Source organism: Oreochromis aureus, linkage group 22, assembly GCF_013358895.1.
Source record: "Oreochromis aureus strain Israel breed Guangdong linkage group 22, ZZ_aureus, whole genome shotgun sequence".
NCBI lineage: Eukaryota > Metazoa > Chordata > Actinopteri > Cichliformes > Cichlidae > Oreochromis > Oreochromis aureus.
In genome coordinates this window covers 40,676,535-40,748,623 of record NC_052962.1, presented here as the reverse complement: position 1 = coordinate 40,748,623, position 72,089 = coordinate 40,676,535, and the positions used below count along the sequence as shown (strand labels likewise).

At 43.0% G+C, this 72,089-nt stretch overlaps 2 protein-coding genes and 2 long non-coding RNA genes across 4 annotated transcripts in view; 2 read left to right on the top strand and 2 right to left on the bottom strand.

The window, feature by feature from the left end:
* LOC120435621 overlaps positions 1–718 on the top strand; it is a 3,529-nt gene extending 2,811 nt beyond the window's left edge. Inside the window, exon 4 of the mRNA XM_039605374.1 lies at positions 407–718. Coding sequence (XP_039461308.1) covers positions 407–718 — 312 coding nt within the window. The remainder of the gene's footprint in view (positions 1–406) is intronic.
* Positions 719–22,364: 21,646 nt separating this feature from the next.
* LOC120435829 lies at positions 22,365–43,820 on the bottom strand. The gene is made up of 2 exons (XR_005609951.1): positions 43,640–43,820; positions 22,365–23,214 (listed from the first exon to the last, which is right to left on the bottom strand). It is a non-coding gene; the product is annotated as an uncharacterized LOC120435829 (long non-coding RNA).
* Positions 29,591–34,117, top strand: LOC120435828. Its single transcript, XM_039605959.1, has 2 exons — positions 29,591–30,304; positions 33,656–34,117. The coding sequence occupies exons 1-2, from the start codon at positions 29,629–29,631 to the stop codon at positions 33,673–33,675; spliced, it is 696 nt and encodes a 231-aa protein (XP_039461893.1). The 5' UTR covers positions 29,591–29,628; the 3' UTR covers positions 33,676–34,117.
* LOC120435830 lies at positions 39,436–43,633 on the bottom strand. The gene is made up of 3 exons (XR_005609952.1): positions 43,193–43,633; positions 40,405–40,406; positions 39,436–39,621 (listed from the first exon to the last, which is right to left on the bottom strand). It is a non-coding gene; the product is annotated as an uncharacterized LOC120435830 (long non-coding RNA).
* Positions 43,821–72,089: the final 28,269 nt, after the last annotated feature.

The following is a 72,089-nucleotide window of genomic DNA, read 5'->3' as shown; positions in this document are numbered from 1 at the left end:
AATGTATTTTCTAAACAAGCCCAGGTATTCTCCTGATCTGGCAGCAATCAGTTTTCTTTAAATTAGCTTACCACAATAAAGTGCATGGGAACTTATAGAATTTTCTTTCCATTCACTTACATTGTTTTATGCGAAACTAAATAAAATAACCCTGGTCAGCAAAATATTGATAATATTATTAATGCATACTCCTTCTGCCCTCTCTCCATGTTTCATGCATCTTCTTCTTGGTCTTTATTTGGTGATAGTCTTAAATCCACATTTTTCTTTGGTCTGTTCTTCTCAGTCTCATTCAGGGATATGTGTAATTAGGGTAGTGTGGACCATTTTAACTAAAATGGAGTGAATAGATAGATGATGCGATGACCCAAATACAACGGATTTAAAATATTTCTGTCCTTTTCAGGATTTCAACGTGATGGAAGCTGATGAGCTCGAGAGGATGGATTTGGGTGTTTATAAAATAATCCATGAAGGAGCACAGCCTGATGACTCCCTTGAAGATGTTGGCATCATTATCGAGAGATGCACTGTCTTGCCGGATCTTTGCGATGTGGCGAGCGGGTGTGCACTTTTGTTTGGGCTAATTTACTGCCTCAATTTACTTCGCTACACATTTGAGTTCTTCCAGAAGGTGCTCATGGGCCTGGAAGACAAAAAACTGTCTATCAAAATACAAGTGCTGAAGAACAAACTCTGCCAAAAGGAGACGCAATGACTCTTCTAGATCAAAATGTCCCCCAAAATAAGTGCTCTGTTTTCTTGCTGAGTAAAAATTTTACTGTTTAAAAGTTTATAAATATATATGTTGATCCTTGTTTGTAAATATTTTTTCAGCACTTTTAATGTTTAAGAGATTTACTGAATGCCATTTTTCTTTTGATTGTGGAAAAGAAAACACAATTCAGAAACTGAGTTTTTTGAACTGGGGACAAAATTACCCAGATTGATGATTTTTTTTTGTTGTTGTTGTTTCACTTTAACATTTCTGCAGTTTGAGTTGCTGTGGTAATTCTGCAGACTGTAGCCATTGCAGACCTACAACTGTACTACACTGCACTGTCACTTAGTTGAAACTGGAAAGTTGTTTCAAATGTTTACATTTTGTTTTACGCACTTCATTTAATGTTGCATTATGCAGTGTTTTTTCCATGTTTAAGCTTTGCCTCATTGAAAGCTTTTGTTCAAGTTGTTAAAGCAACACAATTTTTTTTTTTTTTTTTCTTCTTCTTGTATTTATACTTAGTTTAAGCTCTGGTGTACCAAGTTTCCATTGCAGGTCAAGGATATTGAGTGTTATAAATGTTAAAGTGTATGTGCAAACAAATGTGAAAGGTTGTCACCTGTACTCAAATTAAGTGCTGGATTTTTGGTCTTAGTGTTTAATTAAGAATGTTGTGAGATTTGCTACAGAGATTTGCATTTTTTTTTTTTTTGTTTATTAGAAATACCAAAGTTATAATTCTGAATCTGATTTTTGGAACTGGGGACTAAATCGTCCAGATTAACCTTTTTGTGCCATTTAAGTATTTTCTGTAATTGATTTATACAGTGGATTATTATTTTTTTAAGTTGCTGTGATAGATCTGCAGATCTGACTATAATCAAATGTTGTTGTATTGAATTCGACATCCTACGGCACACTACAATGTCACTTTGTTAAAACTTGAAAGTTGTTTCCAATGTTGTTCCATTTAATATTGCCTTATGTGGTGTTGTTCCCTGTAGAAGTTTTGCCTTGTTAAGGCTTATCGTGAATAAAGTTGTTGGTGCAGCACCCTTTTTTTTGCATTGACACTTTCTGTAAGCTTTGGTGTAAGAGAGTTTTCTATTGTAGGTCAAGGATCTTGAATGTTATAAATGTTAACATGTGAGCAAGTGTAAAACGGTTCTCGAGTTGTCACCTGTACTGTAGTTAAGTGTTGGACCTTTTGCTGAAGACCTCTGAAGTTCCAAACACCTAATTGCAATGTATAGATGACAACTCGGGAATTTTTCTAGACTTGTTTTGATGATACCTAAACATTTAGCATATAGATGAAACTATTCATTAAATCATAATTAATCAAATTAATTAGGTCCAAAACACAATGTAAATGGTGCCATTAAATTAAAATTAATATTGTCAATTGAACCTAAAGCAATACAGTTAATAAAATGAACAAAGTGTTTAAATTCTAATTAATGTTGTTAAATAGTGACAATGAAAGGAAAGCTGTTGCTTTTATATAACAATTTCACTTCTGGTATACATCACCATTGAAATTGCAGATAACAACCATATTGATTTATGTTTAATTGACCAAGTTTTGTGGAAAAGATTGCCTTAACTTTGTCAATTAAATCCAAAGTTTTATTTCTTAGAGTGTAGATCACCGCACAAAGAACAGGATGACTGCTACCAAGCTCAAACATATTCAGTTCAATACTGGAGAAAGTGACAGGTGACAGTTGGCGACAGTGAAAAGTAGATTTATAAACTGTGGCCACTCCTCCACCTCGGCCCGTCGTCCTCGGTGAGTTAAAATACGAACAGTTTGGCGGTAATAGTTCTGAGAAAGAGCTTAACTCACCGTCACTTAGCCAGGTTTCTGTCACACAGAGGAAATCCAGATTATGAGAAGTGAAGAAATCCTTCAATATGAACGTTTTATTAGCGACCTAGCGTTAACAAGGGCAAACCTGGTAGGCTGTGGCGTGTCCAGCGGGGTGGCCTGGGGGGGCACAGGCCACCCCCACAACCAGACTGGCCACCCCAGGTGCCACCCCGAAGCCATTACAATAAAATCTCAAATGTACGATTATGTTTTCACAGTGAAGCTCAGATATCCGAGTGTAAGTGAATGCAGCATCGGCTTCTGCGCTATGAGCGTCATGTTAGCAAAGGTAGGAGAGCCAAGCACCAAAGACAGCATCACAGAAAACAGTTTTTCGGCGAAAGATTAACAGTTTAACATAGCTGGACTGGCCATCGAGCATGGCGGAGCTTCCACAGCGGCTAGCAGGTGGATGAGGAAAGGGTAGGCAGGAGGAGGAGAGACCCGAGGCAGCCGCCAGTCCGAGTGTCAGGTGAACTGAACTTCAGGTAAGAAGTTATGACCTGCAGTCTGTCTGGGTCAGATATAAACCAAGTTTAGGTGGAGTTTATTTTCGTTGTGCTGACTTTTTACAGTCAGTTACAATAACTCGTACTGCGTACTAGCTAGCATGACGGAGTTTCTGTACAGCTGGGTGGGTGCTGTGATGTTACTGATGTTGAACTTTATTCATAAGTTTAGTTAGTAGAGTTGCAAACGGCTCCTTAAAAATGGAATGGTCCCTTATTCAGAGAAAATATTACAGGTTTTGTATTGAGCTGAGAAGAGACGCAGTTTGTCCCCGTATTTTAGCTAGAATGAAAAAGACACAAAGCTGGAGTTATTCTGTGTCTTTGCTGCACAGCTGCCTCTTCTTCTCTCATTCTCTCCTCTCCTGTTCCTACTTCAGTCATGAAACTGATCAATGATCAGCTGATCGGCTTTTCTCTTGTTTGTTTATCGCTCACTTTGCGCCAGAAAGAGGAAACCAGCAGATGTCGCGTTAAACAACAGCAGCACGTTTGATCAGCTGTTGTTAGAATTTATATTAATATTAATTTCTAGTATCAGCTGATGTTTGCTGGAGCCACAGCTGTAAAAGCTGCTGGTCATGATGTCGGTTTGGATATGTGGTGAGAGGAAACATGAAGATGAAACCAGGAGATGTCCTTACTGAATCATCAGAGCTGAACAGGTGATGGAGAAACAGGTTTACCTTTTAGGTGACATGGATGAGTTGAAGTTATGAACTGTTTCTGAGAGACAAATAACACCAGGATCCTTTTCTATGTAGCTGACAGCTGGTAACTGTGCAGGGGCGGGTCTAGCAAAGTTATGCCAGGGGGCCAGGTAGGGCATTAACAGGGAAAGGGGGGCACAAAGAAATACTTTTCTTTCTTATTCTCATTTAAAATGTCTGGCTGTTATTAAATAATTATCTGAAGCTTACAACCAAAGTTTTAATCTGATGTAAAATGTATAGAAATCATACATAAACCAACAAGACCGTGTACATCACTGTCACAACAGCATTTGTTTTCATTCAAAGGCTTTATGGCTTTAATATCTGGTGGGCCGGTCTCTGGTCAAAATGCCCAATTTTTTGTCCCAGTCCAGCCCTGCAGGTTAATACTGGCAGTGTCACCATGCCAGCTGACTGTATTTCATCATCAGCCAGTGTTGTTCTTTATACATCAATATTACCAAAGTTTACCATAAGGCAGCATAGAAAGTATTTACTTGCTTTCAGGTTTCATTCAAATGTTAGTCTTTTCAGTTGTTTCCCCACTTTTTCCCTGTTTCAAAATCAAACACCAGTTTGTAAGAAGATTATCTTCTTTTTTTAATAGGCAGATTAAGTTTTGCATTGGCTAATTTGCCAATTGTATGTTAAAAATGTTCGTATTTTAATATTCAAAAATGTTTTTGCCCAAAACATATGTGCCCTATATGTCAGTAAAAATACTATGCAAATATTGCTGTCCTTGAATGCTGAATAAACACTGACAAAGCACTGATTGTATCTCTTGTACTTCATCAGCGCAGTATCTAAAAACTTTGCACCGTAGTGGTTAAAATCTCATTCTAATAAGAGTTAAAAGCGCATTCGGTTATTAGGTTTACAGGGTTATTGAATGATGGTTAACTGTTGGTAGAATTTTTTTTTAACATTATCTGCCAATTACATCTGCCACCCTTCTCCAAATCTGTGCCCCTACCTGGCCCCCCCAACAAAAATTTTCTAGACACGCCACTGGGTGAGGATCTCTCTTCTTTTTTTTTTACTGTTGACAAAGGCCCAGCACTCGCTGAGATTAATAGGATGATAATTTGCCATTAACAGCTTGAAACCGTGCACCAGCTGGTCTGGAGGAGCACCAAATCGCCACAGTCTCATCCTAAATCTCCGGCAGGGTGGCAAACAACAAACTGTTGAGAGGACGGCGGCCAAGCGGCGCTTGACCAGGCGGCATGCTGCTCGAAATATTCCACCACGAACACACGAGCACTGTGTGTGTGTGTGTTGACATTCAGAACAGCTTTCACTTTCTGCCTGTTTCCAGCATCAGCTGCATTACAAGCAGAATCACAGCTCATTATCAGTGGCGGTCCTAGACTGTTTGGCGCCCTGGGCGAACACTCCCTCTGCCCCCCCCGCCCACACACACACACACACACACACACACACACATGAAGAGAGAGAGAGTATGCTTAGTCTGCAAACGGCTACTAAACATCATAATTCGTCATACAATGAGAACAGGACAAATCACCTATTGACACTGACTAATTAATATTATAAATCAAATCAAATCACTTTTATTGTCACGTCACATGTGCAGGTACACTGGTACAGTACATGCGAGTGAAATTCTTGTGTGCGAGCTTCTCAAGCAACAGAGTTGTGCAAAAATACAATAACGTAAAACAAGCAAAAATATAAGAATGGCTAAATCTGAAAGTAATAAATATATGTACAATATATAAGAGTATATGCATTACTGGATGTGTATACTAAATATGTTTTTCTACGTGTGTGTGTGTGTGTGTGTGTGTGTGTGTGAGTGTGTATATACATATTTTACAAATGAAATAGAGTAAACAATAAAATAAGATATATAAAATGTACAGAGGTTGGTAGTCGGACATGTGCAAAACAGTGGCATTAATGTACAGTGTGGAGTGCATAATGTTGAAGTTCCAGTAGTGAGGATGAGGTGTCTCTGACGTGTTCAGCAGTCTGATGGCCTGGTGGAAAAAGCTGTCTCTCAGTCTGCTGGTACGGGACCGGATGCTGCAGAACCTCCTTCCTGATGGAAGTAGTCTGAACAGTTTATGGCTGGGGTGACTGGAGTCCTTGATGATCCTCCCCGCTTTCCTCAGGCACCGCTTCCTGTAGATGTCTTGGAGGGAGGGAAGCTCACCTCCAACTATCCGTTCAGAGCACCGCACTACTCTCTGGAGAGCTTTGCGGTTGTAAGCGCTGCTGTTGCCGTACCAGGTGGTGATGCATCCAGTGAGGATGCTCTCAATGGCACAGCAATAGAAGGTCCTGAGGATGCGGGGGCTCATGCCGAATCTTTTCAGTCTCCTGAGAAAGAAGAGGCACTGCTGTGCCTTCTTCACTGTTTTGTTTATGTGTACCGACCACGTAAGATCCTCGGCCAGATGTACACCAAGGAAGCGGAAGCTGCTCACTCTCTCCACAGCGGCGCCGTTGATGGTGATGGGGGTGTGTACTTCTCTGCACCTCCGGAAGTCCACTATCAACTCCTTTGTCTTTGCGACGTTGAGGGTGAGATGGTTGTCTTGACACCAGTGGGTCAGGGCGCTGACCTCCTCCTGTAGGCCGCCTCATCACCGCTGGTGATAAGACCCACCACTGTAGTGTCATCCGCAAACTTCACAATGATGTTGGAGTTTCTAGTGGCCGTGCAGTCGTAGGTGTAGAGTGAGTACAGGAGAGGGCTCAGTACACACCCCTGTGGAGCACCAGTGTTCAGTGTGATGGGGGATGAGGTGGTGCTGCCCAGTCTGACCACTTGGCGTCTGTCAGACAGGAAGTTAAGGATCCAGCTGCAGAGGGAGCTGCTCAGTCCTAGATCCTGCAGTTTCCTGTCCAGCTTCGAGGGAACGATGGTGTTGAATGCTGAGCTGTAATCTACAAACAGCATTCTCACATACGTGTCTCTCTTCTCCAGGTGTATATTATATTATTGTATATATTGTTTGGAGTGTAGTCTCCTACTGTTACTTTTTTTACCATTTCTTCTTGGAGCAACTGTAACCCACATAACTTCCTTAGAGATTAATAAAGTATTCTGATTCTGAATGTTTTAGGATACATGACCTGCCATTATCCAATGACACATCTGCTTACCTGTATCTTTGCTCGTTTCTCCTTGTAGGAGCCATAATTAAAAAATGTACTGAATTTTAATGATCACTGGGTTTTCATTTGTTTGGTTGCTATGGTGATGTGTAACAGGAGTCACGTGGGTGCTAGCGGTGACATTAAGAGTCAGTCTGTCTTTCACTGATTTGATTTTGACAGAGAGCAGGGCTGGGTAGCCGTAGTTTTTGTTGACCGCAGCACAACGAGTTTCCCCTTGTTGCATTAGAGCCTGTGATGTTTTAAGAGTTTGAATCGCGAGCCGCATTGACCTGTCAAGTTTTCAAGCACTTTAATAAACAAGCAAGCAATTCCACCTCTCGTATTATTGCGTAAAGTTGACAGCGCGTCGGGCAAATAGGCAGGCTCAGTCCCCGGCCTCTAGCGACTGTGGAAGTCGCTACACTCCTCTTCTTTTCTCTTTTTTTTAAACTGAGCACCTGATAGCTTTGAACTTTTCTTGTCCATCTTGGTTTTAATTTTGCACTCCAGTATGAACACCCATCCCCCAACCTGAGGATCACCACAACATAACCTAACAGACCTACACCTTAGCTCACAGATTCACTTTGGCGAGGGTGTATTTCTGGGATTTCGCACAACCCAGGATTCAAATCATGAATCCATGATGGGCTTGGATTTATAACATTATGAATGAAATGTGCTCTATTTGGAAGCAGCAGGCCCCTCCCCTTTCAACAGGTTGTGTGTGAGACTTTAAATCATCAAACTGTGAATTATAAATTTTAAATTGTTATTGATCCCTTTACCCCGAGTCCTAAAGTGTATATTTATTTTCTTACTCTTCTTATTTGTTTGTTTACTTGCACTGCTGTGACTGGAGCCTCGTCGTCTCGTCTCTCTATATACTGGACTGTATGTAGCGGAGATGACAATAAAGTTTACTTTGACTTCAGCAGCGAGCAGGCGCACCGAGGGCTCTCGCGCTCACTTTTCGTGTATATAGAATTTCGAAAAAACATCGGTGCAAATTTAAATCTGTATCATAATGTCCGGTGTTTTCGTGTTTGTTGGTTTGTTTTTATTTTGTTTTATTTTGTTTTATTTTGCGAGTTGGTTATTAGATGCTGCTCCAGCCAGCCAGAGAATCCCCCGCCGCCCCGCCCTCTCCTCCCTGTGCCGCAAGCAGCAGGCGCACCTCGCAAACAGAGGGCGCCCTTACTCCCAGCAAATGGGCGATAGAAAACCGATCGGTGCCCATGCCATTCCCAGTATGCGCTGGCATGACGCCGGGGCAGCATGAGTATGAGCAAATGTTTTATTTTTTTTGCTGATGCCCGTGATGCCGCCCCCACCATGATGCCGCCCCGGGCAACCGCCCGTGTCGCCCGTATCTAAAACCGCTACTGCTCATTATTAATAAACTGGGATTTCATGTGAACCAAGCTGTTGGCGTTCTCCTGGAAAATGTTTGCAGGGTTTTTTCCTCATTGGACACAGAAGATATTCAAGTGGGATTTGATTATACAGAGCTGTCCAGAAAGCATGGATTTCATTGGTCAGATTTGCTGACCGCTGCTAGATGTGATTCAAACATTTTTAATCACTTTTATGGTTCAACTGTGACATCCAACCAACCATCAGAGCTCCCTGATGGTGACCCTACAGGACTGGCCATAGACTGCACAAAAGATGGACAGACCACTCTGAGATAAGATATATAAAATGTACAGAGGTTGGTACATAATCAGTGCAAAGAAGCTAAAATCAGAGAATTTTGGATTTAAACAAAACAGCAAACTGAAAAATGAAGAAAACACTGCCAAAACCTTGTAGTGTGTTCTGTGCTCATGCAGCTCCAGATCCCACAGGGATGGCTTATTTAACCCCCGCTGTGCAGCAGTGCTACAAACACTGTGGGGACTGACTGGAACCAGCCTCCAGTGGACATTGGAGGAACTGCAGCTTTTGGCACTCCTGCATTAATATTTTAACCATAGGGTTTGAGTCTCCGCTGGGAACCTTTGAACATTTTCACTGTTGCAGTTTTTAGAAGCACACATCATGGGGCTGGGCAGAAACCAAAGAATGCTTGCTGGACCATATTTTACAAAATGAGCATCTTGTTTTGTTTTCGAGAAACTAAAGTAGAACTTGAGCCGAACTAACAGGAGTCATCCGGTGTCGGAGATGAGAAAGGTTTGAACATGGCCGCCAGTGGCTTCACGCTGCAGACCTGCTTTTAGAGAAAAGTCTCTGAACTGCTGCATTCCACTAGTGTCCAGCTCAGAGAGCAGGGGGTATGTTTGTCATTTTTCCTCCTCAGTCACAACAAAAAGGACCATAGTTACAATAATAACTAAATACTATTCCCCAAAACTGACATGTTAGTTTTTCTGATGGTGGGAGAGGGACGACCACACAAACTGGGGGCAAGCAGCGAGACATGGAACATGTGTCACAGATGATGAAGGCAGGGCCAGTGAAGCAGATGACATCATTTATGATGGGGTCGGTTGTTGCTGAGAGATGTATGTAATCGTTATTGTGGTTACGTGGCCACAGCTCCTCTCAGCAGGGCTTAAACAAATAGCAGAACACTCAGGCTCGCTCTATTAAAAAAAGAAAAAGGGACACGTGTAGTTGTCTAGGATACATAGACACGGCGTGAACAGCTCCGACTGTGTCCTGACACTCATTACAAGACGCGAGCTAGCTCGGGCTCTTTCTGCAAGTCCAGTCATGCTCTGAGGATGCAGGTGTGATGGCTGCTGACACATGAACTTCTCATTTTCCAACCAAACTTACTACAGTTTGCTTCAACTTCAGCAATGATTTCAGTTTTTCACCCAACATTAAAAAGTGGATTTCACAGAGATGAAGTGTCTAGCACACTGGCAGAGAGAAGTACACATAAACACACTGCTAAATGTCAGTGTCATTATTTAAATGCCACTAATACTCGAGTGATTTGCAGACACTGTTGTCACAGTTCCAAACAGCAGAGCAAAATAATCTCACAGTGTTGAAATTTCTTTGCTACGTACTTTCATGTGAATAACGTGCAGTCGTGTCGCGAGCATCCACCAGCTATTCAACGCTGTGAAGTAAGGTGAGCAGAGCGGGAGCATCGGTGTACACAGGACAAACGAGACTTCATGTAATGGTACTTTTATGGCACCTTTCTACTCAGCTGGGGCGTGTCATTCACCCAATCACAAAAAAATCTGAGGCGGTCAGCACTCACCTCATGTTCTCCAAACCCTCCCTGAATAATGGTTGTTGTGACAGAGTGCAGGACTGCAGAAAGCTCCTGAGGATGTTTTACCAGTCGGTGGTTGCAGGAGTTCTTTTCTATGGCGTGGTGTGCTGGGGGAGCAGCACAGCAAAGAAGGACTCATCCAGGCTGGAGAAACTAATCAGGAAGGCGGGCTCTGTGGTCGGCATGAAGCTGGACACTCTGGTGACAGTGGCAGAGAAAAGGACACTAAAGAAACTGATGGACATTATGAACAATGCTGGGCATCCTCTGCACACGGTCGTATACAATCAGAGGAGCCTGTTCAGCGACAGGCTGCTTCTCCCAAAGTCAAAAACCAACAGACTTAAAAACTCCTTTGTCTCACAGGCCATCAAACTGTTTAACTCCTCACTGGAGGGGAGAGGGAGGGGAAACAGGGGGACAAAGGAGGGCGGGAACAACTGAGCTGTAGGTGCTTTTTTACACTGTGCAATATTTGCAATATTTGTTTTGTTTTTTTTGTTTTTCTTATATTCGACTGTGCAATATACTCACTCAAATGAGCAATCCTATTCATCCATATTGTATATTCTGTATCTATATATGTGTATATGTGTATATATGGTGTATTTATGCTTATATCCTTACTCTCATTCCCCTTATTGATCTGTAACATGCAACTTCTTTCGGTGCTTTGCTACTGGAAACTGAATTTCCCAGAGGAACCCACCCGAGGGATTAATAAAGTTTAATCTAATCTAATCTAATCTAAAAGAGTTCACCAGTATGATTGGTTGTATATTTATTATCCATCCAAATAACATCTACATGGCTGCCACGACCCACGGCTTTCCAGCAGAGCATCACGCTGCCTTCAGTGGATCAACTTCTTCGCATTGTGCGTCCTGCTGTCGCCTCTTCTTTAGATAACTGATGAAATTTTCGTTAATTTCTTCAGCGTCCCATAGAGAGGTTCACATTGGCGCTTTCATTGCTGGACTGAGGTCAGCGTGAGCACACTCTGCATGCTAATTGGCTCGTTAACAGCCAGCTGTGATGCTTCTTGTCATAAACAGTATTACGGCGCCGTTACACCCGCCGTCCGGTGCCTGGCAGACGGCAGCATACGACACAGCTGACATCAAACGGAGGTCACGTCCGCTGTTGCGAGCCTCCATTTCTGCAGGTCTGCACCTCTTGAATGTTTTTAACCTTGTGTACTGTTGCTGTGGTTACGATCATGTTGGTATTATGGCCTTTTAATGATACACTTTGACTTCTTCTCCTTTTACATCAGTGCTGATGCAGAGGTATTGTCTAAGTGGCGACACCTGTTGTACAGGGAGCTACACCATGGCTTGCCCCAATTCAGGGCTCGCATGCTCAGGACCTGGCCTTCGCGGTCTACTTGACTTCTGGCCCACCACCTGCAGCACACCCCAACGCAGAGGGGCCACAGAGGATGAAGCCGACCCCAACATAAGGCAGAAACTCCTGTTAAAAAGATATGATTTAAACCACAACAGAGCCAAGTCAGAAATTCCCACACAATGGTGAAGGCGGGAGATCAATAGATCGTGATCCACTGTGTCGAAGGCAGCCGTCATGTCCAATACGACCAGCACTGCATATCTACCACGATCAGTAGCTACCAGAACATCATTCAAAACTCTTACAAGGGCTGTCTCTGTGCTGTTAAAGGGCTTAAAACCGGATTGAAAAATTTCAGACAATTGAAAGTAGTTCAAGGAGTCTGTCAGCTGAGTATAAACAATCCTTTCCAAGATCTTACTTAGAAAAGGAAGCTTAGAGATAGGTCTAAGATTTGACAAGACTGGGGTATCTAAGCCAGGTTTCTTAAGTAAGGGATGTTTAACCGTGTGCTTAAACTCAGTAGGTACTTGACCAGACAGAAGGCTAGTGTTAATTATGTTCAGAATGTGATGTGTTGAGTATCTGAGGCTCAGAGACCACAGGACTGTGAAAACATGAATGTTAGTTTTTACATTAGCCAGTAAATAACAGCTAATGTCATGATAGCCATCTCACTTTGGTAATGTAAATATAAATATGACCAATAATACATTTATTCTATTAATAAATTAAATGTATTTAGTTATTGAAACTCAGTTTCAAATACTGAGCTTCAGTAAAGATTTCATATGACTTCATATCTTCATTTAGCAAGTTTTGTTTGCAGTATATGGATGTTTTGTATATTGTGTATATTTTAAAACATCGGCACCACTGTGTTTGTAAGGTTACTTACATGGGTAAAAATAAAATTCAATATTCCTTTACTGTGTGAGAAAATCAGGGCATATCATGAATAGATATCAGAGCCTTAAACAGGCCGACTTCTGCTAAATGGGTCAAACTGGGCAGAAAGTATCCAAACACATAACATCCTTATAGAATATCAGCTGATCAACTTATATACAGCATATAAACATCTAAAACAATAATATGCAACAAACAGAGTCTCTCTTGTTCGCACAGTTTGTCCGGGTGGATCATCAGGGTTTACAGATGATGTGCAGCAGTGTGTTCCTCAGTCTGCAGTTGTCACACATGGAACTCAAATGTGTGATAAGCTGCAGGATCCAAACACAAGTCTAACTTATAAAAACATGTTCATACTTTTATTACACAGTTGAACTGTACGTGATACTCATGACTGAGAACCATACAGCATTCACAGCCTCGTGTCGATTATCTTGTTAATAATTTTACCTCCTCACTATGTATGACTCTGGATACTGTAGCTCCTGTGAAAACTAAGGCCTCAAATCAGAAGTACCTGACTCCGTGGTATAATTCTCAAACACGTAGCCTAAAGCAGACAACTCGTAAGCTGGAGAGGAAACGGCGTGTCACAAATTTAGAGGATCATCATTTAGCCTGGAGAAATAGTTTGCTGCTTTATAAGAAAGCCCTCCGCAAAGCCAGAACATCTTACTATTCGTCACTGATTGAAGAAAATAAGAACAACCCCAGGTTTCTCTTCAGCACTGTAGCCAGGCTGACAAACAGTCAGAGCTCTACTGAGCCAACCATCCCTTTAACGTTAACTAGTAATGACTTCATGAACTTCTTCACAAATAAAATTCTTATCATTAGAGAAAAATTACCAATAATCATCCCACAGATGTAATATTATCTACAGCTACTTTTAGTACCATCGATGTTAAGTTAGACTCTTTTTCTCCAATTGATCTTTCTGAGTTAACTTCAATAATTAATTCCTCCAAACCATCAACGTGTCTTTTAGACCCCATTCCTACAAAACTGCTCAAAGAAGTCCTGCCATTAATTAATGCTTCGATCTTAAATATGATCAACCTATCTCTAATAATCGGCTATGTACCACAGGCCTTCAAGCTGGCTGTAGTTAAACCTTTACTTAAAAAGCCATCTCTAGACCCAGCTGTCTTAGCTAATTATAGGCCAATCTCCAACCTTCCTTTCATATCAAACATCCTTGAAAGAGTAGTTGTCAAACAGCTAACAGATCATCTGCAGAGGAATGGCTTATTTGAAGAGTTTCAGTCAGGTTTCAGAGCTCATCACAGCACAGAAACAGCTTTAGTGAAGGTTACAAATGATCTTCTTATGGCCTCTGACAGTGAACTCATCTCTGTGCTTGTCCTGCTAGACCTCAGTGCAGCGTTCGATACTGTTGACCATAATATCCTATTAGAGCGATTAGAACATGCTGTAGGTATTACAGGTACTGCACTGCAGTGGTTTGTATCATATCTATCTAATAGACTCCAATTTGTACATGTAAATGGAGAGTCCTCTTCACACACTAAGGTCAATTATGGTGTTCCACAGGGTTCAGTGCTAGGACCAATTCTATTTACTAATACATGCTTGCCATGTGAGCCATTCGCCATTTTTTCAAAAAACGTATCCACCGTCACCGCCACGCTGTGAATGTTGGGATAGGGTGGGCCACCCCACCTCAACCTTCGAACTGGGACAGCCTTTGCATGGTTGTAGCACATTTCCCAAATGTTTGAATTAAACGTTTATCCTCACCTGTTAATCATCTTATCAGTCTAGATCCAGCTGATCCAACATTTTTTTAATAATTCATCATGTAAATGGAGAGTGGAACCAATGTACTCTGAGACCCCGCCTCCCCGTCAGAGGAAATTAGGGGAGCGATGTTAGTGGTGCAAGTTTTCTGTTCTCTGATGTTTTCAGGTTGGTACACTAGTTTGTTCCCATGGCAACTGTGTTACGATCACTGTTTATTTGTGCCAGTACTGCGATTGTGTGTATTTATTTTCAATAAATGTTGTTTGACAAGGAGATGTGGTCCCACAAGGGAATATTTGTGCATTCCTTTCATGTTTATGAGACTTTGTAATAAACAAGGAAATTGGTGAAGCGTCTTCTGTTCTCGCACTTTTCACCTGTATTTTCAGGCATCCACATGACATTGAACCAGTATCATTTGTTACTGTTTTATAACCATTTTTGGGAGCCTGTAACAGCAGCTTGATTTCTTTCACTACAGACAAAATTTAGCAAAACAAGCAACATCCCATTGGCAGTAAGGCCCCAGCACACCACCGCACTACACGGCTCTTCTTTCTGAAACAACCTGCTGACTAAAACCATACCTCATTACCACAAACGCCTTTATTCCAAAATATATCTTCCTTTGTGTTGCTGTATTGTGGAAACCATGGATGTGGATGCATACACATGTTGTGCCTTCTTCAGTGTGCCAGAATCCCAAACAACAACATCAGTTTGATTACATTCTCAAATATGAGATTTTATTCAGTAAGTGTCCGAGTCCAACTATGTTAGATCTAATTCAGAGAAAGTTTCACTAACAGCAGGTAACAACTGAATCATCAACTCAGTATCAGACTCCTTTCATCAGTTCTTATTGCCTCTGCCAGCCTGGTGTTTTGCTAATATGTACAGGGAACTGCTGGCGTTAATGAATGAGTACAAGATGCTTAATTGGCAAGAAGATCTGTAAGTGACAAGGCTCTGACTAGATTCAGTCATGAGTATGTGATGGTTGAGTGCTGAACAGTGGTCTTCTTAGAAGCCTTAGCCTTATGTTGTTGTTCTTATGAGAGAAGACAAATATGCTCAAATTTAGAGTTTATTATCAAACGGCTAGAATTTCAAACTACACGACACCGTGGACCTCCATCTCTCTGGCTCAGAGACAAAAGCTGCTGCACTCAGGCAGTAAACACTTATTGCATGTATTAAAAACAGCACGTTAACATGATTGGTCGAAAGGGTTGGAGGAAAGCCTTTAGATGCCATGTCCGCCTCACATTTCATCTCCTGCACTTTTTGGACATCTCCCTATAAGGAGTTGCTTCTCATGTCACCATGGCAACCATCTCTTGTCCTCCGGTCAGGCCTTATCGTGCCATCTCTAGTGCCCCCCACCAAGGGACCTCTCTCTGTGTATGCCTGTTCGTATCAGGGTAACAGACTACATGCCAAACTACTCTCCAGTACATTACTGTGTGCAAAGGGATCAAATTAATGTGTGATGGTAATTATGAGGCACGGCCTTAAAGGTAAAAATACATCTCAACACTTGCCACCATAAGTATGAATGAGTTATGCACTCAACACACTCTGTTCTTCACGTTGATAAATTTCTTGTTTCCTCTCTTTCTTGCTTTCCTTTTTAATGATAGAGATGCTGAAGGTTTGACTCAAGCTGTTAATTTTAGACTCTATAGCAACAGCACTTTTATAAGTCTGTGTGTTCACGGTTACACTGATTTGAAGATAAGAAAGTAATGGACTCCTGAAAAGGAGATGAGCTGTGAGAGAACTGAGGGACGCTCTCTGCTGCTTTGGCTAACAACAGGAGCCTGAACGGGCCCTCGTTACTGGTCCTCGGCCAGCGGTCATCAAATCACTGGAAGTTGGGTGCTCTCATCAATCCACAGCTAATGGTCTGTGGAAAGTGCTACAGTGTCTCTTATCACACCAGAGATAGAACCTCAGGATTTTTGGGCTGGTGCCCGGGCAGAGAAGGCTATTTGGCTTCCATTTGCATCACAGTCTGCCCCCATTCAAATGATGGCTATAGGATCGTTTGTTACACAACGGGCTCAGAGAGAGTTAAAAAAGTAGCTCCTACTGACAGTGAATGATTCTCCCTCAGGGACAGGTTCATCGACAGTTTCATTAAACTTTTAACTTATTCAAACTTTAGAAGAGCTGGGCTCTTGGCCCAGGGGTAACATTTACTCTAATGCATTTTAGGCTTGATTTCAACCAGAGATTAGTCGCTTCAATGTTGAGCTGAACTATGAATTCAATTTTAGAAATGAACCTTCAGCTAAATGGCACAATGCAGGGTGGAGTCAAAATAAGGACACCAGAAAGGACAAAGGAAATGCCACGCTGGAACAGTCTGAAGCAATAATAATATAGTATTAGGTCTCCTGAAAGAACTGCTACAGTCAAATTGTGTAAAATGATGAGATGTGGAGGACAAAGCAGGTTAGCCTGAGAAGTGAAGCTGATCTCCTGCATCGACTTGTCCATAAAGCCAGTAGCGGTTTTTGATACGGGCGACACGGGCGGTTGCCCGGGGCGGCATCATGGTGGGGGGCGGCATCACGGGCATCGGCAAAAAAAAAAAAAAAAAAAATTACTCGTACTCATGCTGCCCCGACATCATGCCAGCGCATATTGGGAATGTCGTAGGCACCGATTGGGTTTCTATCGCCCATTTGCTGGGAGTAAGGGCGCCCTCCGTTTGCGAGGTGCGCCTGCTGCTTGCTGCACAAGGAGGAGAGGGCGGGGCGGCGGGGGATTCTCTGGCTGGCTGGAGCAGCATCTAATAACCAACTCGCAAAATAAAACAAAATAAAAACAAACCATCAAACACGAAAACACCAGAGATCATGATACAGACTCATAATTTGCACCGATGTTTTTTCAAAATTCTATACGCGAAAAGTGAGCGCGAGAGCCCTCGGTGCGCCTGCTCGCTGCTGAAGTCAAAGTAAACTTTATTGTCATTTCCGCTACATACAGGAGAGACGAGACGACGAGGCTCCAGTTACAGCAGTGCAAGTAAACAAACAAATATAAGAAGAGTAAGAAAATAAATATACACTTTAGGACTCGGGGTAAAGGGATCAATAACAATTTAAAATTTATAATTTACAGTTTGATGATTTAAAGTTTCACACAACCCGTCGAAAGGGGAGGGGCCTGCTTCTTCCAAATAGAGCACATTTCATTCATAATGATGTAAATCCAAGCCCATTATGTATTCATGATTTGAATCCTGGGTTGTGTGAAATCCCAGAAATAAACCCTAGACAAAGCAAATCTGTGAACTAAGGTGTAGGTCTGTTAGGTTATGTTATGGTAATCCTCGGGTTGGGGGATGGGTGTTCATGCTGGAGTGCAAAATTAAAACCAATGGAAGATGGACAAGAAAAGTTCAAAGTCATCAGGTGCTCAGTTTAGAAAAAAGAGAAAAGAAGGGGAGGAGAAACGAGCAAAAGATACAGGTAAGCAGATGTGTCATTGGATAATGGTGTCAGGGGTTGCAGTGCGGATGAGGGAAGGAGGACCCAAACGCTGGACTCACAGGTGGGTGAAGGGTGGTGTTTATTGTAGACAGAGCGAACAGAACAGAACAGAACAGAAGTAGGAAATGACTGGCTGGCTGGACGACTGACTGACTGACAACTGACTGACCTGAACATAGGACAACCTAACAGCGACAATGACACGACAAAGAAGTGGTAAAACTGAGGAACTTCAATACACAGACTGGATGATGACGATAATTGGACACAGGCGAATACACAGCTGAACATAATGAAACAGTAAATGGTAGGAGTGGCGAAAACAGAACATGAACTGAAAACGCTGGGTCAATGACGCAGGAATCCTGACAAATGGCAGGTCATCCTAAAACAATCAGAATCATATTCAGAATACTTTATTAATCCCTAAGGAAATAATGTGGATTACAGTTGCTCCAAGAAGAAATGGTAAAAATAGGGCGCCAGAGGGAGTGTTCGCCCAGGGCGCCAAACAGGCTAGGACCGCCACTGCATAAAGCCCTCCACTACAAGGCTCCACTCTGCCCACTGTGTATAAATGCTTCGGCTGGACTCCAAACAGACCTGGAAACAGTTCACATGAAACATGACTCATCCTTGGCGTCTGCAGGTGTGTATAATTTCTGCCTCTCTGTTCGTAGTTTTTCATGTGCTTCCTGATTCAAATTTTCCCTGCATTCAGATTAGAACCCCAGACATGTGCATTGTGTTCCATGTATTTTGCATCGTATCTCATATGCTTGTGTTTCATGAAACTTTGCTCATCTTTTCTTACATTGCCATACAAGTGACATGAGAATGAGATTCCCTTAATTAAACCTTGCATACTGTTACTACATACTGGGTCAATTTTGACATTTGCTGGGAGTAAAAATACACCAAATTTCAGTCTTTTAGCTTGAAATTTGATCACTTTTCCTGAAGCCGGACAGGAAACGGATCTCTCAGACGTGCACTCATAGATGAGGCGCTCAGGATAAAACTATAGTAGACCCTGACTTCTGACCTGCAAAGTAAGACTTTAGGGCAGTGAAAAGCATGTTGACAGACGTTTGCAGCATTAAGGTCAGGACCTGCTGTAAAATAACAGGAAATGACCTGCAGATGTAAAGTAAGACATACAACACACACATTTATTTATTTATTTATTTATTTTTATTTATTTATTTTTTTTTCTTTTTTAACCTGTCCCGTTTGGTTCTTTTGCCATCAGAATTATTGTCTAAAGGCGAAGAAAGATGCCCAACGGATTTACTTTACCAAATGGACCATCCCAGCCTTGCCGTAATGGTCCATTTGATTCACCTTTATTGTTTATTTTATTTTCACTTGCTGAATACGGGACAGACTTAACTGGGGAAAGAAAGGGAGAAAGAAAGAGGGAAAAAAAAACAGCGGGGAAGAGGGACGGGGAAAAAGGGCAAAAACCAAAAACCAACAAAATAAGCAGACAAAAAAATACATATATCGATCATCTGGATCACCTGTTGAGAAAGAAAGAGAAAGCAAGCAGAAGAAAACGAGAGTAATAAACAACATCACAATGATCTATGGGAATATGACAGTAAATACTAAATGTTAGACATTATTGTGCAGCACGTAAGATCGACAGCGCACAGTGTGCTTTGAGGTAAGAGCCAAAAAGGGTGTAGTTTGTGTGTGTGATCACCCGTGTGTGCACCTGTGAGCATGAACGCGCTTGTTTTTAAAAGGTTCCTTCATGTAATGATCTGCTAGAGGGTGTGGGGGGGCCACCGCCCCGTCCTCCAGGGCATGAAGCAGGTATGGAGGAGATCAAAACTCCAGACATCCAGAGGCCCCCAGAACACAAGAGACCAAGGAAGACCAACAGAGGGGCAGCCGCGCAACACACACATTTAAACACAGCAGTAAATCTGGTTTGTCAGAAGCTGAAAGTCACTATTCAAGCTGACTACTGTGCTTTACAACATGACCTCACAGAAAACAGCACAGAAACACAAGGTTTGCTGCAAAGATGTCCGGAACACAGCTTCGATCTATCATGTTGGTGCTGTGCAGCAGGCAGGATAAAGGACCCAAATGCAGGACTTGGAAATGGAAGGTTAAACTTAAAGCGGCAGCATTTCACTTCACAAAAACCAAAACCTCAAACTAGAAACTAAACACGAGGAAACTAACAGGCAAACAAGACAAATGCACAGCATGAACACGTACAACACAACACAGAGCAAGCAAAACACAGGGCTTAAATACACACTGGAGCCATCAGGTAATGGGAGAGAAACACAGCTGGGAGAAATCAGAGCTAACAAGAAAAGGGGAAAAAACACTGCACACAGGACACAGGACAGGGACTATCAAAATAAAACAGGAAGCACAGACTTGACACTGAATAAAAGGGACTCAGGGACGAAACCTAGGAACTAGAAATCACAGAACAAAGAACTAGAGAGCTAGAAATACTAAGAAAGAAACCTAAACACTAATAGTGATAACAATGATGAAATCAAAGATCAAAAATAGAACAAAACACTGGGTCACCGACCCAGGACTGTGACAATATCAGGACACTTCTATTAGAACAAATACAAAAAATGTCAATCCACCCTTTTTTTTGGTAAATGTTATTTTCATGTTGGTGCCAAATGCTAAGGACAATAAATGTAAAAAATGTAATAATAATAAACTATTAAATAAAACATTTAATAAAGATTTAATAAAGATACAAATTAATAAAGATTAATAAAGATGTGTACTGTGTGAGCCATGCAGAGGAGGCAGGTTATTCCATAAATCTTTGGCTGCAAAAGCTCGATCACTTTTCTGTTTTAATGTGGTTTTAGAGCATCTGGTCAGATGACCTCGGAGCTCTCACAGGTGTGTGAATGTGAAGCAGCTCAGACAGGCGCACAGGTGCCAGTCTGTTTAAAGCTTTATAAGTTAGCAATAAATACTTAAAATCACTTCTAAAATGGACATAGAGAAGATGAAGGTACTGGGGTGATGTGTTCATACTGTTTATCACCTGTTAAGAGGCGAAAACTTTTTCCTCTGGAGCCTGTCATTTTCCACTTTCTCTCAGTTCGTCTGCACTAGCTTCTTAGATCATGGGTTGTATCTTATAGCAAGGGCTGAGAGGAAGGCTTAGTCTGTTTCGTTATAAAAGAGACAATACAGTCCAATACAGCAGAGAGGGAAATATAAACAGTTGGCAAGGTTCTCAGTAGTCAAGCTTGAGTAGAAGCCCAAATTGCACAAGTCACAGTTTTTAAAAAGCAATGATAAAATGTGCAACACTTGAAAGATTGTCTATGTGCATACGTCTCACAGAGGAGCTCGGAAAGAAAAGCGTCTGGACTTCTCTAAGTTTCTTGAAAACGTTTCACGTCTCATTGAAGAAGCTTCAGTTCTTCTTCCTTTTTTTTTCTCGTTTGGCTCTCGGCGAAGGCAGTCGCATTTTTCTCCTCTCCTCTCCCTTATCTTCCCTGCTTAGCTTCTTATGTCTTTGTCTTGTCTCGTGTTTTTTACTTTTCCCTGGAACACTCTCTCACAGTCTGTTTCTAAAACCTAAGAGAGAATTATGGATTTGATCAACTGGTCTCTGAATGTAATTGACACGCTCTTCTCAATGAGAAGCCCCGGTTCGTGTGGTCGCAAATTTTGAAGCCATCCTGATAACCTTCTCCCACCAACGATGTGGAGATCCAACCCTCTTAGATCCAATTAAAATCAAGACACTCAAAAAGATGCTCTGTAAAAGAGTAGAATTCTTAGAACAGAGTTTAATACACTGAATCATATGAACAGCAGGAAAAATACATACAGACATTTAGCAAGAGAATTACATAGCAGAAAGCAAGCAAAGCAAAACCCCGGGGTGTACAGCCTTAAGCACAGACAGCAGAGCAACACAGAGATGGACAGGTAGCAGCAGCAGGAGGAAAAAAAGCTCTGGGGGTGTCCTCTCGTCCCCTAATATAGGGACCAGTATCCCCGCCCCCTGCTGCTGGGTAACTTTCCCACACGCCCAGCACAGCTGCTGGGGTCAGGTAGCGGCCAAGGTCTTGGCCAAAGGCCAGTGAGGACTCTGAGTACCCCTTGCTCTGGCTTATCACAATAGGTCATGACACGGTCAAAGGTCAGACATTAATCCTAATTATTAAATCTTATACAGCAAGTGGCACAATCTTATAACATATAATAAACACTTCAGTTTGGGTTCAAAGTGTGCGTGTGTGTGTGTGTATTTTGTATGATATTTTATCGTGATGTGTTCAGGATCTCTGTTACAATGTTACTGTTTTGGTTGTGCTGCGTTAAAGACGTTGAGTGTGTATTAGGAAAGGTTAGTTACCGGAGAGTAAATTATTCAGGAGAACTCTCCCCTTACATTAACTGCCCTGTTAATGTACCAACTTAATAAACCTCGGTGAAGCAATATATCTTCAGTGCACATAGATATATAGTGTATATAGTTACATAGTTATACATATCACACAAAAATCCATCACATTCCCCCCTGTTGTACCTAGAGGTACCACCTAAAAAGACCCCACGACTAAAGAACAACAAAAAACGTGAAAACTAATGCATGCGCTGTTTTTATGCTAACATACGTAAAAGCAAGCTCTACATAGAACATAAGAATTTGTATAAAGATCCCACACAGTTGTTGCTCAAATGAATAAGCCCTTCCTTCTACCAAAAACCTCAGTTATCAACATAACATTCTCCCAAGATTCCATTTCTCTTAGTCAATTAATTTAAGACAAAGTGATTCCTCTTCATCTGCAAATCATACTACACAGTATCCCTAACAGAATACTCAAGAAACTTAAAAACCAGCCTAATTACAGGAAAATGAAAGTAAGGCATAAAACACATCAGTAGAGACACATAATACATACATGGATTACACAACACCATTAGTGACATTAAAAATAACACGATTAAACAATTAATTCCCAATTTTGGATTTCATCTTGATCAGGTGCAACTTCTTTTTCTGAACAGACTTCTCAGTGTGGGCTTTGAAATGTCCTTTGGTAGCTTCAAGGTTGACATTTCTCTGCAGCAGCTTCAACCTTTACTCAACTTGTGTCCCTTTTTCAGTCCCATATTTCAACCAATTTATGAGTCCGAGAAAAGTCTCTCTTGGTACTTCTTGACTGCTGGATCTTGCATAGCTTCTAAGAATACTCGAGACAACTTGGTCCTATTCTTGATTAAAGTCAGGGTTGGCGATGGGTAGTAGTTGATCTTGCACATCCATCATTCGGAAGCTGGTTTGGGCACTGTACGGCTCCGCTTGGGCTGTAGGCTCTGCAGCAGGTTCAACAGCTACTGGATGGGTCATGGCTCAGCTGTCTGGAGCAGCCTGTTTCACTCTGTTGTCCCCTCGCACTCGTATCGCCAGCACCTGCTCCAGGACCTCTGCATCTCCGTCTGTTATCCAGATGCCATCTCCACCTGCAGAAAGATAGCTTTGCAGACTGCATTAGTTGTGTTCACAGTTACCTCTACAGGCCCTTTATGAGGACTTATCTATGGACCTTTGTGAGTATGCCATGCAATGTTAGTTGTTTTAGTCTTGTTAGTTCACGACTGCATGCACCTTAGTACTAAAGTTAATATCTGCACCCAGTTGACCTCTTCCTTAACAAATTCCAATTCATTGCTTTATTTTGTGAAGCACTTTGAAATGTTTGTCTCAAATGCTGTTATAAAGAGGAAGCTTTACTTATCTTTACCTAGCTATCAATTTAAGAAGTGCATAGTAAAGCTCTAACATGTTGTTTCATTTAGCTATGAATGTGTCTGTTTTCTGGTGATCAAGACATCTAATCACAGCCACAGCACCAGGGAGCTTTAGGGCGACTACTAGCTGGGTTATTGCCTCTTCATATTTATAAGCTGAATTTGGATAAACATTAACTCTGTTACCGGCTGCCAATTCACAATTCATCATTAGCACTGTTAGCCCAAAACTTAGCGTTGCTGGCTATATGGCTGATCAAACTTCCCACACCTCTATAGCCGCAGAATTGAAATTTTCAAAGCTAAGTTAGACAATGCAATATTAACCACACAGTTCTTCATATTGGCAGTAGTTAAACCATCACTCAAAAACCATCACTTGACCTAACTGTTCTAGCCAATTATAGGCCTCCAACTTTCCTTTATGTCAAAAATCCCCACAAGAGATGCTGTAAAATAGCCACAGAGGAATGCCTTATTTAAAGAGTTTCAGTCAGGTTTCAGAGCACATCACAGTATAGAGACAGCTTTGGTGAAAGTTAAAAATGATCTTCTTAAGGCCTCTGACAGTGGATTGATCTCTATGTTCGACACTTGTGACCATAACATGTTATTCTAAGAATCCTCCCACATACACAAGACTAACCATTGAGCTTCACAAGGTTCGGCATCAGGACCAGTTCCTGTTTATATAACACATGCCTCCTTCAGGTAACACCACAAAACACACAACATACCTCTGCCGTGCTGATGACACCCTCTCTCTCATTCATCCATGAAGCCAAACAACACACACCTGTCAGTCAACCTAAAGGAATGCTCTGAATGGCATTACCTTGGTCTCCATTAACACTGTGAGGTTTCTTGGAGTAATTTTTTAAATCCCAATATGCACTAATATGTGCTTTTTCAGGACTGCTTTCTTCAATTTCTGAAATATCTCTAAAGTCCTGTCCCAGAGTGATGCTGGAAGACAAATTCATGCATTTATTACTTCTAGGCTGGCCCACTGTAATTTGTTATTATCAGGATGTTGTAGACATTGTAACTCCTTAAAAAGCATCCATCTACATCAAAATGTTGCAACATGAATACTGAAAGGGACTAGAATGACAGAGTGTATTTCTTTTATTGACTTTTCTTCATAGGCTCTTTGTTAAATCTGTTTTTTAATTCACCATACTGCTCCTATAGTACTGTCTCTCCCCACTTGACTCTCAAACTTTAAGCTTACTAGAATATTTAAAAGTAGAATGGGAAGCCAGGCCGCCAGTTTTTTAGGTCTCTCTTTTGAGTTATTATTAGTTATTAGTTATTATCAATCTCTGGCTCTCCTACACAGCATGTTTTTAGTTCTTTCTCCTCCTCCTTACTCAGCTGGTCGCAGCTGATGACCACTCCCCCCTGTGCCCAGTTCTACTGGGCATTTATTCCTGTTAAAAAGGGAGTTCCTCCTCTCCAAATTTCTTGCTAAAAGGGGGTCAGATAAATAATTTTTTTTTAATTTTTAATTTTTGCCGTTTATCCTTAGATAATAAACTGCCTTTAGATGACTGGCATCATAATTTCTTGCCTGTTCAACCTTGAGTTGAATGCTATACAGCATGACAGCCTTTGTTCTTATAGAAAAATAGCCATTGAAAAGATAAAATGGCTGTATAAGACTAATAAAAAACTTTTCTCAGCCATGCATGGATTGTTTATAGACAGTAATCATAAGAAATTCCCTAACTGTAATCTTGTTACACATTTTGGTGGTGGACTCTGAGGCAGACAATTACTTCACACCCCATTTTCCTTAACTTGAGTGATAGTAAATTGTGGACCGTAAATAATACATGTAACTGGTATTATGTTTATAATACACCTGGATGGCCATGATGAACATTGAGACATCCTGAAAAACAAACAGTGCTAATTGCAGGGTAAAAGGTCTACTTCAACAGTTTGTAAATTTGTATTGTACTAGGTCAATAGTCGCTCACCCATAGAGGTTTAACCATGCTGACTCAACTCTGCCTTAACTTAATCTTCTCAGTTTGTCCCATACCAATGAAATGTTCTTCTCTTTCCTTTTGGTTGCCAAGTGCCCGGTCAGACTGCATGTTCCTCCTCAGTGCTTCAAACTCTACCTTTGCACACTATAACTAGAATAGAACTAGAATAAAGTCATTTAGCTCTGCAGTTTTTGCTAGAATATGCGTTTAAGTAATTTAAATATGTCAATCCACAGACAACTGGACCCTGCCACCCACTGGAAAGAAAATTTATGCCCCATGTTTCTAAATTGAGGTTTGCCCATTTTTATAGGGGATCAGGCTTTAGCCTCTTTCCCTCCAAAATATCTGATAATTTAGATTTTCTCCTAAATTGTTGGTTTTTTTTTTTTTTTGTTTGGTTCATTCTTTGGGAGAGTTAACAATTTAGCTCTGCTAAGCTATATGCCCCCCTTTTCTCAATGCAGTTAAGATTATGACAGAATCCTTCACTGCTTTTTCCTTTACACTGCATTCATTTTTATCTTTCTTCCGTTTGAAAGGAACTACAAATTGCACACACACTGAATTATCACACTATGGATGGTTTAGTGCTGCACGTTTAGAGCTAGCATCTTACTATTAGCTTCAATACAGGAACAGAGGTAGCTGCTGTTAGGGGTTCAGAAATTGAGGAGGAAGACCAAAAATAATGACCACTGATTCTCCGGGTGCAATTAGACGACATTTTAATGAATACACATGTGGAGTCCAACACTGTGCAGATTCAGTGTTGAACTGTCTTACAATAGTCAGAACAAAGGCTTTATAGGGTTTCTGTTGCCAGGCAGATCCAGTACAGCATATGTCAATCCAAAACCACAACCGTTCAGTCAACCCTTGACACAGTTTAAAAGAACATCGTCTTCGGCTCGAACCCAGGTGCTTCCCCCAGCTTCGGTGTCGCTTATCTCTGGGACATCTGGTGTACTTCCTGGAACAGACTAACACGTACGCACCCCAACTTTGCAGTTATAGCAAAACATGATTAAACTCTTACCTATATAAATGAGTCTAACTAATATGTGTGTGTGTATGTGGGTGTATGTGTGTGTCCGCTTCTGCTGCCCTTTGTTTCACCCTTCACTTCATCAGCTAAACCTTGTAACCTTTCCACCAGACAGAAGGCCAGCACGTACACAACTGAAACTATGTGTGTGTATGTGTGTATGTCTGTACATGTGTGATCCTCACGCTGCACCTTAATTGACCTCAGCTTAAGCAACCAGGCTAAGGCCATCCTGTGTGTGCCGATCTTGACTTATATGTAAAATGTATAAAACAAATGTTTCAATCTAATACAACTACTTGAAGCTTAATCAAAGCTTAATCAAAAATATAAATGCATAATAAAATGACAAACCAACTCAGACTGCTTTCAGTTTCACTTCAGCAAGCCTTGCAGAAGTGTTTCCTGTCTCATTTTGGCACAGAGTATATTTCCTGTCCCTGCAGCTCAGTTTCTCACCCACTGAAGACTTCAGTGTAAGAATATAAAAACATTCAAAAGCCTTTAAAATTATAGATTCAACTCAACAGTTTAAAGTGGTTCTTACTGGACTTGTAATAAAAGCTTAATTGGGTGCCAATATGTTTAAACATCTAAATGCAATATCAATATTCATAATTAATGGAATAGTAATAATGATCATAAAAATAGCAGCAAATAATAGCAGCATAATATTCCAGCACTCCCGACACTGCCACTGGTCTATATGTAGTCACACTGAAAAAGATAAAAGACAGATTATTTGTCATATCTGCATACAGATTTACACATATGTACACATTTGCACCCACACAGTTACATACATGTCAGGAGGATACCCAAGAGCAGTGTATCAGGGTCAGAAACAGCAATGTTTAAATTTCTCATTTCATGTTACCAGGGATTCTGAGTTTCATCAGTACCACAACTTTTAGTAAATCCCCATGTGTACGTTTCATCTCTTCAATAATGCAATGCTCATAAGGTGATTAATAACTTCTCTAAGTTTACTTATCTATCCCATGCCCTACTGGGGTTCTAATGCTCTGTGTGTATCTGTTCTAGTGTCAATGGGAGTCATGTCTGTGCCCTTTATGTATTAAACTTTTCAATAATATTCTAATGTAAGAGTGTTAGTAATGAATATATTTCTAATAATCTCCTATCTAACGCTTTCATGTGGCCTAGTTCTTATTATTTGTGTTCTTTTTCTACTGGGAGAGTAACACAAGGAGTGGAGCCCAGGGCTTTAAACTTATTAGTTTGTTGGGAGCATTACTGATGCAGCTGCTTCATGTTGTTCACTGCAGATATCATGGATAGTTAGGTACTCTGGTATCAGTCACAGTCCATGTACTGAAGATTTCTCTTGGCAGTAAATTCCTTGTTGTTACGGTGCTGCCCACATTCCTCTTGGAGTTCTCCAGGAACATCCACACAGAGAACATCCCAGATGCAGACGATGTTGGCTCTTAGAGGCCATCGATTGTCAGTCCTCAGCAGATTGATGAGTATGTCAGCTGACTAAAAGTGTGTTTTAATACACTTTTCCAGCCCTCTGCAGATACAGTCCTTCATTGGACTCGAGGAGACTCGGTTTCATGAATTGTGGATCTTCACTTGGACGCTCCTCTCTGGAGTTCCTGGGCTTTCACATGTGCCAGCTATTACGAACTTGTATTTTCATGTGTTTGTTCTGGGCAGGTAATATCTGGTTATGTTAATTCAGCTGTGCCGGGGCTCTGCTCCGATTGGTGCGTGGATACACCGGCCCGACGCGACTGGTTCCAGCTGGAGGAGCCGCCCATTAAAAGGAGGCTGGAGCGCTACGGCTTGAGAGGTCCTCGCGTCTCTCCTCATTACCCAGCAGCGTAACTGTGGCAGCCGCTGGCTGCAGTGCGGCTTGAAAGTGTTGGAAGTGGAGTGGGTAGGGGTGAGCTGCCGTTTCTTTTGATCACCCGTTTTTTCTCCTGTTTTGAATTAGTTAAGGAGGTCAGACTCTGTCTTTATTTTTGACTTTGTTTTGGTAAGGTCAGGGGTGTGGGATTTATGTAGATTTGTTTTGTTTATTATTTTGGCCTTGGCTCACCCTGAAGTGTTGACACTCCCGTTCTGTTGTTCCTCTTTTATTTATCACCTTGTAAATAAATCACACTTTAATGAACGGATTTGTTTCCTGTGGCTGCTTGGGTCTTGGGGGGGAAGCGAGTGCCTCGCTCATGTTATGGCCTGGCCCTAGACGGGTCGTAACATGAATTGGGGGCTCGTCCTCTGCCTTGTTCTGTGGTTGTTCTCGTGTGGTTTGGTCTGTTTGGCAGTTTTCTTGTTGTGGGGGTAGTAGGTGTGTGTGTGATTATGGAGTTTTCTTTGGATGATTTTGTTACTTCGCCTTCATGGGACAAAATAGTGGGGTGCAAGAAAGCGGATTTGCTGATTATTGCTAGTTTTTATGATGTTCATGTGTCCTATGGTGCCCGTAAAGCTGAGGTTAAGGACGCTTTGTGTGCAGGGCTGGTGGAGCGAGGTATCCTTTCTGCCCCGAAGGCAGCTGTAGAGCAGCCTGGCGGCAGGGGTGTGAAGGTGGCTCCAGAGACTGGGCCGGAGCCGGACGCCAAAGGGCCTGTTAACGTGCTCCCGGCTGGGGTGGAGTCTGATGCAGCTGAGGTGGACTCTGATGCGGCTGAGGGGTGTCTGAAGCGCCTGAGTCTGGTACGGCCAGGAACCCCTGGCGGGGCGGTCTCACGGAGGATCTCCGCTTTGACCCTCCGTATAAGGGAGGTGGAAACCCGTGCTAAAGAGCTTGAGGTACAGGCAATGCACCTCCGTGTCAGAGCTTTGGAGCTGGAGCGAAAGCCCTCCGCCTCTAGTCATCCTAGTACCTCCACCACCGTCTCAACTGGTTTTGACATCACTAAGCACGTTAAACTGGTTCCCCCGTTTCGTGAGGCCGAAGTGGACTCCTATTTTAACGCTTTTGAGCGTATAGCGGCCGCATTAAGCTGGCCAAGGAGTTTTGGCCACTATTGTTGCAATGCAAACTGGGGCAAAGCCCAGGAGGTGTGTACCAGTTTATCAATTGAAGATAGCCTTGATTATGACATCATGAAGAAGACTGTGTTGCAGGCATATGAGCTTGTCCCAGAAGCCTATCGTCAAAAATTTAGGAAGTGTGAAAAAACTGCCAATCAGACGTTTGTGGAGTTTGCCCGTGAAAAGAGTCGCTTGTTTGAAAGATGGTTGCAGGCCAGTAAAGTGAAGGATCTTGAGGGGCTGAAGGAACTTCTTTTGTTAGAAGAATTTAAAAAATGTTTGCCGGACCAAGTAGTCATTTATCTGAATGAGCAAAAGGTGACGTCACTTGCCAAAGCTGCAGTGATGGCTGATGAGTTTACTCTCACTCACAAAACTATATTTTCAGCCGCTGTCGCACATAATATCAGGGTGGGACAGGAGAGGAAAATAAAGTCACCAAAGGTAGGATGGAAGGATAGACAGGAGGATGGTGGAAATCGCGACTGTTTTTATTGTCGCGAACCCGGACATCTGATCGCTGTCTGTCCCGCTCTCCGGAGGAAAGAGCAGCGCAAAGGCTCTAAAAATCCAGCTGGCGTAGGTCTTATTAAAGTTGTGCCTTCGCCCGAAATGCATTCCACCCGTGATTTGCACCATACGGATGCTGAAATAGAGCCGCGTTTTAAACCATTTATCACCAAAGGCTTTGTTTCTGTGACGGGAGAAGAGAAGGATGAGGTGCCTGTTACTATTCTTCGGGACACAGGTGCGCATCAGTCATTCATGTTGGACAGTGTACTACCATTGTCAGATAAGACTGCTTGTGATTCAGATGTGTTAGTCTGGGGAATTAAGATGAGCGTTCTTCGGGCGCCGCTACACAAGGTGCATTTGCATTCGCCCGTAATAACGGGGCATGTTAAAGTTGCCGTGAGTTCCCAGTTGCCTATCAAAGGGGTTTCATTTATTCTGGGAAATGACTTGGCTGGTGGAAATGTTTTTCCCCCGCCTGAAGTGGTGGAAACGCCTGTTGCTTCTGTTACTGATGCTGCCACCCCTATATCAAGTGTGTTTCCTGTTTGTGCTATTACTCGTGCGCAATCGCGCAAATTTGACGATGTTATGGATGTCGCTGACACATTTATGGCGACGCTAGACGAAAGAAAGTCTCCCAGCTGTGAGAGTGGCAGAATAGAAAGCGGCAATGATGTGACAAAACTAATGCCAGAGCTGGATGAAAAGTTAAATAGGGATGCATTGATAACCGCTCAGCGGAATGACTCGTCACTGGCTCCCTGTTTTATGTCCGCAGCCGCGAGTGCAGAAGGTAAATCCCCCACTTCTTTTTTTGTACAAGATGGAGTTCTTATGAGGAGGTGGTCCCCTGACCAGAGTGGTTTGCGTGGTGCTACGCAGGTGGTGGTGCCGAAGCCACATCGAGGGCAGGTGCTTAGCTTAGCGCATGATGCCAGCATGGCTGGACACCTCGGGGTGAACAAAACTTATTATCGGGTGTTGCGTAACTTCTTTTGGCCGGGGCTGAAAGCCGATGTGGTGGCATATTGCCGTTCCTGTACCACATGTCAGGTGGCGGGGAAACCTAATAGACCAATCCCACCTGCTCCGCTACATCCTATTCCAGTAATAGGTGAGCCATTTGAAAAAGTAATATTGGATTGTGTGGGCCCCCTGCCAAAATCAAAAGCCGGACACCAATACATACTTACCATAATGTGTTCAGCAACAAGGTTCCCAGAGGCAATTCCACTACGCACGCTGAAAGCAAAACCGGTAATAAAGGCACTAATTAAGTTTTTCTCTACTTTCGGGCTTCCAAAGGTTATACAAACAGACCAAGGAACGAATTTTACTTCGAAAATGTTTGCACAGGTCGCGGATGAGTTGCAAGTAAAACATGTAAAATCCAGTCCATACCACCCAGAAAGCCAGGGTGCTCTGGAGAGATTCCATCAAACCCTCAAAGCTATGCTGCGCAAGTTCTGCGCAGAGTCTGGTAGAGAATGGGATGAGGGTCTGCCGTTGTTGCTGTTTGCCGTCAGGGAGGCCACTCAGGAATCCTTGGGATTCAGTCCTGCGGACCTGGTGTTTGGACATGTGGTCCGCGGTCCCCTCCGGCTTCTGAAGGAGAAGTGGTTGTCAGACACTTCTGAAACCCAGCATAATGTCCTTGATTATGTTAGCGGACTTCGAGAAAAACTCCACCTTGCATGCCAGTTAGCTCGGGAAAATCTGACACATACGCAGGCAAAGATGAAAGCTCGTTATGATAAAAAGGCTGTTTGCAGAAGTTTCCAGCCAGGCGAGAAAGTGTTGGTGTTGCTGCCTGTGGTAGGGTCCAGTTTGCAAGCCCAGTTCGCTGGCCCCTATGTGGTGGAACAGAAACTCAGTGACCACAATTATGTGATCCAGACCCCAGATCGCCGGAGAAAGTCCAGGGTTTGTCATATTAATATGTTGAAATCGTATCACTCGAGGAGCCCTTCGAGTGAGCCATCTCCAGTGTGCACCGCTAGTGTTGTTTCTCCTTATGAACCCTCTGATGACGGACTGCTTGAGAAAAATGAAGCGCTGGGTAGCGGTCGGTTGAAAAATTCGGAGATCTTAAATGATTTAGACACATATTTAGCCCACCTGTCTGAGCCCGCTCGAGCTGACATCACTGATCTGATAGAGAATAATTTATCACTTTTTTCTGATCATCCTCGTCAAACTGCAGTCCTGTGCCACGACATTGACGTGGAAGGACATAAACCGATTAAGCAGCATGCCTATCGAGTAAATCCAGTGAAAAGAGCGATAATGCAGAAGGAGGTTGACTATCTCTTAGAACACGGTTTAGCCATTCCGGCGCCAGCGCGTGGAGCTCGCCGTGTGTGCTGGTACCAAAATCTGACAATACTCCTCGGTTTTGTAATGATTACAGGAAAGTTAACGCTGTTACCAAACCGATTCATTTCCTCTTCCTAGAATGGAGGATTGTATTGATAGAGTGGGATCAGCATCTTTTGTAACCAAACTTGATCTGTTAAAGGTTACTGGCAAGTACCCTTAACCCCAGAGCATCTGAAATATCTGCTTTTGTCACGCCAGATCATTTTCTCCAGTACACGGTTATGCCGTTTGGGTTGCGTAATGCGCCCGCTACGTTCCAGCGCCTTATGGCCAAAGTACTGGTGGGCGTGAATAACTGCGATGCCTACTTAGATGATATTGTCATTTACTCATCCACCTGGTCTGACCACTTACAAACCCTCTCTCTCGCTTTTCAGCCGTTTTCAGAAAGCCTCGCTTACTCTAAACCTGGCCAAATGTGAATTTGGCAGAGCCACCATCACATACCTGGGGAAACAGGTGGGTCAGGGACAGGTACGGCCGGTGACTGCAAAAATACAGGCTATTGTCGAGTTTCCGGTTCCCCAAACGAGAAGGGCGCTGCGCCGATTTCTGGGAATGTGTGGTTATTACAGAGGTTTTTGTAAGAACTTCGCTACTGTTGTTGTTCCTCTCACCGATTTGATCAGCCCGGTGAAGCCTTTTGTGTGGACGCCTGTTTGTCAGACTGCTTTCGAGTCTGCGAAAGCATTGCTGTGCAGTCCCCCTGTTCTTACGGCACCTAATTTCACGTGCCCTTTCAAGCTCGAGGTTGATGCTAGTGCGTCTGGCGCAGGAGCTGTCCTTATGCAGGAAGACCGTCACGGCGTGGATCGCCCAATTTGCTATTTTTTCCAAAAAGTTCAACAAACATCAGATGAACTACAGCACTATTGAAAAGGAAGCCCTTGCTTTGTTGTTAGCCCTGCAGCATTTCGAGGTGTATATTGGATCCAGCTCTATACCTGTTCAAGTATTCACTGACCATAACCCATTGGTGTTTCTCTCCCAGATGCAAAACTCAAATCAGAGACTTATGCGTTGGTCCCTTCTTTTGCAAGATTTTAATCTGCAAATCAAACATAAGAAAGGGACGGAAAATGTTATCGCTGATGCCCTGTCGAGAGCGGTCTCTTAGTTTGGAAATTAAACAATAGGAGGGTTGTTTAATTCTTATGGAAGGGGGTGTTACGAACTTGTATTTTCATGTGTTTGTTCTGGGCAGGTAATATCTGGTTATGTTAATTCAGCTGTGCCGGGGCTCTGCTCCGATTGGTGCGTGGATACACCGGCCCGACGCGACTGGTTCCAGCTGGAGGAGCCGCCCATTAAAAGGAGGCTGGAGCGCTACGGCTTGAGAGGTCCTCGCGTCTCTCCTCATTACCCAGCAGCGTAACTGTGGCAGCCGCTGGCTGCAGTGCGGCTTGAAAGTGTTGGAAGTGGAGTGGGTAGGGGTGAGCTGCCGTTTCTTTTGATCACCCGTTTTTTCTCCTGTTTTGAATTAGTTAAGGAGGTCAGACTCTGTCTTTATTTTTGACTTTGTTTTGGTAAGGTCAGGGGTGTGGGATTTATGTAGATTTGTTTTGTTTATTATTTTGGCCTTGGCTCACCCTGAAGTGTTGACACTCCCGTTCTGTTGTTCCTCTTTTATTTATCACCTTGTAAATAAATCACACTTTAATGAACGGATTTGTTTCCTGTGGCTGCTTGGGTCTTGGGGGGGAAGCGAGTGCCTCGCTCATGTTATGGCCTGGCCCTAGACGGGTCGTAACACAGCCATTGGATGTCGTCATACAGCTGACTCCTTCTCTCCACCCTTGTGCAGGCCTCATCAGTGACGTAGGCCTTTGCAGTGCCAGTGTTGCTCTACTCCACAGGCTCATGGCCTGGTGTCTTTCACTGGTGCTCTGTGTTTCTCCCCTTCAGTTGGTAAGCTCCTTCATCTGTAAGGGGTTATTTCTTTTTTTCCATAGCAGGAGAGTCATTGTTTCAAGTATGTGCATACATCAGTTAGTTAGTAACTGTTTTCATTTGCTCCATTTTTTTTCTTTTGCCTGTGAGCTCGACCTCATGTTACTCTCCATTATCTTACTCCTGGTCTTTGAATTCTCCTATTTAGCTTCTTTTCCTCTGACTTACGTCTTTCTTTGTCCCACCTATCTAATCACTCTTCAGCTCCTTTATCTGACTTCCTACATCTCAGACTTTCTCATGTTTACTTCTCCTCTTCTAAGCCATAATCACTTTTGTCATGGTTTTTGTTTTTTGTTTTGCTTTTTTAGTCCAAAGGTTCAACTTTTGATTTCTCCTTATTGCATTTTAGGTTTTCTTTCTAATTACCAGCTTTTGCTGGAACAAAGGCTCTGTCATCACCTCCAAACCCTGCTGCTGTGTATCTCCACCTGCATGATGCACACTGCTTATTTAGGGAGCTTTCTGTTTCCTATTGGCAGCAGAGATTTATCTATATTTGCTTTTATTTTCCTTGTAAAACTAAAACAAGATCATAGGGGCTTTATTATCATATACAACAGTTTTATGTTTTTCTCCCCAACTTTCCTGTAAGTGACAAGAATCAGCTGTGGGCTTAACCCTGTTACAATTCAAAACCCTGATTCCTGAAACAATTACCCCCAAATTTTGTCACAATACCTATTAAACTTGACAAATTAAAAGCAATAGTAATTTTGCATATGTAAGAATTACCATATTGCATTTGCTAAAGACAGCATTTTGCAAGTTATTCCTTAAATGTATAAAGTGCAATTTATTTTTTTATTTACTTTCTTGGATGGTAAAAATCACTCTGATGTTTTGGGACTCTTAAAACTTAAATACTTCCTGATTCAAGCCTGACACTCGAGGCCTTAAAGGGTTAACCTCTTTGAGACATGCAGGTCAGTCTTTTACTCTTCTTCTCACACTCTTGCATTTGGCTTAGATCACTTGAAAGCCTGTGCACTGGTCAAGGACACTCTTGGCAGGATGTCGGGGCCCACCCCACACACTCCACAGTCTGAGCAACTTGAGCCAACTACACCCTGTGACGCTGTTTACGGGCCACCTCCTGCAGCAGCGGCTCAGCTGATGTGAGCTCTCTCAGTACAACACTTTTCCTTTTTCCTCTGCTACTGTCTCTGCTCCTGTCTCCCTCTGCCACACTCAACAGGCGCTAAACTTTACTTGAAATTGTTAAGTCACGATCTCTGACTTATTAAACCACGATTTCCAACAACTCTTCTATTTCACTTCACTATTTTGCATCCAGTGATTTTAGCTCTCATACTCTGGGTTTAATACATCAGTTAGTTGCATTTAAACCCTGTCTACCTTCTTTTCTCTTCCCAACTACTTATTTGTGATGGCAGCATTTTAAACAGATCTCTAGCAGGTGTCTCTTTTTGTTAATTTGTTCATTATTCTTCATCATTACCACTTCACCCAACATGTCAGCCTGTTTATTCTGAACTCCTCTAAGCTTCACACAATTTATTTCCAACAATCATTCATTTCACATCAAAATACTCAGGAATCTTTTCCACTCTCTGTATGCTTTTGGGTGAGTTTATGACCTCTCAGCAGAACTCTCTACAACAGACAAAACTTCATTATTTACTATTCTTTGGTGAGTGATGACAAACCCTCAATATACATTTCACATGCAAACTCTGAGACATTATTAGATTCTTTTACAACTCCTGCATTTTACTGAGATCGATTTATGGAAGCTCTTCTGACTCTCTTATCTCCGTTGTAGCCCAAACATGTTCTTTTTATTTAGTCTCTATCTCTCCCTCTTTACTAAGATGTTCAGATGTTCTTGGATCATCACCACTGCCTTCTATATTTCTCCAAACACAACATAAACCTCCCTATTTCATTTATTATTTGTTTGTGTGATTTATTTACTTTCCCTCTAATTATTTTAGGCCTGGGTTTTATCCCAGCTATGTTTTATTATTAGAATTAGTTTATAGTTCTCATTCTTACTGTTATTAGTTTGGATATGTTATAATTTAGCTCTAGGTTAGGTTATTGTTAAGGTTCAATGTTGAGAGAGGAATCCAGAAATAACCACAGATCCGGCCGGGTGCAATTAGACGGCATTTTAATGGATTCACATGTGGAGTCCGAACACTGTGCAGATTTCAGCGTCGAACTGACTTACAATAGTCAGAACAAAGGCTTTATAGGGTTTCTGTTGTCAGGCAGACTCCATACAGCATACGTCAGCCTAAACCACAAACGTTCAGTTAACTTTGAACACAGTTTTTTAAAAAGAACATTGTCTTCGGCTCGACCCAGGTGCTTCCTGTCACCATCCTCGGACGCTCGCCTCCGCTGTCGCTTATCTCTGGGACATCTGGTGTACTTCCTGGAACAGACTAACACGTACGCACTCCAACTTTGCAGTCGCAAGCAAAACATGATTAAACTCTTACCTATATAGATGAGTCTACCTAATATGTGTGTGTATGTGTCAGCTTCTGCTGCCCTTTGTTTCACCTCTCAGCTCCCCAGCCAGACCTTGTAACCTTTCCACTAGACAGAAGGCCAGCACAACTGAAACTATGTGTGTGTGTGTGTAATAATCTTGACTTACATGTAAAATATATAAAACAAATGTTTCAATCTAATACAACTACTTAAAGCTTAATCAAAGCTTAATCAAAGATAAATGCATAAAAGACAATAGCATCATCGAAACTGCTCCTCAGAATTATTGCACTGAGACTCTGCTTTCGGTTTCACTTCTGCAGAAGCATGCCTTGCAGAAGTGTTTCCTGTCTCATTTTGGCACAGAGTTACTCTATGTGGGGCCTTTTCTTTCACCATGCCGTCTGCGTACAAACATTTTAAGATTATAAATTCAACTCAACAGTTTAAAGTGGTTATAACTGCACCTGTAATAAAGACTAATATAATACCAATATATTTGAACATCTGAATGCATCTGCATGCAACATCACTATTAATAATGAAATGGTAATGATGATTATACTAATAGCAGCAAATAATAGCAGTAAAATATTTCTCCTCTTGACATTATCCTTCTTTTTACTTTAGTCAAGCAGCTCTATTTCCAATTTATTTAACTTTTGGTCATACTTTTATTAAGTTAATAATCCAAAAAAAAAAAAAATGCCTGCAATCCCTATTTACTCATTATCCCTATTTTGGCAATTAATATCTTCTTTTACTCAAATTTACCCACAAATTTTCCACCTTACTTCATGTCGCTGCTTAACAAATATTATTTCTGCAGATCTTTCTGTTTAAATTCCTTAAGCAACAACATTATATTTCAGCAGCAGTGTCTATTTTCCTCTTTATATTCAACAATTCTTAATTTTTGCCGACTTATATCTTTTCACTGCTCTGATGCTCCTCTCACTCGTCCACATACCTTAGGGATGATTCACAAACTGCCTGCAGAGACAGCGCTCTGCAGCACAGAGAGCTCAGGTTTTTTTTAAGTCTCTCAAATCAGTCCCTCTACAACTTTTTACTCATCTGCCTACTAACTTCCCTTTTCCTTACTTATTTATCAAAACCCACCCCTTACGCGTATTCCTCTTATTTACAGCAAGAGTTATTTTAAGCAATATTTACAGCAATACATGGTTATACTCTAGACCAGGGGTCTGCAACCTTTTACACCCAAAGAGCCACTTGGACCCGGTTTCCACGCAAAAGAAAACACTGGGAGCCGCAAATACTTTTTGACATCTAAAATGAAGATAACACTGTATATATTGTTTTCTACCTTTGTGTGAACAACTAAGGTGTGCTGCTTATGAAATCCATGAAGTGCTACAGAGAAAATTACATTTTATTTATGTAATCAACACATTTTGAACTCTTAAAGAAATATAACAAAAGCAAAGACACCCAGCTGAACTAAAATGATCCATGTAGCAAACAAAAACTGTTGTCAGCCGCCACCCTTATATCTCCTTTGGGCTTTTGGAGCCTTGACCTGACTCTTAAAAAATAATTGGTAAAAAAGCTCTATGCTGCTGAAAAATGAAAAATAGATATTTGCAAAATTCTGCCTAAATATGTATTTTACCTGGTTAATGCGCGGCGGGCGGGGGTGGTCTGCAGCGCCACTGCAGGGGAGGCGGACGCACCTGAGCGGCACCCGCAATCACGCCTCGCCGCCTTAAAGTCTGTGCTCTCTCTGCTGTTGTTGTTGGTGGTGTGTGTCGGGCTGTGAGCTGCGGTTACAGCCGGCTGTATGCGCACAGCAACCGTGTGTGAAAAGTGGTCAATAAAGAGATGCTGAAAAGCGCGTTCATGCAAACATCGCCGGGTCTGCCGTGATGTGTTTACAATGGGACTTCTGATCCTGAACCTCTGCTCACAGCGTCTGCTAATTGGTGCTGTGCGGTCAGTTTACGCAGGACTGTAAGCTGTCATCTGTCGTCTGTGAGGCGTGAGCGGTGTTTGTCTTTAACATAGTTCATGGTGGAGCTACTGACATAATGTGGATCCGAAGATCCATAATTGGCCTATCTGGGGTTGAAAGTAAATGCACGGCGTTTCGGCGGGAATACCGGCTTCCGCGAGTGTGACGCTTATATTGAGCGAGGAAAAAATAATAGAATATAATTTTATATTTATATTTCAATATCACAATAATCTTCCAATTTAGAACTACAAGTTTAAAAGAACTAACATAAATAAAATACACTTCAGCGAAATACTTCTAATTTATTTTCCCAAACCACGCGGAGCCGCACTATAAGGACTAAAGAGCCGCATGCGGCTCCGGAGCCGCGGGTTGCCGACCCCTGCTCTAGACTACTACTTAGCAATATTTACAGCAGCGATTATACTTAAAGGTTAGTAACAGCTATTTACATATTTACACTTGGGCCGAAGGTGTCGCCTTTCATACAGCGACGCGCGCAAGTTTCATCTAGCCTGTCCAGACCGGTGGACTCGAAAGCCCTCAGAATCCCACTGCAAGCCCCAAGTCCCCACGTTACTTGCTAGGAATTTATCTCCAAAAATTCCCCAAAGCCCGAGCAGTCCTGACTACCTAGCAATTCACTTGGGTTAACTAGGTTAACCAATTAAATGGTTAACCTAGTTAGCCTGTGTCACCTTATCTACCTAAATGGATAACTAGGTTTCCAGCGGTAACCACCTTGGGGGTGCCGACATATATTTCACTTTTCATCACTTTTATCACTTTTCAAATCAAATCAAATCAAATCAAATCACCTTTATTGTCACGTCACATGTGCAGGTACACTGGTACAGTAACCTAACCCTTTACTATTTTTCTATTTGTTATTTTATTTTATTATATTATATTTTATTATATTTTTTCCTACTGTATCATGCTGCTGAGAGACCGCTGCTCGTCAAACACATTTCATTGCGATGTTGACCCTGTGCTAACTTGCATATGACAAATAAAACTGAAACTGAAACTGAAAACAGTACATGCGAGTGAAATTCTTGTGTGCAAGCTTCACAAGCAACAGAGTTGTGCAAAATACAATAACGTGCAACAAGCAAAATATAAAAATGGTTAATCTAAAAAGTAATAAATATATGTACCATATATAAAGGTATGTACATTACTGAATGTGTATACTAAATATGTTTTTCTACGTGTGTGTGTGTGTGTGTGTGAGTGTGTGTATATACATGTTTTACAAATGAAATAGAGTAAACAATAAAATAAGATATATAAAATATAAAATGTACAGAGGTTGGTATGTGCAAAACAGTGGCATTAATGTACAGTATGGAGTGCATAATGTTGAAGTTCCAGTAGTGAGGGTGAGGTGTCTATGTCGTGTTCAGCAGTCTGATGGCCTGGTGGAAAAAGCTGTCTCTCAGTCTGCTGGTTCGGGACCGGATGCTGCAGAACCTCCTTCCTGATGGAAGTAGTCTGAAGAGTTTATGGCTGGGGTGACTGGAGTCCTTGATGATCCTCCCGCTTTCCTCAGGCACCGCTTCCTGTAGATGTCTTGGAGGGAGGAAGCTCACCTCCAATTATCCGTTCAGCACACCGCGCTACTCTCTGGAGAGCTTTGCGGGTTGTAGCGGTGCTGTTGCCGTACCAGGTGGTGATGCATCCAGTGAGGATGCTCTCAATGGCACAGCAATAGAAGGTCCTGAGGATGCGGGGCTCATGCCGAATCTTTTCAGTCTCCTGAGAAAGAAGAGGCGCTGCTGCGCCTTCTTCACTGTTTTGTTTATGTGTACTGACCACGTAAGATCCTCAGCCAGATGTACACCAAGGAAGCGGAAGCTGCTCACTCTCTCCACAGCGCGCCGTTGATGGTGATGGGGTGTGTACTCCTCTGCACCTCCGGAAGTCCACTATCAGCTCCTTTGTCTTTGCGACGTTGAGGGTGAGATGGTTGTCTTGACACCAGTGGGTCAGGGTGCTGACCTCCTCCCTGTAGGCCGTCTCATCACCGTTGGTGATAAGACCCACCACTGTAGTGTCGTCTGCAAACTTCACAATGATGTTGGAGTTGTTAGTGGCCGTGCAGTCGTGGGTGTAGAGTGAGTACAGGAGAGGGCTCAGTACACACCCCTGTGGAGCACCAGTGTTCAGTGTGATGGGGATGAGGTGGTGCTGCCCAGTCTGACCACTTGGCGTCTGTCAGACAGGAAGTTAAGGATCCAGCTGCAGAGGGAGCTGCTCAGTCCTAGATCCTGCAGTTTCCTGTCCAGCTTTGAGGGAACAATGGTATTGAATGCTGAGCTGTAATCTACAAACAGCATTCTCACATACGTGTCTCTCTCTCCAGGTGTGACAGGGCAGCATGGAGTGTCAGGGCTATGGCATCATCAGTGGACCTGTTGTGGCGGTATGCGAACTGTAGAGGGTCCAGTGAGTCGGGTAGTGCGGAGCAGATGAAGTCCCTGACCAGCTTCTCGAAGCATTTGCTCACGATAGGGGTCAGGGCTACAGGTCGCCAGTCGCTCAATGAGGAGATGGTGGAGGATTTGGGTACAGGGATGATGGTGGCCATTTTGAAGCAGGCTGGGACTACAGACAGAGAGAGGAAAGGTTGAAGATGTGTGTAAACACTCCAGCCAGCTGAGCCGCGCATGACTTGAGGACGCGGCCGGGAATCCCGTCCGGACCAGTAGCTTTGCGTCCGTTCACTCTCCTGAAGCACTTCCGCACATCCTCCTCAGACACAGTGTGCGTACTGACGCCATCCGCGCGTGCGCACACTGTCCGGTCTCATGGTGTTCGCTGTGTCGAATCTAGCGTGAGAATACGCTTAGATCCTCACACAGAGAGGCCGTGGTCTGCGGTGTGCTGGTTTTCCTCTAAAGTCTGTGATTGTGTTTAGTCCCTGCCACATACTCCGAGGGTTGTCAAACTGTTGCTCCACCCTGTCCCTGTACTCACGCTTGGCTGCTTTGATCGTCTTCCGGAGTTGGTAATGTGCATGTTTGTAGTCCGATGTGTTCGCGGAGGCAAAAGCGGTACTCCAGCCGCTAGCGCCGTCGCGAACATCTCCGCTAATCCAGGGTTTTTGATTTGGGAAGGATTTAACTGTTCTGGATGGGACGACATCTTCCACGCATTTACTGATAAATCCACAGACTGAGTCTGTGTATTCATCGATGTCTTTAGCAGCCACGTGAAACATTTCCCAGTCCGCGTGATTAAAACAGTCCCGCAGCGTGAGACTCGATTGGTCCGACCAACGATGCACCGCCCCTCAGGGTTGGAGCTTCCTGTTTCAGGTTCTGCCTGTAGGCGGGTAGAAGCAGGATGGAGCGGTGATCTGATTGGCCGAATGGGGCGTGGGGAGGGCTTTATACGCATCCCGGAAAGAGGTGTAGCAGTGGTCAAGAAGCCGGTCTCCACGAGTGTTGAAATGGATGTGTTGGTGTAGTTTTGGTGAGACTTTCTTCAGGTTACCCTTATTAAAGTCCCCGGTCGTGATAAACGCCGCCTCTGGGTGTGCGGTTTCCTCACTGCTGATCGCGCTGTACAGTTCCCCTGAGTGCTCGGTCAGTGTCGGCTTGTGGGGAATGTAAACAGCCGTAATAATCACTGCTGTAAATTCCCTCGGTAGCCAGAATGGCCGGCACTTAACCATCAGGTACTCCAGGTCCGGTGAGCAGAAGGATTTGACCGGTGCACGCTCGCATAATCACACCAGCTGTTGATCATGAAACACACACCACCGCCTCTGCTTTTCCCAGTAAGCTCCTGTGACCTGTCCGCGCGGTGCACAGAGAACCCCGGTAGTTGTACTGCGGAGTCCGGTACCTTGTCCGATAGCCAGGTTTCTGTGAGGCAGATCACGCAGCAGTCCCGCATCTCTCGCTGGAATGAGATCCGTGCCCGAAGCTCGCACAGCTTGTTCTCCAGAGACTGCACATTAGCCAGTAATAAGCTGGGTAACGGTGGTCTGTTAGTGCGCTGTCTCAGTCGAACCAGAACGCCAGATCTTCTCCCTCTGCGTCGGCGTTTGCGGCCTCCACGGGCCCAGAACAAAGGCGTCTCCGGTGAGATGAGTGGGGGGTCTGCAAACGGAGGGTCCGTGTTGCAAAACTTGAACTCTGGAAAGTGATGAGAAAGTCCGTCTTTTATGTCCAGTAAGGTTTGTCGGTCGTACACAAGGAGACATGTGCTACTCGTGAAAAAATAAAGAAAAAGTAAAATTAAACACAAAAAACAGCTGTTGCTTGGGGGAGCTCGCGACGAGGCTGCCATACTCGGCGCCGTCTTGGAAGGAAGATTTTCATCACTTTTCATCACTTTTATCACTTTTCATCACTTCAACTTTTTACTTCTGCGCAACTTACGCCTATTCTTCAGATGCACTAAAGAATAGCGGAAAAATAAACCCAAACTCCCCCAACACAGCCCTGGAGTCATACTCCAGCACAGGGCAGAGTAGCCTTTCACACACACAAACGCCAAACACAGACACACACACACAGCGCTCACTCACACTCCCCCCGCGGGTCACACAAGTTACAGGAATAACACACACACATATGATGCAGTATTAAACTCCACTCCTTCAGCATCCGCAACTAGCATTATTTTTACAGTGTAATACTTTATCACTTAGAATAACAGCGACCATTTGATTAAAGTCCTTTTCAAGGTTAGGTGAAATCTACTTGGAGCCAAGGTGGAACCCCCCTTCTGCACTCAGACAACACCAACATTGAGCAGAAAAAAAAGAACTCTGCTTACCTTATTGTAGCGGCCGCTTGGTGTTCTCTGATGTGCAAGGCTTTGGCATTCCCCAAGGCTGCCAGCAATCACCTTAATTCCTTGTCCCTTCGTACGTCGCCAATTGTGGTCGCAAATTTTGAAGCCATCCTGATAACCTTCTCCCACCAACAATGTGGAGATCCAACCCTCTTAGATCCAATTAAAATCAAGACACTCAAAAAGATGTTCTGTAAAAGAGTAGAATTCTTAGAACAGAGTTTAATACACTAAGTCATATGAACAGCAGGAAAAATACATACAGACATTTAGCAAGAGAATTACATAGCAGAAAGCAAGCAAAGCAAAACCCCAGGGTGTACAGCCTTAAGCACAGACAGCAGAGCAACACAGAGACGGACAGGAAGCAGCAGCAGGAGGAAAAAAAGCTCTGGGGGTGTCCTCTGGTCCCCTAATATAGGGACCAGTATCCCCGCCCCCTGCTGCTGGGTAACTTTCCCACACGCCCAACACAGCTGCAGGGGTCAGGTAGCGGCCAAGGTCTTGGCCAAAGGCCAGTGAGGACTCTGAGTACCCCTTGCTCTGGCTTATCTGAAATTGAATTTGAATAAGTTAAATTTGAATTTGAATTACTCGGATTGAATCTGAATTGTAACTTGAATGAAAGCTTTTGAAAATTGAATTTGAATTAATGCTGCACTAATGAATAAGACTAACTATTCACTTTAGCTAAAGTTATTAAGTTCGCTAAAGAGTTGGGATGCTGTGTAAGACATAAATAAAGCTCAAATACAAAGGTTTGGACACTGTTTTGCATGTTTCCCTACTGTAGGGGTCTCTGCAAGCATACAGGCTCTGAGAGGGTACAAGATGACAACTTTGGAATCCTACTAGAAACAGTCGATCATATTTGTTTGTCAAAGCTGAATCCAGGGCAAACTACGCTAAATTAGCATTTTTAGCTAGCAGCTACAATAAGCATAAAGGTTACTGTACGGCTATCATTTGTTAACATGACGCTTGTTCTTATACATGTAATACATTTATTACCAACCTGAGAGTTTATCCGCTGGTCATTCGACATGACGAATGACTTCTGAAGTCTTAATTCAGCTCCAGACGCTGTAGATTCCGTCAGTAACGCTATCAGTCTGTAGTTCTATTAATCTGCGCTTGAACCGGAACCGGATGTAAGTCCCAAAAAACTGAATTTTGGAACTGAAATTGAATTGTAGAACTGAAACTGAATGGTGAGAAGTGAATGTGAAATTATTCGAGAGCTGAATTTTTAAAGGATAAAATGCAGTTTCAAAGCAAATCAATTCATTTTCAAACCATAAATTCAGTTTCAAATTAGACTAATTCAAATTCAGTTTTCAAAAGCTTTCATTCAAGTTACAATTCAGATTCAATCCGAGTAATTCAAATTCAAATTTAACTTATTCAAATTCAGTTTCTGATGGCACAGATTTCTGCCCATACTCACGGCTGCCGTGAATACTCAGAATAAGACCTTTGAGCGTACATTGGATTACATCAAGGAGAAGTTCACTCAGGATAACACCTCTGAGCGAAAGTTGGATCACATCTCGGAGCAGCTCACTGCGGTCGTGAGTTCTCAGAATCTGCTCTCTGAGCACAAGAATGACAAGACCACGGAGCGCAAGTTTGATAACATCATGGAGAAGCTCGCGGCTCTCCAACGGGAGATTGAGAGACCAGTGTCGGTGTCGGAGTGTTAGAGAACAGCTTTGAAATTCTCATGAGCTGTTAGGATAAAAGAAAAACCACCATCATAATGCGGCTATCCCTTCGGTGCCAGCTGTGGGCTCAAGGCTGGAGCCGAACAAAAAACTCCCTGATAACGACTGTGTTTAGACTGTTCCTCCCATTCTATGCAAGGCCACCTGGGTTGGCTGGAAAACTGTTTACTTAGCCTGGCAGGGCGAAGGACACTGTCTCAGCTGAACTCTGGACACGCACACACACACGCACACACATACACTTACACTGATATGCACACACCCATCCCCCGTCCCTTGGGTCCCAAACACAAACTTAACAACGTAGTGTATGCTGTGCAGCGAGGAATGCTCAGACCTCCACACTGGAGAGACCAAACAGCCACTTCATAAACACATGACACAACATAGAAAAGCCGCCTTGACAGGACAAGACTCAGCTGTTCAGCTGCATCTAAAGGTCAAAGGTCACTCTTTGAGAACCTAATCCACTGCCTTTTCCAGAGGTCCTCAGGGAGCTAAAAAAAAAAAAGAATAGCTGGTTGGAAAAAGGAGCAGACTCCTCAGCATGAAGCCATGTCTCACTTACAAATATAAAAATCCAACTCCTGTGAGGTGAAAAAGTCATTAAGAAGGAATGTTGTTTTAGCGATCAAACTTTCTGCAGAGTTATTCGGATCCAGATTCACTCAGCACATGTGTGCTGAGGCTGGGCCCTGGTGAAGGTTAGCCCCAAAATGTATTTTGTAATGTATTCCGTTACATTACCCAATGAGAGTACCATAACGGAATACTTTGGATTACTTAATATATTATCATGCTTTTTTACAAAGCTTTACGGTTTTCCCCGTACACGACTGAAGACAAAAGGGGACAGAGCCTTTCAGTCTGTTGCACCAAGGCTGTGGAACAGTTTACCACTACAATTACGTTTGCTTGACTCTGTGGATTCTTTTAAAAAAACGGTTAAAAACTTTTCTGTTCAAACAAGCCTTTTGTTGATCTACATATTTTATATTGTTTACATTATTTACATTTGTTCCTTCAGTGGGCTGGTTTCAGTCATTATGCAAATGTACTGTTTATAAGGTTTGGGGAAACCTGCAGTCAGCTGAGACTGAAGAAGTCACTTGGATGAGTGACGAAACATTTCTCCCACAAAATGCTACGTCCAGATGAACAGAATCAACTTTTGGAGATTTACTTACCTGGATGATTGAGCATGCATCTAGATATTTAAATCTTAATATAAATGAGTAACAGTAGGTGGACATTACGTAAGGCTGCACTTTTTGCAGCGATCTCGTATAGAAAACTATTCCGCGTGTATATAAAACAGGTCCGCGGCTCCGAACCGTAGTAAAGGGACCTCTGGCTAATACGTCGGGTTCGTGTCGGGTTCGTAGCTGAAAACTAGCTTTACTTTGTTGTCTGGGTCAACTTTGCTAGTGAGAGACAGAGAGAGGCGTTGAAAGGCTGCTCCAACGGAGCTTATTGTTTCGGAGGAAAACACGAACACAGTGTACAGTTGAGTCTTAATAGTTTACTTACAACTGGGCTCGTCAGGCACTCTTCTTGGCTGCAGTGGTTATTATTATATTTACATGCTTCCAGCTCCCGTTTCTGCTCGGTGACAACTCGTACTTTTCCTTTTTCTCCCTCCCTCGCTAAAAGACACATCATGGGTATGGCAGTCCATTCTCCCTGCAGCACGCACTACACTGCCCATGAGGCTACATTGTTTAGGGCGATGCCTGTAACACTCTGCCTATTGCCTTCATATTAAATCATTTTAAAAAATATTTCTTCACTTCATTATGAGACGTGAGATTGAGACACAGGCATTAGAGCCTCTTAATGTGTGTTTTGTTTGGGTTTCCACCGGTGTGGAATTACCAAAAATAGAGAGGGCATAGCCTAATATATGGAGTCATGTCCTCCCTGGTTTTCAAAGTTTTTGCATTCCTAGCTCCAGCTTTCCGTTTTTTATATTTTTGTGATTCTGGAACATCATCTGCAATAAAGCAGTTTTTGAGTTCTTGTTTTGCCTCTTGAGTCCTGGTTCCTCACAGCGCTTCTGTCATGCGGCGGCTGTGTGAAGGCGAGAGAGGACCCAAATGCACGGTTCAAGACAGGCGGGGATAACTCAAAAGCCAGGTCTTTATTAATAGGAACATAAGTCATACAAAACTATACTGGGGGAAACTAGAGCTGAGGCACTGGGAAGACACGAGGGAATGCACACAACCTAGAGGGACAACGCAACACGGAACAAAGGGATACTCTGACATAAATACACAGAAGGTAATGAGGGAAGTGGGAACACACGGGGAACACAGCTGAGGACAATCACCTATGACAGAGCGGGGAGGACACGAAACTGAAAATACTGACACTAAGATGTGGACCTTAAACACAATACAGAGTACACAGAGAGGAGCACAGAGAGAGGCAGAGAACAAGAAGGAATACACGAGGGGATGAGGAGAATACAGAACACAAAGGATGGAACACGGTACCAGAACAAACACCACAATACAAGCACGGACACGGGGGGAATCCAAATACCAAACAATCCTATGAACACAAAGAACAAAATATAAAACCACAGGAAAACTAAGAACACTGGGTCAAAATGACCCAGGACCATGACAGCTTCATGATACTCAGTCCTTGTATCACACTGTATCACACAGACACATACATCTGTGTTCAGTAACACCCAAACAAAATCCTAGAATTTCACCCAAACTAAACCCAAGACTTCTTAGATTGTCTGTTAGTACAATTAGACGCACATGAGTCATTATTGGACATTATTAACATTCTTTAAAAAGATCCAAACAGCACACACATGGTCCAGCGGTCAGTGGCGTGTCTAGAAAATTTTTGTTGGGGGGGCCAGGTAGGGGCACAGATTTGGAGAAGGGTGGCAGATGTAATTGGCAGATAATGTTAAAAAAAAATTCTACCAACAGTTAACCATCATTCAATAACCCTGTAAACCTAATAACCGAATGCGCTTTTAACTCTTATTAGAATGAGATTTTAACCACTACGGTGCAAAGTTTTTAGATACTGCGCTGATGAAGTACAAGAGATACAATCAGTGCTTTGTCAGTGTTTATTCAGCATTCAAGGACAGCAATATTTGCATAGTATTTTTACTGACATATAGGGCACATATGTTTTGGGCAAAAACATTTTTGAATATTAAAATACGAACATTTTTAACATACAATTGGCAAATTAGCCAATGCAAAACTTAATCTGCCTATTAAAAAAAGAAGATAATCTTCTTACAAACTGGTGTTTGATTTTGAAACAGGGAAAAAGTGGGGAAACAACTGAAAAGACTAACATTTGAATGAAACCTGAAAGCAAGTAAATACTTTCTATGCTGCCTTATGGTAAACTTTGGTAATATTGATGTATAAAGAACAACACTGGCTGATGATGAAATACAGTCAGCTGGCATGGTGACACTGCCAGTATTAACCTGCAAGGCTGGACTGGGACACAAAATTGGGCATTTTGACCAGAGACCGGCCCACCAGGTATTAAAGCCATAAAGCCTTTGAATGAAAACGAACGCTGTTGTGACAGTGATGTACACTGTCTTGTTGGTTTATGTATGATTTCTATACATTTTACATCAGATTAAAACTTTGGTTGTAAGCTTCAGATAATTATTTAATAACAGCCAGACATTTTAAATGAGAATAAGAAAGAAAAGTATTTCTTTGTGCCCCCCTTTCCCTGTTAATGCCCTACCTGGCCCCCTGGCAACACTTTGCTAGACCCGCCCCTGCACAGTTACCAGCTGTCAGCTACATAGAAAAGGATCCTGGTGTTATTTGTCTCTCAGAAACAGTTCATAACTTCAACTCATCCATGTCACCTAAAAGGTAAACCTGTTTCTCCATCACCTGTTCAGCTCTGATGATTCAGTAAGGACATCTCCTGGTTTCATCTTCATGTTTCCCTCTCACCACATATCCAAACCGACATCATGACCAGCAGCTTTTACAGCTGTGGCTCCAGCAAACATCAGCTGATACTAGAAATTAATATTAATATAAATTCTAACAACAGCTGATCAAACGTGCTGCTGTTGTTTAACGCGACATCTGCTGGTTTCCTCTTTCTGGCGCAAAGTGAGCGATAAACAAACAAGAGAAAAGCCGATCAGCTGATCATTGATCAGTTTCATGACTGAAGTAGGAACAGGAGAGGAGAGAATGAGAGAAGAAGAGGCAGCTGTGCAGCAAAGACACAGAATAACTCCAGCTTTGTGTCTTTTTCATTCTAGCTAAAGTACGGGGACAAACTGCGTCTCTTCTCAGCTCAATACAAAACCTGTAATATTTTCTCTGAATAAGGGACCATTCCATTTTTAAGGAGCCGTTTGCAACTCTACTAACTAAACTTATGAATAAAGTTCAACATCAATAACATCACAGCACCCACCCAGCTGTACAGAAACTCCGTCATGCTAGCTAGCTACGCAGTACGAGTTATTGTAACTGACTGTAAAAAGTCAGCACAACGAAAATAAACTCCACCTAAACTTGGTTTATATCTGACCCAGACAGACTGCAGGTCATAACTTCTTACCTGAAGTTCAGTTCACCTGACACTCGGACTGGCGGCTGCCTCGGGTCTCTCCTCCTCCTGCCTACCCTTTCCTCATCCACCTGCTAGCCGCTGTGGAAGCTCCGCCATGCTCGATGGCCAGTCCAGCTATGTTAAACTGTTAATCTTTCTTCACGAAAAACTGTTTTCTGTGATGCTGTCTTTGGTGCTTGGCTCTCCTACCTTTGCTAACATGACGCTCATAGCGCAGAAGCCGATGCTGCATTCACTTACACTCGGATATCTGAGCTTCACTGTGAAAACATAATCGTACATTTGAGATTTTATTGTAATGGCTTCGGGGTGGCACCTGGGGTGGCCAGTCTGGTTGTGGGGGTGGCCTGTGCCCCCCCAGGCCACCCCGCTGGACACGCCACAGCCAGCGGTCCAACTCAGTGATTCAGATTAGCTGAGGTGAAGCCTAGCAGACAGCTAGCAGCTATGGCCATGCTTTCAATAATGCACTTTTTTTGCATTGTACTGTTAAACATGGTTATTTCTGTTGAAACAGAAGACATTTTACCTTATATATTGTGAAGAGTAGAAAGATATTTTACTGCTATTATTTGCTGCTATTTTTATGATCATTATTATTATTCCATTAATTATTAATATTGATACTGCATTTAAATGTTTAAACATATTGGCACCCAATTAAGCTTTTATTACAAGTCCAGTAAGAACCACTTTAAACTGTTGAGTTGAATCTATAATTTTAAAGGCTTTTGAATGTTTTATATTCTTACACTGAAGTCTTCAGTGGGTGAGAAACTGAGCTGCAGGGACAGGAAATATACTCTGTGCCAAATGAGACAGGAAACACTTCTGCAAGGCTTGCTGAAGTGAAACTGAAAGCAGTCTGAGTTGGTTTGTCATTTTATTATGCATTTATATTTTTGATTAAGCTTTGATTAAGCTTTAAGTAGTTGTATTAGATTGGAACATTTGTTTTATATATTTTACATATAAGTCAAGATCAGTACACACAGGATGGCCTTAGCCTGGGTGCCTAAGCTGAGGTCAATTAAGGTGCAGCGTGAGGATCACACATGTACAGACATACACACATACACACACATAGTTTCAGTTGTGTACGTGCTGGCCTTCTGTCTGGTGGAAAGGTTACAAGGTTTAGCTGATGAAGTGAAGGGTGAAACAAAGGGCAGCAGAAGCTGACACACACATACACCCACATACACACACACATATTAGTTAGACTCATTTATATAGGTAAGAGTTTAATCATGTTTTGCTTGCAACGGCAAAGTTGTGCCTGCATGAGTGACAGTTTGTGCAGAACGTGGGCCTGATGTTCCAGAAGATAAGCCTGGTTGGTGAAAGGATGGTGACAGGAAGCACCTGGGTTCGAGCCGAAGACGATGTTCTTTTAAACTGTGTTCAAAGTTAACTGAACGGTTGTGGTTTTGGATTGACGTATGCTGTACTGGATCTGCCTGGCAACAGAAACCCTATAAAGCCTTTGTTCTGACTATTGTAAGACAGTTCAACACTGAATCTGCACAGTGTTGGACTCCACGCGTGTATTCATTAAAATCTTCGTCTAATTGCACCCGGCCGGATCAGTGGTTATTATTTGTGGTCTTCCTCCTCAATTCTGAACCCTTAACAATATCTTTCAGTGTAATGTAAGGTCATGTGAAAGTTTGAGCTCCTAAAACAAAAGAATTTTAAAGTCCTTTTATTACCAGCAGTTTATTTTCTTTCTTTGTGCACATGTATTTCCTCAATTTGCAGGTTTGTGTTCGTGGCTGTGCTAATGTGTCCCTGACTGGGACAAAGGGACTAATAACACTGATTTGACTCATTACCTTTCACGGAGGGATCTCTGATTGTGTTACCCTGTGAATGCATCAGCTCGTTAATGTGCACGCAGCTGTTAATTGTGCTCGGGCACTTTGATGGACAGCTGTGCGTTATCAGTTTTAAAGAGAGCCTCATCGCTGCCGTGCTAATGGACCAGCTGGGAGTGAACCCATCACGTTAATGCACGAGCAACAAAGACCAGATACACAAAGTACACGAGAGCACCACAACAAACACAAACACACATCCACCACGGCAGGAAAGAACAACCTGATATTGGTCAGAAAATAAAATCTTGATCACATAGCACTGTGGGATCTTTCCCTCGAGTATAAAAGTATTCATATTTCTCTTCTCATGAAAACATAATCTTTGTTTTCTTTCAGTCTGTCAGTTTTATATCTTTGTCTTCACAATGAACTCTTCCACCTCTCACTGGTATTATGAGCAGAGGACCTAAACAGAGGCCACAAGTCACAAAATCTAAATATTGAATCACATTTTAATGAAGTCAATGAAGCAAACGAACCAGGTGAGTAGCATCAGGTTCAGACCTTCCTCTCACCACCCACTGTATCCAGCTGGTCTGAGTGTATAACAGTGAGTTTTCAGACCGGCAGAGTTATGACCTAACCAATGAACTCTCCAACTAAGCAATCAACTTCATCAATTGTTCAGATCGCATATAATAGCCAACAGCTTGGTGAGGCAGCTGACTTTCAGGAGGGGTATGGAGTTTGAGGCTTGACTTGACCTTTAGCCTTCTGTTGGTCAAGTTGGCAGAGAGCTAGCAGGGGAAAACTCCTTTTGTTTCAGAAAGACTTCTGGTCGGGTACAAGTCTCTGTAAATGCATTTAATAAATCTATGGCCTTTCACTTTAGTTGCAGCACCAAATCATAACGAGAATCACCTGAAAGGGCTTGATAATGTAAGGTAAAGACAACAGTTCTACAGAGAAAACCCCACCAATCAGACAACCCCCTGTGAGCAGACGCTTGGTGAAAGTGGGGAGGAAAAATGTATTATTTAAATACTTGTAGCTATTAACAGGAAGAAACCTCCAACACAGCAAGGCTTAGGCAGGAGCAGCCACCAGAGAGACCGACTGGAGGTGAGAGGGGACAGTCTTGGTGGGGGTAAATTTTGGGGGGTTGCCAAGCCTACTAGTTGATGGTCGGGCCAGCTGAATGTCTGCAGGTGTGACTCACTCCTCTGAGTTTCCGAAAAGCAACTCGAGAGTAATTTTGCCTTCAGGTTCTTATCTGAAGAGGTTTGTTCTCCCTTTGTTATCATAAAAACATTAGTTCTGTGCATAAGTCTGCCTGCTGTATCTTCATGTGGAACCAATGCAGCATGATTAAACGCCTCGCACAACTTTCATCAGCATTGTGTAATGACTGTCACCTCTGCACCTCCTCGTTGTAATGGAAAAATGATCTTCAAAGGGAAAATTGTTACAGCTGTGCAGGTCACCGGAAATCTGCTGCTGGCCAACAGGAGTCACCACCTCGTCCTCATGCAGCTGAAAAAAGAAAATGTCTGAGATATATATGTATTTCTTTTTCTTTTCCTGTTTCAAACATCAAAGAAGTGAAACTAACTGGAAGCTTCGGAGCCACATGTGACTGAATTAGAGCTGATGCGGGAGCAGTCGTCCCAGGTCAGCCTCCTTCCTAATTAGTTCATTACCTTTTGGAGCAGAGAGCTGAGGGTTCGGAGGAGGACAGAGTTTATCTTTCATGTCATTTGGCAGAGATTGAGGGTGAAAATTGCTCTTTTGTTCCCTTTAATGCTCCTTTATGTAACGAGCAGAGTGAGATTTATAGGAAAATGACTCAGTTCTGCTCCGTTTGGACAAGAACAGCTGAAGAAGAGTCTGATCAGGGAAACAATTTGATGATTTGACTTCAAATCTTTTTATCAAAGCAAGAAACTTTTTAGACAACCTATACTGATGTACAAGAAGCCTCTTGTTTTAAAGCCATGCCTCAGTAACCATGCACAATACTGATATTACAGCTGGAAGGAATATAGACCTGATGCTGATTTCTTCTTCTTCTGCTCTCACGGTTTGTTTTGTTTTTTTACTCAATAGCCAAAACGAGAATTAAAGTCAAACTGCCAGTTTTTAAAAAAGTCTGCTAATTACCACACGTACCTGCACAGCCTGTTAGGCTCGCCCACATGGCTGAAAAGCTCCACGGTGGTGCCAATAAATAAAATCCAATCAGCCTTTTAAAACCTGTGCCTGAGGCTCTGAGTGCAGCTGCTGTAAATAATGTTTCACTGTTGAGAATGATTGATGGCCCGGTTAAGCAGAAGGATTTCTTAAATCTATAATGGAGTTGATGTTGCGTCCATAATGAGCTTTCACTGCTTTAAAGAAATAACATCATCACAGTGGACAGGAGGAGGAGCGTGCCTTCTTCATCACTGCCATCCGACCTCCCCCGGTCGCCTTGTTTCAGCTGCTCGGCCTGTTCTAATCTTTTCATTTAACCTTTATTAGCTGCGGCTCCATGAAAGCTCTTTGGCCTACACACACACACACACACACACACCTCACAGGAGATGCACAATGCTCTGCTCTGTGAGTCAACAAACACACAGACTTAATATTTCAGATTTCTTTGTTCTGAAAATTTAACAGGCAGCGATTTTACTGGGGAAACCAGCTTTACTGTATTTAGCCAGTTTGAAGAGCTGAGGATCAGACAGCTACGGTTTGATGGGGAGTCCAAAGGATGACGGAGCCACGAAGCTCATTCAGGCCTGGTTCAGTGTGGGGCCCCGGAGCTTGACTTTTTTTTCCACAGTAGTCTTTTTAATTGCACCTGGTTTGGCTCCTAACCCAGAAACAATTTGCCAAAGTGGTTCAGTCATCTGACTCGGAGACCTCATGTCTTACATGGGAAGTGTTTTGGAACACCTCGGTATCCCCTCAGAGGAGCTGGAGAAGGGGGCTTTGAGCAGGAGATCTGGGCTAAACCGATGCCCCTGAGTCCCAAACCAAGTCAAGCAGCAGAAAATGGGCATTGTATTTAAACTAGAGCTGATATCAAACACAAAATCATAAAATATTTTAACAGAGAAGCCTGTGGGAGAACTCTATAACAGCAGTGATGGCAGTAGATTAAAAGTAATGCTTCAACCAAAGTACCTACAAATATTTTCAGCTTTGACAACTTGATTATCACCTTCATTGTTATTTTTAGGTATTTAGCATAAACATGAGCAAAAATTACAGAAAATTAGTGAAAATACTGTTAGAGGTAGCAGAGTAGTACTACGCCAACACACACAGACAGACACACACACACACAGTCCATTTGCAGCCTGGATGAACTGCAGAGTCTTCTCAGTGGTCCTCCAAACAGTTTAACTGCTTCACCCCAAGCATGAAACTGTAAGCAACTTCATCCATCTCTGTGATCATCGTTTCATCAGTGGAGTTGAGCAGTCCCTTTTCTGTTCATCCATCCTTTTTTATCCACTGAATGATCCTTTTAACTGCCTTTCTTTCTCCTCTCTGTTTCTCCAACTGTGAGGTTCCCTTCGATGAAGCAGATGGCTATGGAATCAAAGCTTTTATTCTAAAATAACAAACCCCACCATGTGTGAGTCTGTATTCTGGTTTATGCCCCACAACATGTTCCTGTGTGTCTGTCTGTGTTCTTGCCATGTGTCAGTCTGCCACCTCTATCTGTGGAGGTCCTCCAGCCACTTTCAGTCACCTTGATGTGCTCACATTTACCTTGCAGCTACATCCTCAGCCACTGAAAGAATCGCCTCACCTGACAGAACAGAGACTGAGTGGTGTGTTCAGCTTCAGCCTTTAGCAACACGTTGCAGGTCCAGTCCCAACTGTCGAGGAGCCCCTAATGACACACGAGTTCACAGCTAGAAGCAGACGAAAAGATGCTCATGATGTGAGTGTATTTATCTTGAATGCTTGTCTCATTACCAGGCTGTATGGTTATAAACTACAACCTGATGCCATGTATGCTGAGAGTGAAGTTAAAAGATTGAGTAAAAATTGGAGACGAAGACATTCAGTTGGCATCTAATTGCCAAAAAAACTGCAGTTCCTTCAGTGGCCACATGTAGCTGTCTTTAGCAGTGAGTCTGTCCCCATGTTAAAGTCTCCAGCATCACAGCAGACATTAACAGCCTGATACTAAACACTGTTTTGGTCTGTAGAGGTGTTGTTAGGGTCATGACCTCTTTGACTGACAGGTGGATGGTGACACAGACAGCGGTAGCTGCTAGCTTCCTGCTAGGCTTCACCTCAGCTAATTGGAGTCCCTCTGGACCGTGTTTGTGCTGTTGGAGCCGTAAAGCCGTCTGCAAACAGACTATCCAAGAAGTCTCTGCTCCAAATTTGGTGAAATTCTTGTATAGAATCCAATATTTAGCATATATTAGCAGATATCAGCTACAAATAAACAGACAGGTAAACACAATCAAGATTCAAAGAATAGGGTGAGAAGAATAGCTAAGGTATGAAGTAAAAATACTGAAAGACACAAAACGAACAACATAACTGTATGAGAGCGATGCCAAGACTGAAGTTCAGTAACAGTGAGACGTAGCAGGGGAAACACACTGGACGAGAAACGAAAGATTTGAGCAGATACGAGGACTAGGACATGTGACGCTGTCGGTGAATAAATCTGACATGTTTTTGGGGCTCATGGGGTTAACTGTTCAAAGATCTGTGTCATCACAGTCAGAGGGACCAGACAGTGTCGTGTACTTGCGCCAGAATACAGTGTAAGTACAGTGTAAAGGGAGAAAAATAAAATAAAAACCACAGTAATTTTACATCAGCACTCCAAAGGCGCTACACTCTCAGTGTGGACTGAATTGGATCAGTTTGCTGTCTCTCTCCCTGTGTGTTTGAATACACACAGGGAGAGAGTGTTTGAATACTTGAAAGCCTATTTTCTTCTGCAAATACTGCTACTCCATACTTAAATTCACCAGTAAATAAAAAAGGAATAAAATGACAACAAGGTCAAACTGATGAGTATAATCCCTGACAGGAGATCAGCCTAAGAGCTCTGAGCGCCACAATACCCGAGTTCATCTAGTCCAACGACAAAATACACCCTGCTGCTGTGAACTACATCGTGTAACTAAAGGAAAAATGTATTTCTGTCACGTAGAGAAGTGATTTCTCTGAACATCTCAAGGCTCCAAAGATTTTCTGTTTCACCAATGATAATTTTCTCCTCTTCTCACCTTCCCTATTTTCTGACCCATTGGCACTTCCAGCCTGCTGTGACCTCACGGTGTAATTTCCTGTTCAGCCAGCAGTGGGTGAGAGCGAGCAACCCTCTGAGGAGATAACAGTGTCGTCTGCTTCAAAGTGTCTTTGAACGCTTCACTGCTGCCAGCGTTTGTTTCTTGCGTGTTGGTCTGTGTCACTCCACACTTTGGCACCACTGTAACTCATTAGAAAAAACCTTGACAGACACTCACATCTTTGCTTTTTGGTGCTTGCCACCTCTCCTCCATCCGTCCTTAAAGCCAAACCTCTGCTCCAGCCAGTTTGATGATTTTCAGCCTTCCTTTTAAGTCGACAGAAGCTCAAGCTGAAGACCCCAAAAAGAAAACAGGCCTGAAGCTGTTGGCATGGCCACCGATGGTCAGAGCAAATGGAGGAGGCGGCAGGAAAGACCGTGTGAGAAAGATGTTTTAAAAGCTGCAGGGCTAGCTCCTTTTTTTCCTAACAAAGGGAAGCAGAAAGAAGGAATAGGAGATAAGGAAAAATGGCTGTGCTACGGAGGATAGAGATGGGTTTATCAAAGAACATAAAAGATGGTAAAAAAAAAAAGTTAACTGAGTGGGAAGCAGGAACAACCTTTTCTGCTTTTCTAGGTGGAAACAAGCGGCAGCTTTCAAAGCTTGTAGGGTAAATAAGGTAAATAAGGAGGTCACCGTCGATGCGACAAAAGAAGAAAAAGTTTGTGTGAATGAATGAAGCAACAGCTGACAGAGGAGGCAGTGCAGCCCTGCAGTCTGACACTACACAGCCTCTCAGTGGGTTAGGGTTAGTGATGGCCAGTGATGGCTGATGTTGTTTGCCGAACCGCCGAACAACATCAGCCATCACTTCCTGTAGCTTTACTGCACTATTTCCAGGTAACGTATCTGCTGTGTGTTAACTGCGCACTCCTCCCCTCCTTTGTAGCGATAGCAAGAAATTACACATGAACGTGAAACACCTTGGGCTAAAACTAAGAACTTCCTGCAGTTTTTCAATAGAGTTAAAAAATGTGACGTCATTTCTGGAGTAAAACCGTGAAGGATAGGTACAAGTGGCTAGTGCGCGGGCTATTTCAAGATAACTGTCACACAGACAGTGTTGTGAAGGTTACTTTTAAAATGTATTCCACTACAGATTACAGATTACATGCCCCAAAATGTATTTTGTAACGTATTCCGTTCTGTTACTCAATGAGAGTAACGTATTCTGAATACTTTGGATTACTTAATATATTCTCATGCTTTTTTACAACTACATGAATGTACTACTGCTGTGTGATTTATTACTTTTACTGAAGGTTATTTGCCATACCAATACCAACTAGATTTAACTCTTAATATAAATGAGTAACAGTAGGTTGACATTAGGGTAAGGCTGCACTTTTTGCAGCGATCTCGTATAGAAAACTATACCACACCTGTAAAACAGGTCCGCGGTTCCGAACCGTAAAGGCGTAAAACCGTAAAGGGACCTCTGGCTAATACGTCCGGTTCCCTGTCGGGTTCGTAGCCGAAAACTAGCTTTACTTTGTTGTCTGGGTCAACTTTGCTAGTGAGAGACAGAGAGAGGCGTTGAAAGGCTGCTCCAACGGAACTTATTGTTTCAGAGGAAAACACGAACACAGTGTACAGTCGAGTCTTAATAGCTTACTTACAAATGGGCTCGTCAGGCACTCTTCTTGGCTGCAGTGGTTATTATTATATTTACATGCTTCCAGCTCCCGTTTCTGCTCGGTGACAGGTCGTACTTTTCCTTTTTCTCCCTCCCTTGCTCACAGACACTTCACGGGTATGACAGTCCATTCTCCCTGCAGCACGGACTACACTGCCCATCAGGCTACATTGTTTAAGGCTATGCCTGTAACACTCTGCCTATTGCCTTCATATTAAATATATTTTTTTAATAACAATTTTTAAAAATATTTCTTCACGTCATTTTGCGGGCCGCCAATAGAGGTGACATGGGCCGCGAGATTGAGACAGGCATTAGAGCCTCTTAATGTGTGTTTTGTTTGGGTTTCCACCGGCGTGGAGAGCCCGTTCTCACTCCCAAGGCGTAACATCCCGACGTTTTGTCACGTCCCGTGGCGTTCCTGAGGAACGCGAAAGGTGACCTTCCACGTTGTTATGGTACGCGGCGGGTTCCAGCCCTGTATTGCAGCCCTAAACCTAACCTTATCCCTAAGCCTAACCATAACCTTATTTGTAACCTTAACCATAACCTTATGCCTAACCATAACCTTATTCCTAACCTTAACCAGCACTTTAGTGACATGAAATAGTGTTTTCCCAAGCGATTTTAAGGGAAAAAGCGAAGATGTGTAGATTGAGTCCAAATGGTTCTCATGTGTCCGCAGTTTTCCGATGTCGTCACGTAGGAACGCGTTGGGTGCCCGAAAACGTAATATGTTGACGATTTGTCACCTAGCGGAAAATGTTAGGCTTTGGGAGTGAGAACATGTTGGCGTGGAAACTAAAAATAGAGAGACCATGGCCTAACATATGAAACAGGAAAAGACCGCCGTGTAATCCATTCATGTGAACAAAGTAACTGTATTCTGAATATCACCTTTTTAAACAGTAACTGTAACGGAATACAGTTACTCATATTTTATATTTTAAATACGTAACAGCGGTACATGTATTCCGTTACTCCTCAACACTGCACACAGAGATAAACAGAGACACAAAGAATGGCAAGAAGCTGTTGTATTATTAACTGTCATATCCGGTTGCATGACAGGACGCCGATGGATAAAGACATCGATTTTCATTCGTGAAAGAAAAATTGTTCAGGTCATGTTTCCGAAGTCACGAAGAGGCGACGGAGGGCTTGGATTGCGGCTATTCGAAGACCAAATATGACGTTCCAGAACACTCCAGCTCACATGTTTGTCTGCTCCAAGCATTTCCACAAAGGTAAGTTTGTATGTGCTGTAGTTAATAAGTAATTTATCATAACATAATTGTTGATGTAAGTTACAAATAAGTCTTATATTGATTTGAATTGAATTCGCTGCGTTATGCTGCTTTGTGTACTGTGGCTTTGCGGGCTAATGTTTGTTGTGTTTTGTAGGAAAACCAGCCTACAAAATGCTGGAATGATGAAAGCCACATTGGATTTAATACCCCATTATGTTAGGATCAGCTTCTCATTATTTTATTATCCTATGATACTGGGCCGGTTCTAGACAGGCATATATGAGGGGGCAGAAAGAAATGTAAATGGGGTACATGGTGGCAATGTGGGGGTTGGGTGGGGTGCTCTGTCAACTAGTCACCAATTATTTTTGCGATTAGTTGACTAATCAGATCACGTCGGAGCACTTCTGCAAACATGTGATGTCTTGATAAACCGAGCAGATATTTGAAGTTTACACAGCTACATTCTCGCCTGAAAATATGTAAAACGTTAATTTTGTTACCCAGAAAGAATAATAAGAGTAATATTAAAACTAATTTCCAACAATGGTGAATTGGCTGGGCCACGCTATGAATTCTGGGATAGGTTGGGTCACGAAGGATACACTGGACCAATCCTTCAAATCTGGGGAAAAGGAGGACGCATTTGTTGGGTGATTTTGGGGAAGTCTTCGAATTTGAACAGCCTTCATCGCGTTGCTGTGATGTCATTGGTCTACAAATGCGGCCTCCGAAGGATGTGGCCCCTGAATTTGGACACAGCTACGATACTGGAGACTGCTTCTTCTTCTTGTTTGGCATTTAACGGCAGTGTGCATCCTTGTAGATGCATTGCTGCCATCTTTTTTTTAGTCCCTTATTACACTCTTAAATCGTACTAGTTATTCTTCGTCTTTCAGGATCTTACAAAGCTTCAAACGATGTGCTGACTATTAAATTAGTCGTTGACGATATTGATAGTCAACGTAATCATGACTAGTCGACTAATCATGGCAGCCCTACTCTGGATAACTGTTTTTGTCATGTAATTGGATTGCACTTTGTCATGCTAAGGCCTGACCAACTTAAGTGTCCCACCTGAAGGCTAAGCTTCTGCTGGTCTAGCTTTTAGGGTCACTGAGGCATGCAAACCCCCTGACCATGTTAAGGTGGCAATCCCTCAGATTCTAACAATTAAAAACATTTACCTTAACTGGATAGCCGATATCGAATATATTCAAAACCAACATAACACTTCTCACTATTGTCAATATTAACAAAACTAAAAAGAGTAGGCCCCGTTATTTGAAAAAAGAGAATTTACAAAGTCTTGAAAATTTATTATATTCTTTATTTCTATTTTTCAGTTTTAAATATCCATCCAGATCTTTACAACCAACAACATAAAATCTATCTTAATTGGATGGCTTAATTCAGATAAATATTCAAAATGAAGTAAGAATAAAATAAGACCTCTCAATATAGCCAATACTTGCAGAACTAAAAAGGGTTGGCATAGTAATAAAACAAAAACATAAATACCTCTTTATCGCGGTTTCATGGAAACTCAAATTAACAGAGAGACATTAAACGCACCTCATTGCCTGCCGTAGCTAAACGGAGAAAGTACGTTCTTCGCAGCTGCACTTCAACTCAGGGGTAGGTTAATACACTGGATTTAACTTAACCACGATACTTTGACATGGGTTCTGTATAAACTTGGGTCCAACTTGAAGGCGGTGGCAAGTGGCATGGATGTTTAGCTAGTGGGAGGGGGAGTTCTCTACCGAGTGCTGTGTGGGCCTGGGCACAAACAGTGCATGGAGGCAAAGAGCGAACGAGACGTGAAACCTATCATCTCATTTGTGCCCTTTTCAGCAGATTTTTCAGCTACTGTAGTAAATCTGGTTGATATTCAGTTTGTGGGTAATCTGTTATTTTGTTTCTCAACTTCTAAAAGTTTGACTCTAGGGGGCAGGACGTTTGTTTAAGGGGGCATTGCCCCCTCTTGCCCCAGCTTATAGCCGGCCCTGCTATGATATAAAGGGGCAGCACGGTGGTTAGCACTGTTGCCTCACAGCAAAAAGGTCCTGATTTCAATTCCACCAGCAGGCCAGGGTCTTTCTGTGTGGAGTTTGCATGTTCTCCCCGTGTTTGTGTGGGTTCTCCGGCTTCCTCCCACCGTCCAAAGACATGTTGTTAGTGGGGTTACGTTAACTGGGAACTCTAAATTGCCCATAGGTGTGAATGGGAATGTGAGTGCGGCTCTGTTAGCCCTGCGACAGACTGGCGATCTGTCCAGGGTGTACCCTGCCTCTGGCTCTATGGTCCAGCACCCCCTGACAGGGGATTTCTTTAAATCACCCTGCCGTTCTTTGTTCAGCTGAGACACCTGAGGTAGAAAACACAAACACTGCAGATTTTCTTTAACTCGCGAGGGCAGCCATGGAACGCAGGATCTGCGTCCCATCTCTGTCTGCGTTCTTTATTTATACAAGATGTTTCTGTGTGTGTGTGTGTGTGTGTGTGTCAAGGTAACAACGTCACTCAGAGCAGCGGGTTTTTCCCTTCTCTACTCGTAAAAGAGCTGAGGTTTCACTTCTAAATGTTCTCTGAAGACAGGAAGCGGTTAGTAGCTGCACACAAGTTACTAGGTGAAAAGTCACTTAGACATGTGCTTAATAATGAATTAAGGAATACATTTCATGGAGCTGATCACATATATGTTCAATAATCTTTTAACATTCCGCCCTGTTTATCAGAGAAATGAAATGTATACTAGGCAACTACTTGTCTTTCACATTCTCAGTTACTACATCATTAGTTACACTTCATCTTTATCTAACAAATAGGAAAAGAAGTCTTCATGATCTTCATCGGTTTTGGTACATCTGCGTATGCTGTGAATGACAAACTTATCATCTGTGAAACTACAGCTTTAAACAAAGAATAACATAAGTAAAGAAAACAAAATAAAATCAGGAAAAGTCCAACGACAATCAACAGTCTCTTTAAAACTTGTTAAAGCTGAGCGCTTCTTCCTGGATGAAGATGTTGATGTTGTTGTGCACTTTACAAAAGTCATTCTCAGGGTGTTTCCCATATATGGTTGTGTTAATACGCTCGGCATGTGCGAGCAAACATAACAGTCTTTCTCTGCAGTTCTGTTAAACACGTATCTGTACCAGGCATAGTCCATCTCTTCTCTCGGCTCGTGTATTGTTGTCTTCCTTCTTCCTGGGTGGATAGTGTGATGAGCAGAGCCGTTGCCAGTAGTGAGACGCCAGTTACCACCTGAGAACACTACATTTTACTTAAGGCATTTAGGTCATTTCTATTTTTTCAAAGAACTCAAACATCTTACATATTTCAAACTTTTAAGTTAGGAAAAAACTTTGCATTGCTCACAGCTCTAAAACCAGACATTAGTAAATCATATGCCTAATCATTATGTGTCATTGTGATCCACAAGTATGATCACAAATTTGCTTTTCAAGCCAACAAAACAAACAAACAAAAACAAAAACAAATTGCCTATGGCATCAAGGCTTTACACACATGAGTCAGGACACAAAAAGAAAAACTGTTGCCAGAAACAAAGCAGAAGTGTTAGGGAAACAAAAAACAAAAAACTGAGCTCTCTGGTCAGAAATACCCATTATGTCATGTGTACAAGTGTATAAATGTAAGCGTGTTCCTTGCGTTCATGTTAATTGAGTGTAAGCTGCTTTCTTCATTGCAAGTGTTAGGGTTCAATGTTGAGAGAGGAATCCATAAATAACCACAGATCCAGGCGTGTGCAATTTAGACGGCATTTTAATAAACACATGTGTGAGCTCAACAACCCAATCAGTGTTGAACTGTCTTTATCATATTCAGACAACTGTTTTATGGGGTTAAGAATTGTACAGCCCCCTTTTCTGTTACTAGGCAGAAATACGTCACACCAAAACCACAATGACTTTTAACATAGAACATCATCTTCGTGTCGACGGCTGATGCTTCCTGTCTCCATTCTCGCTGTCGTTTATCTCCCTGGAACATCAGTTGCACTTCCTCTAAGTACTTCGGCACACTTCTGCATTTCTGCCCTACCAAAATAGATCTACCATGGTGTGTATGTGTGTGTGCGTTACACGCGGCGAGGCGGCGTGCATGCTGTGTACTGCGTGCGTGTCATGACCTCTCACTATTTGTCTCTCTGTATGTGTGTCTCGTCTATCTGCGGGTGCACAGTTTCACTTCTGCAAAAGTATGCTCTGCAGACGCGTTTCGTTTCCTGTCTCATTTTGGCACAGAGTGTATTTTCCTGTCTCTGCCCTCTACACAGAGATCATAAAAGCATTAATAACATTTAAATTATAGATTCAACTCAACCATTTAAAATGGTTCTTCTTTGGACCTGTAATAAAGGCTAATATAATACCAATATATTTGAACATCTGAATGCATCTATGAAAGCAACATCCCTATTAACATGAAATGGTAATGATGATTATAAAAATAGCAGCAAATAATAGCAGTAAAATATTTCTATTCCTCTCACAAGTGTTTGTTACAATAAGGTTTAATTCATGCATCTTATCACTGAGTTCTAAATTCAAACTATCTCACTTCTGACTCTTTCCAAAAATAATTTCACATATAACAATTTGTGTATGTGTTTTCTATTCATTAATATAGTTGTCAGTTATTTCTGTCATTATTTTTACCTTCTTTTGTTTATGACATGGTGGACATCTCTAAACAATCATGAGTTCAGCCTTCAATTTCAATCCAATTATATCCTGTATTCTCGCACTCGAACTCGTCCTGCTTCACCTCCCACCGGTCCTTGTCCCTTTTTCACAGTGTTCTTGTGTGGCCTTCAAAGCTCCAACAAACACAGTCTGTTTCTTCTCTGTTTTGATCTTTCAGTATTCTTCTTTTAAGTTAAGTTCCAGCCCGGCAAAATATCACATTCAGTGCCTTCGAACAGTCATGTCACACTGTTCTTTACCAGCCTGCAGTTTCCTCGTGCATGTTTTCATCATGTGGTTTCTGTCATTCTGCTTCTGGAGTCATCAGTCAGCCTTATTTTATTTCCACTGTCTTTTGCCTGCTGCCTTCTTCAAGTCCACGATGTTCTGTCGGTCTTCATCATGAGATTAACTGTCCTTTGAGCTTCTTCTCAGGGTCGAGGACAAAGTGGGAGGTCAAGCTATAAAATTTTAGCCAAAGACTGGCTTATTTTCCCAATTAATCTATGCTTTTGCCGCTGTACTCAAGGTTCCAGGTTGAGAGAAATCCACCTGTATTGACACACTAAAGCATACAATTAATATCATTTTCATTACTTTTCTTAAAACATTCATTCGCTTCATCTTCTTAGAGTTTAACTCGTCTGTTTCTCTCTGTGAGCTGTCTTGACACAGTCAGCTCCTTCTATGGGCATGCAGTTCCTGTTACACACACGATTTCCTGTCCCAGACACACCACAGGCACACATTTCCTGTTTCTGCAGACTCTTTGTCTTTCTTTGTATTGATAGCCTACAAACCCTCTTTAATTCTACTAAATCTTGATCTAGAAACAATACACCTTCATTTCACGCACACTTTGAAATATTCTAAGCTCTTTCAGACATCAGGAATCATCACCAGTGTTGGTCAAGTTACTTGAAAAAAGTAATCAGTTACTAATTACTGATTACCTCCCCCAAAAAGTAATCCCGTTACTTTACTGATTACTTATTTTCAAAAGTAATTAATTACTTAGTTACTTAGTTACTTAGTTACTTTTTAAAAACACAATTTACAACCTGAATAGGTGATAAAGCGATAGATCTTTCAGCCCAATTCTACTTTTTCTGCATAATCCATCATACAAAATATAATCAAATGGAAATGTCTCTTTTTAAAACGTTAAATCTTTTAACTTTATGCATCAAGCAAAAACTTATTTATATGCAACATTCTCTGACTGGAAGAAATTTGTTTAACATTTAAACCTATTTTCTGCACATTCCAGCACATAAAATAAAATATTTTTTTGTGTTTACACTCACTCTTTCAAATAGATGCAAGTAAAACACAGCAGAAAATAAATAAAATCAAAGACTAGTTGCTCTATTTTCACCTGTAAAGCAGGACTGGGGTAGGCGGAGGTTTACCCTGGTGCAGGTGTGCCGCAGCGGTCAGCGGAAGAATCCGCGAGTTTCTCTGAATTTCCCATTACAGTCGTAGCGCACTCGCTGCTTGCTTGGAAGTTTAGGGGGTTTTTTCGCTGTAAAACCACTCTAAACACAGTTCCTTCCGGCGAACTCAAACCTATTTCACGTGTTTCATGAAGTAATTCCGGCTACAACAAACCTATTTTGCGCATTTCCTGAAGTAATTCCGGCTACAACAAACCTTTGCGCATTCTTCTAAACCCTTCCGGCAGTTTAAAACCAAAAAAGTGTTTTTTCACCCTCAGTCGTCTTTTGCTGGTTGTTCAGGTCATCTGGATCCCAACGTCGTGGACCAGAACTAAATCACCGGCCTGGACCCGAATTCAATGTTCCAGGACTCTCACCTCTACCTGGAGAGGGTTGTCGACAGACTTCGGTGCTGGTTTACCCACGACGTCAGGATGCAGCAGTCAGACCTTATTGGAGTCACAGAAACGTGTCTGTTGTTTCCATCGCTAGGCTCGAAGGACCAATTTGAATGACAGGGGATTTCTTTAAATCACCCTGCCGTTCTTTGTTCGGCTAAGACACCTGAGGTAGAAAATACAAACACTGCAGATTTTCTGTAACTTGCGAGGGCAGCCATGGAACGCAGGATCTGCGTCCCATCTCTGTCTGCGTTCTTTATTTATACAAGATGTTTCTGTGTGTGTGTGTGTGTGTGTGTGTGTGTGTGTGTGTGTGTGTGTCAAGGTAACAACGTCACTCAGAGCAGCGGGTTTTTCCCTTCTCTACTCGTAAAAGAGCTGAGGTTTCACTTCTAAATGTTCTCTGAAGACAGGAAGCGGTTAGTAGCTGCACACAAGTTACTAGGTGAAAAGTCACTTAGACATGTGCTTAATAATGAATTAAGGAATATATTTCATGGAGCTGATCACATATGTTCAATAATCTTTTAACACCCCCTGGCAACCCTGGAAAGGATAAGCAGAAGTGGATGGATGATATGAAGGGCATGTAACATCTGTAATTTGATATATTTTGTCATATTTTCACAGAACTTTATTACATGGTTTTCTAATGGGTATTTATGAAGACAATTTGTGTGACTGGTAAACCTTTACATGGACGACAGTCTTATGTTCTTCTCGGAACTCAGAATTACTAAACACTTTATGAGTGTCTGCACTCACACTTAGGACCATATAATTATAAATATGAGCGTGATGAAAGTTGGGCAGCACGCTAACGTCTTTACTCCACTCTGTATGCTCGTATGGGTCTGACCCTTTCACTCCTTTGATTTTTTCCTCGTACCTTTTTTTTGCCTTTCGTCACGTCTGTCTTTGTACGGACCTGCCGTGTTCTCCATTGTTTTGTACATAACTGTTTTTGGGGCAAATAAAATGCAAGTAGGGATCAAAACCGCAGAATGAATAGTTACCAGTGCTGGAAATACTGATTTTTGATTTGATTTTGCTGCCACTCGTACCTACAATGCAACACGCGCAAGTCACGTGGTCTGTTCAGTATCAACCGGTCGGTGACAGCTACTCCCCGCTGCTCAGCATAGTGAACGTGAAAGGTGATTACGGAGATGTGGTGAGCATCAGGCACAACACGGTGCATTACCTGCGCGTATCTAAAAAATACATTAAAACCATTTGCGTCGAAATTAAAACGGACCGCGACAGGTTCGTGGATTTTGTTTACGGGAAAACGATAGTCAAGCTGCACTTTAAACCCGCTTGAGAATGGCGGCGCGCCTCCCTCAGCATCCCCACCGTTTTGTGCGATATTATGAAGGGCAGGTGGGCGGATCCCTTCCGGGTTTTTACGGAGCCCCCGTGATGTACGGCAGAGGGATAGGATCCATCTTCTCCAGGCTGTTTCGTTTCGTATCTCCTCTCTTCAAAACGGGGTTCGCCGTAGCCAAACCTCATCTGAAAACGGCCGCCACCAACATCGCTACAGACGCGGTGAAAAGAGTGATGGGGAAGCTGACCAAGCCCTGCCAGGAGGGGGCGGGAGGCATGATGGTGCTGTCCCGCAGGAAGAGGAAACGCCCTCCGGGCGAGCGGGTTAAAAATAAAAGCCCTGGAGTAAAAACCAAATCAGTCAAGACCGGCGGCGGAAAGAGAAGGATCCCTCAACGGAGCTCAGACATATTTTAATAACGCATATTTTTTGAGAAAGAAAAAAAATGTCTCTCTTACACAAGAAATCTGCCGAATGCACCCTGGCCGAACTGGATCTATTTTCGGCTCCCATGACCCAAGTGTCCATAGAGGATAAAAAATATCAAGAATGCCAGCCCCTCTCTGCGCTGAATGACAACTCACCCATTGAATTTTTCATCCCCGGAGACGGGGAAAAGTATCTCGATCTGAACTACACCATGCTCCATTTGAGGGTAAAGATTACGGAGAGAGATGGGACCGACATCCCACCCGATGCCGGCGTAGTGCTCATCAATTACCCCCTGTCAGGAGTTTTCCTGTATTGCAACTCAGGTCGGAATAAAAACGCTCAGACAGGTTTAACGTGTACACGGGTGAGACTCAGGGAGACTCGCCCCGTGCAGTAAAAAGAAAGAGTCTTTATTCAGAGAGCACATACAGGAAGAGAGAAAATAGAACTGCAGGCTTCCTGTGTAACTTCCCCATTTAGGAGTCTGCACAGAGTTGCAGAGTTTAAGCTGAATACTGAAAAGAGCAAACACATTTAGATAATGAAACGTACTTTTAAGCATAACATAATAAAAATCCCAAAATCCTAAAAAATCTCTTAACACCCCCTCAATACAATTTTCAGTCAGTGCGACGTTATTCTGGGGGATCGTCTGATTTCACAGTCCAGCGCCACCCACCCTTACAGGGCCATGATCGAGACGCTGCTCAACTTTTCAGAAGACACTCTAAAGAGTCAATTCAGCGCCGGCCTGTTTTACAAAGACACGGCGGGAGCCATGGACTCTATAGTTATGTCAGAAGAGAATATTGTATAATATGATCAGCTATATGAAATGTATCTTTTTATCTTATTATTAAGGACATGTCTAAGTGACTTTTCACCCAGTAACTTGTGTGCAGCTACTAACCGCTTCCTGTCTTCAGAGAACAGAGAAGTGAAGACTCAGCTCTATTAGAAGAACATGCAAATGTAGTGAAGGGGAAAAACCCGCGGCTCTAAATGACGTTGTTACCTTTGTACACACGTACACACACACACACACACACACACACAAAACATTTTGTATAAATAAAGGACGCGGACAGTCAATAGACGCAGATCCTGCGTCTAAAGGGCTGCCCTCGCGAGTAAAAGAAGAACTGCAGTTGTTTGTGTTTTCTGACTCAGACGTCTCAACTGAAGAACGGCCGGGTGATTTAGAGAAATCCCCTGTCAAGTTATAAACAACGGGCCGAACAAAGGGATACAGCAGAGAGCCACTTTCACGACCGAGTCGCGAGAAGTGGACCTGCTGGGTCCTCTTCACGCTGACATTTTCTTCTGTGAGAGGCTCCTGCTGAACTCTGTGGATTTGAGAATTAAATTGATATGCAACAGCGACGCCTTTTCCCTGATGGGGACTCAGGATTCACAGTTTGCCCTGAAAATAACTTCGGCCTCTCTATTCGTCAAAAAGGTGACGTTTCCCCGGCCGTCAGGCTGGGCCACGCCACGGCCCTGATGAAAGGAAATGCCCTCTATCCTCTTTCGCGCGTTTCTGTGAAAACCTACTCCATCCCTGAAAATTCCAGGATCTGCAACCAAGAGAATCTCTTTCTGGGAGCCATGCCTAAATACGTGGTCCTGGGCATGGTTCATCACGACGCCTTCACCGGGAGGAGGGACCTGTCACCTTTCAACTTTAGACACAACGACGTGGAGTATCTGGCGCTGTGTCAGGACGGCAGGCAGGTGCCCGCCAAAGCTTTCCAGCCCCAGTTTGACCGCGGAAATTCGGTCAGAGAGTTTTACCACGTTTTCCGCCACTGGGAGACACCTCAAAGATTTGCCTCTGAGCATCGACCGCCGGGAATTTAACGAGGGGTACGCCCTGTTTGCCTTTAATCTGGAGCCCAGCGAGGACGCGGACGCCCTGTCTCCAGTCTCCAACGGAAATTTGAGGCTGGAAATGAGATTCAGAGTTCCTCTGCCTCAGACCACCACGCTCATCGTGTACGCCTGCTACGACTCCATTTTGGAGATTGACTCTAACAGGCAGGTGCTGGTGGATTATTATTAAAATACATGGATAATCTTCAGCTGGAGCACATTCTGCATCGCGCTTTGGGAGACGTTTTCTGTGGGGTTTGGGCCTCGGACCAGCTGGCCTTTTTGAGACACGACTTTAAAGCCTATTGCCAGTCTTGGCAGCCGGGGATCGGTCCGCCAGGGCCTCCGCTCCTGGCCGCCGCCCGACACACACCGAAGCTGCTGCATTGAGCTGCGGCCGCAAGGTGGTTGGTGCCTGCCGTGGTGGTAATCCCCGAACCAAATGGTGGACACCAGAGGTGAAGGGAGCCACCAGGCTGAAGAAGGAGTCCTATCGGGCTTGGTTAGCCTGTGGGACTCCAGAGGCAGCTGACAGGTATCGACAGGCCAAGCGGAATGCGGCTCAGGCAGTGGCTGAAGCAAAAACTCGGGTGTGGGAGGAGTTCGGAGAGGCCATGGAAAAAGACTTTCGGACTGCCTCGAAGAGATTCTGGCAACCCGTCAGGCGTCTCAGGAGGGGAAAGCGGTGCTCTACCTGCACTGTGTATAGTGCTGGCGGTGCGCTGCTGACGTCGACTGAGAAAATTGTCAGGCGGTGGAAGGAATACTTCGAGGACCTCCTTAATCCCACTGACACGTCTTCCGAGGAGGAAGCAGAGTCTGGGGATGAGGGGAATGACCCGCCAATTTCTGGGGTCGAGGTCACTGAGGCAGTTAAACAACTCCTCGGTGGCAGAGCCCCTGGTGTTGATGAGGTCCGCCCCGAGTTCCTGAAGGCTCTGGACGTTGTAGGGCTGTCCTGGTTGACACGCCTCTACAATGTTGCGTGGAGATCAGGGGCAGTACCCCTGGACTGGCAGACCGGGGTGGTGGTCCCCATCTTTAAGAGGGGAGACCGGAGGGTGTGTTCCAACTACAGGGGATCACACTCTCAGCCTCCTGGGAAAGTCTATGCCAGGGTGCTGGAAAGGAGAGTTCGTCCGTTAGTCGAACCTCGGATACAGGAGGAACAATGCGGTTTTCGTCCTGGTCGCGGAACACTGGACCAGCTCTTTATCCTCTCGAGGATACTTGAGGGTGCATGGGAGTTTGCCCAACCAGTCTACATGTGTTTTGTGGACTTGGAGAAGGCATTCGACCGTGTCCCTCGGGGTGTCCTGTGGGAGGTGTTGCGGGAGTATGGGGTGTCTGGCCCATTGCTACGGGCCATTCGATCCCTATACAACCGTTGTAAGAGTTTGGTTCGCATTGCCGGCAATAAGTCGGACTCGTTTCCGGTGGGTGATGGGCTCCGCCAGGGCTGCCCTTTATCACCGATTCTGTTCATAATTTTTATGGACAGGATTTCTAGGCGCAGCCAAGTGGCGGAGGGCTTTCACTTCGGTGGCCTCAGAATCTCATCTCTGCTTTTTGCGGATGATGTGGTTCTGATGGCTTCATCGGGTGAGGGCCTCCAGCTCGCACTGGAACGGTTCGCAGCCGAGTGTGAAGCAGCGGGAATGAGGATCAGCACCTCCAAATCTGAGGCCATGGTTCTCAGCCGGAAAAGGGTGGAGTGCCCACTCCGGGTCGGGGATGAGTTCCTGCCCCAAGTGGAGGAGTTTAAGTATCTCGGGGTCTTGTTCGCGAGTGATGGGAGAAGGGAGCCGGAGGTCGACAGACGGATTGGTGCTGCGGCTGCAGTGATGCGGACGCTGCACCGGTCCGTCGTGGTGAAGAGGGAGC

Excerpts from the sequence above, each read along its gene's own strand:
- LOC120435828 (XM_039605959.1), top strand. The coding sequence starts at position 29,629 with ATGAAGAAGACTGTGTTGCAGGCATATGAGCTTGTCCCAGAAGCCTAT. Across the intron at positions 30,305-33,655 it reads TACTATTCTTCGGGACACAG|GTAATATCTGGTTATGTTAA; the intron begins GTGCGCATCAGT and ends TGTTCTGGGCAG.